We start from the raw sequence: 72,089 nt of genomic DNA, 5'->3' as shown, positions 1-72,089 counted from the left end.
TGCAAGTAGCCCATGTGTTCCTGTTTCCATAATTGTTCTCTTGTGTCTACAAGACTGGGGAGTTCCACCACTCCTCTTGGGCTATCTGCACAATAGCTGTTCTACCCTGTATGCACACATGGATTTTTCCTCTCTGAACCCTGTTCACACAGGTTATATACAGATGATCAGGTTTTTAAATACATCAGATAGGGATTGCATACATTAGTTAGGACTGCTCTGATAAGGGTATACCGTGAAGATTGGTAGAGCAGCTTAGTATACATTTTTTGCAAAAAACGTATCAACCAAATACCCTGTTTTTTACATCTTTTACTAGCACTTGCGGATTACTGCAACATTTTTTCAAACTGAGTGTTTTTGGTTTTACTATTCTCTTTTGTGTCTTCAGGTTTCTTGGTGGTGTGTGAACATGATCATACAGACTTGTTCACTGTGCAAGTAGCCCATGTGTTCCTGTTTCCATAATTGTTCTCTTGTGTCTACAAGACTGGGGAGTTCCACCACTCCTCTTGGGCTATCTGCACAATAGCTGTTCTACCCTGTATGCACACATGGATTTTTCCTCTCTGAACCCTGTTCACACAGGTTATATACAGATGATCAGGTTTTTAAATACATCAGATAGGGATTGCATACATTAGTTAGGACTGCTCTGATAAGGGTATACCGTGAAGATTGGTAGAGCAGCTTAGTATACATTTTTTGCAAAAAACGTATCAACCAAATACCCTGTTTTTTACATCTTTTACTAGCACTTGCGGATTACTGCAACATTTTTTCAAACTGAGTGTTTTTGGTTTTACTATTCTCTTTTGTGTCTTCAGGTTTCTTGGTGGTGTGTGAACATGATCATACAGACTTGTTCACTGTGCAAGTAGCCCATGTGTTCCTGTTTCCATAATTGTTCTCTTGTGTCTACAAGACTGGGGAGTTCCACCACTCCTCTTGGGCTATCTGCACAATAGCTGTTCTACCCTGTATGCACACATGGATTTTTCCTCTCTGAACCCTGTTCACACAGGTTATATACAGATGATCAGGTTTTTAAATACATCAGATAGGGATTGCATACATTAGTTAGGACTGCTCTGATAAGGGTATACCGTGAAGATTGGTAGAGCAGCTTAGTATACATTTTTTGCAAAAAACGTATCAACCAAATACCCTGTTTTTTACATCTTTTACTAGCACTTGCGGATTACTGCAACATTTTTTCAAACTGAGTGTTTTTGGTTTTACTATTCTCTTTTGTGTCTTCAGGTTTCTTGGTGGTGTGTGAACATGATCATACAGACTTGTTCACTGTGCAAGTAGCCCATGTGTTCCTGTTAGTAATTTATTTTGTTTATCAAATTTTTCATTCATACCATTTTCGAATTTGTCCATTTTCTCTGTCAATTTAGATATAAGAATCCCCACAGAATTCAGATCAAATCCCTGGGTATCGTCTATGTTTGGGTTACTTATTTTTTGCTTGGATTTAGCTGGACTCAAGTTAGGAGAGGTTTCTGAGACCTCGTCAGATGAGTCATGTGGAGTAGTGTATTTTTCGGCTATAACCTCTGGAATTTTCCTCTTTAAAGAGGTAGATGAATCCATCTCTATAATAGTAGTGGGGGAGGATTGTTTTACTTCATTTTGGTTAGAGAGTTTTTCGTGGTCTGAATCTTCCTCATCTTTTAGTGGGGACCTGGACCTATTGGGACTTGTTTTAGTTATCAAGTCTTTTGATGTATTTCGCCCTACCCCTTTAAATTTTTGGGCTTTTTGAGAATTAGATAAGGCCATGTTTGAGAATTGGGGTTTGGCCGAGGATTTACTCATAATTATCCCCGATCCGTGCTCTAGAATTCAGATAGTAGTAACTAAGACAGTCACAGAATAGGGTAGGAGGGTTGCCCGCACTCTAAATCTCCCAGCAAAGTTGGAGTTATATAGAATGATTTATATGTTGTCGTGGAAGAATTTTGGGGAGGATTAATCAGAATTCTCTACTGGTAACTCTGAAGTAAGAGACAAAGGGTTGCTTATTAGAATAACCCTAAGAATATAATTTAGGAGAGAGAAGGTACTATATAGGCAGGCAGTAGTTATGACTATGCAGAGATGCAGAGGGGTGTGTAAACTAATACTATTCACCTGGGTTTGATCCTACCAGAGAAATTAGGTTATAGCTCTTTTGCATTAAAAGCCCTTCAGGCTCCTAACTAGTTGTCAGCAGGATTAGTTGTGTTGTAGTCTCCTCTTCTTGCTAGTGGATCTGGCAGGGTCTTCAAAGCCAACGGCTGGAACTCACCACCTCCAGAAATGGCGCTGAAGCAGTCCGGCCGGCTGTCTAAGTCCTCAGCTTGTGTTGCCGCGTTGTCGTCTTCCGGTGCAGGGACTTTCCCAGCCAGGAGCTGGAACTTACCGCCGATTAGATTTGCAGCTGATCGGGTCCAGCTTGGGTTGTCCAGCGCAGCTTTAACAGGAGTCGGTCGTGTGTGTCGCCTGGTCCGCCGCTGGCCACCAATAAAATGGTGGCGTCTTCTGTTTTCTCCTATGATGCGAAGTCCAGGGGAGTGTTGGAGGTGGCGAGAAGCGCTGTCTGTCACTTCACCGGATCCTCCCTGAATCCTTAATTGTTCTTTTCTGCCTCCGCCTTTCAGACCGGGGAGGCTTGGTGCTGTATAGAGATGGGCAGGTAAATACTCCTATTGTGTCAGATTTTCTAAGATGGCGCCCGGAGAGCTGGTACTTCTCTAATTAGCCGGGCCGGTGTCGGGGTGAAGGTAATAAACTCTGTGACCCATTAATTTTGAGGGTTCTTCTGTTGTCAGGTGGGTTGTCACAGTACTGGGTGGACAAGTTGAGGAATCACAGTCAATTTAACAGGGAGAAAACCGGCAGGAAAAACAGCTGAGGATTCCTGTCACAAAGATTGACAGGCCTCAAAATGCTGACAGGAATTTCTCTCAGAAGAGACAATTAAGTCACAAATTTAGGCTCTCTGTTATCCTAGAGAGATACTGGGAACATATCCTCGATTATTTTTACCAAAGGATGCTGTTTTTCCACGGTTTGAGTTGATTTCAGACGATGTCACTCAGGAGCTTAGGCACCGCACACCTTACACCATTGCTGCCTAGGCCACGCCCCCCAGCAGGGGTCTTTTTCAAACATAGTGAAGTCCAAAAGGCAAAGTAAATGAAGTACAGCATACTCTGAGAACTGCCAGCAGTCGTGTATCATCTGTCTATTATGCCAGGAGAAACTGGTGTGTGAGCGCAGCCAGCGCTACCAGGAGTACTGATCACAGGACGTACTGTGCTATGGACTTTGGAAACGGAAAAATTTGGGCCCAATACTGCGTTTTTCATTGTGTTGAAAATGGACAGTTAAGTAAACTTTTTTTTATTATAAAGCAAATTTGATGTCCCCTAATGTGTGTGCAGCGTTTCCTAAAGTTGAAGAACTGGAGACAACGGAGGCCTGCAGCCAAAACATGAGTGTTACACACCATACCCATAGCACAGGAGAATCAGGACACCGTTTGTTTGTAGGGTGCCAGGGTGTGAGAACACAACAGCCCCTCGCCCATGACTTCTGCCCTTTGCCCCTACATATAGATTTAAGGACAAGATTTTGAAGTAGGATCACCTATGACTTTAGAAAACTTTGCACCTGGTAAAAGTTCCTGGCACAGAATAAAGCCTTATTCACTTGTCCAATTTTCACATCTGAGTGCTATCCATAGTTTTCACTGATAGAACTCATATCTATGATACTCTATGGGGCTGTGAACATATGAAAAACATATAATGAAAATGCACAAGAAACCAAGTAGAATATAAAACATAATATTTATTAGGAATATATATTAAAAAGTAAGTAAAATAAAATTAAAAAGTAATTTAAATAGTAGGGAATGAAAAGAATTGCATGGTGAAGACAGGGAATGGTTAAAAAACAGGCAACACAGCTACACACTGATGACACAAATGGTGAAAAAATGATGCACAGGTAAATGAAGGGGAATAGACAAGAAATAAATGCATAAAGTGTCAGAAAAAATACTCAAACATAAACTGGTGGGTAATACTCAATTTCTAACCTACTTATTTATCTCTTTAAGCTCCCGCTGTCTTTCTAGTAGCACCGACAGTATTTTTGAAAACACCACCTTGGTGGTCCTGGCCTTTAGCTTCTCTCCTAATTCCTTGTGATCATTTTTAAGGACATTCCACGTCCCTCAAACTTTGTCATTGGTACCGATGTGTACCATGACAGTACCATGACAGCTGGGTTTTCCCCATCCTCACCAAGCAATCTGTCTATCTGATCCTGAGCACCCGGTAGACAACACACTGTTCGGTATTCACAATCTCGGCCACAAACTCAGCAAAGCACCACTGCACCCAGCGAGCTCCTTCCTCCAGCTTAGTCGCTGTAGAATGCACTAACACCGACAGTCAGCTGATGCATTAGGTGACCTCTTGAAGGATGATGGGAGTGGTCACCACCCACATCAGCTGACCCAGCAGCAATGCAATTACACCAGCAGGCCATCGGGAAAAAACTGCATTAACCCCTAATGGCCTGAAAGGAAAAAAGTTTTAAGTTGATGAAACCAGATCTGCCACAAATCCAAAGATGGATCATGACAGTACCCCCCTTTCAATGAGGGGCCTCTGGACCTTAAACACCGAACCTCACCAGAAAACAACCTATGGCAGGGACGCCTTGATCCACCAGGGTTCTCCTCGGCCGTCACCTGACCCTTAGGTTTATGGCAAATGCAGCCTGATGGAAGTAACAATAACGTAGGCTCTGCAGCTCTGCATAACTGGGGGTAACTCCAACTGTAAAGTCCACAGACTGAGAATGGCTGACTCCCAATACAGGCGATAACCCTGGAACTCCAGGTCCCAGTTGCACACTTCCATCAGATGTTTTTGGTGTACACCCATACGTACTCTTTCACACACAGGTCCGGACCTGAATGTTTATTGCCATGCATACGTTTGTCACAAGGCTGTAAACTCTTTGAGGAATCAACAACAGAGGCATCCCCCTGTGTCACCAAACTCATACCCCCACTACCCACAGAGGGAACCAACACCCTCCCCTGACTCCTCCTCCTAAGAGGACTCCGACACTCAGGGTTAGCATGTGGTGAGGGTTGAGTCCTGCCCCTTTGAGTCCTGCCCCTACTCCCTGGCAGCGCTTCTGCTGCCCCCCACTGGACAAGAAGGGGATGGTTGAAGAAAGATGGCAGACACAGTAGCCCCTGGGCAGCAGCGCTCACATGACTGATCCCAGCTGACTACTTCCCTGGACCTCCAATCTTTGACTAGGTTGTGTCTATTCAACCAAGGGAGGCCTAAAACTATGGGTGTTGGCATTCCCCACAAGACATAGCATGACAGGGACTCTTCATGATGAGTCCCTATACGCAGGTGTATATCATCTACGACTGGAGTCACCCTCTTATACCAGGTCCTAAACTTGCCTTTCCTCGCTGAGAATAAACGTCTCCCTCTGAATGGGTACATGTGAGACCTCTTCTTAGACTAAAATTCTCTCTCTCTGTGGAGGGGTATTGGACCTGCTGTAATTAAAACACATGTGGCTAGGAGGCGGGAGTGCTCAATCAGAAGGCTGAAGAATGCATTTAGTCTATGTTTGGATGTGACTGTCAGGTTTTTGAAATGCATTCTTCAGCCTTCTGATTGAGCACTCCCGCCTCCTAGCCACAGATGTTTTATTACAGCAGGTCCAATACCCCTCCACAGAGAGAGAGAATTTTAGTCTAAGAAGAGGTCTCACATGTAACCATTCAGATGGAGATGTTTATTCTCAGCGAGGAAAGGCAAGTTTAGGACCTGGTATAAGAGAGATGCCCTAATGTGGCTACCAGGTACACATAAAATTGGCCATTTTTATGTGCTAAACGCTCTCATTTTTTCATATTTCTAGTGCAGTAATGCAGTTCAATTTTTGTGTTTCATATTTGCATGTTTTAGCGCTGCAGTGTGCTGCCTTATTTACTTGACTATGTACGAGTTGGCGACTCTAGGTTCAGCACTTGTTCACACTTAGTCTATGTTTGGATGTGACGGTCAGATTTTTGAAATGGAGTCACCCTCCCCTGGCTGAGAGGGACAGAGTCAATGGCCTGGACGCTTAGGGGTTTTGCTAGCGTCCTACACCTCAGGCCATAGGTCTGGACAAAGTGAGCATCCACCAGACTGACACCTGCTCCACTGTCCACAAGCACTAGAATTGTCTCAGTCATCCCTTCAACCACCACTTCAGCAGGGATGGTGCACTGAGATGAGAAGATGGAGGAAATATATACTCCCTGGTTGCCTCCCTCCACGCAACCAGGGGACGTGGCTGCTGATGTACTCAGCGAGCTCCTTCCTCCAGCTTGGTTGCTGTAGAATGCACTAACACTGACAGTCAGCTGATGCATCAGGTGACCTCTTGAAGGATGGTGGGAGTGGTCACCACCCACATCAGCTGACCCAGCAGCAATGCAATTACATCAGCAAGCCCCCGGGGTAAAACTGCATTAACCCCCAATGGCCTGAAAGGAAAAAAGTTTTAAGTTGATGAAACCAGATCTGCCATAAATCCAAAAATGAATCGTGACAGCCTGCATTCCTAATATCAGCCAAACAGGTATATTTAATAGGTAGTGCCAGATCAGGACTAGGCTCTCTGGCAATTTTCCCCTTACCCCTTCTTTTAACTGTTACCCAACTGCCTATTTCTGGGTCCACATCTTCCTTACCTCCACCCTCCTCCATATCACTGGCCCCAGCCAGCACATGATCAGTGAGCTCTAACCTCCTCTCTAGGGTTTCAAAGCTCTCGAGTGTTGCAAGCTACAGATTTAGATCCATTATCTGGGCTTTCAAACATGGAACTTGCTGACATTGAGCGCAGATATATTCACCCTCAAACGGCTGTTCAAGGCATGCATAAATCTCACAAGATGCATTGTCCATCATGCACATACTAAATAGGGATAAACTGTACAGATAAAAGCAGAAAACACCAAACTATGCTCTTGTGTTAAACTATGATATTGTGATTAACTATACACTTATCTGCAACCCTGCACTTAAAATGCAGCCCTTGCTCTGCCCAGCATCCCTCACAGAGTATCTGCCACTTGTAGTCCTGCAAACAGCAAGCACATTAAGAAGTACAATTGATATGCCATTTGTAAACAGTATGCATCATACATATGTTCAATATTTTAATAGCCTATAAATATAGTTAGTCATATCAATATCCACTGCACCCAGAGAGCATATACACATTGCACACTGCCCAAAACTTTTTGATAAATTTGGATTCCCCTAGTATGTGCCAATTCTCCACGAATAAATAAATGGAGGAAATATGGTAAGAAGAAAACCAAATGGACTGACAAAAGGCATATAAAAAAAAGAGAAATTGAATGTTACCAGTAGAGATGAGTGAATATTTCAATGTTTGTTTTGGCTCACAATTGCCGAATTTGCAATATTCGCCTATTTAATCATTGATTAACCACCGAATATAGCCGAACATGCACAGCACACAAGCCAGTTTCGCACGCTGTGTGACAGTGTGGGAAACACCAGTGTAGCGCTTCTGATCAGTGGTGAAATTATCCCTGCCAGTCAGAGAGTCGCATTTCACACACTGTCAGAAGACAATGTGAGCACTCAGCTGTCATTGGAGGTATAAAGTTTACCTTCGATCACTGGTGTCAGCTCCCATCAGCTGACACCTGCTGCTGCTAATAACAGTGAGAGCAGGAGCAGCGGATGGGAGTATTCATCAGCCAATCCTGCACTGTAAATAAATAATTAATAAAAAATGCATGGGTTCCCCTGTATTTTTGATAACCAGCCAGGCAAAACTCACAGCTGGGGGCTGCAATCCTCAGCTGTCAGCTTCAGCAAGGTTGGATATCAAGAATAGAGGGGTCCCCACACCATATTTTTAATTATTTAAATAAATAATTAAAAAAAGGTGTGGTGTCCACCCCTTTTTGACAACCAGCCTTGCTAAAGCAGACAGCTGAGGGCTGGTATTCTCAGGCTGGTAAGGAACCATGGATATTGGCCCCCACAACCTAAAAATAGCTGCCCACAGTTGCCCAGAAAAGGCATATCTATTAGATGCGCTAATTCTGGCACTTTGCCGCCTCTTACCACTTGCCCTGTAGAAGTGGCAAGTGGGGTTCATATTTATGGGTGTGATGTCACTTTTGTATTGTCAGGTGACATCAAGCCCATGGCTTAGTAATGGAGGAGCGTCTGTAAGACACCTATCCATTACTAATCCTATAGTTACATGGTAAATAAAGACACAGCCAGAATAAAGTATTTTATTAGAAATAAGAGTCATAAGACTAAACACAGTTATCCATTTTATTTAAAAATAACAAATACAGTTATACTCACCTAACGCCTGATTCCACGGAAGCTCTTGTTCTCCTGTAATAAAACTAAAATAAAAAAACAACAATATCCCTCACCTGTCGGTCGTTCTGTCACACACCGTAATCCACGTCTGGGGGATTAATAGTTTTCAACCTGGAAGGTGTCAAGATGCGAATGTCCAGGCTGAGAACCACTAGTGACTGAGCTTCTGGGAATGGAGTGTCAGTGACCGGTGGTGAAGTCATTGAGGTTACCTCTGGTCACTGGTGTCAGCTGATGGGACTACAGCTCCAATTGATAAAATTCAACCATAAAGTCTACCATCTAGATGTAGCAGAGCTAGACCAATAGTGGGACAAATGGAATAAAAGCATCTCTGCGGAAAGGTGAGGAATATTGTTGTTTGTTTTTTTTACCTCTTTTGCAAATGACGAGGGCATTGGGAGAATAGGCGAGGTCGAAAGTATAGTTTAATTAAGCTTATTAAGGGAATCTGTGTCTTTCTTTCAATAAACGACTTTTTCTGGGTGTCTTTGCTGTCTTAAAAGTGTGACTATAGGGTTAGTAATGGGGGTGTCTTATTGACACCTCTCCATTACTAACCTTGGGGCTTGATGTCACCTGACAATGCAAAGGTGACATCATCCCCTCCCCAACTATCACCCCACTAGCCACTGCTACAGGGCAAGTGGGAAGAGCGAGGCTAAGTGCCAGAATTGGGGCATCGCAGAGATGTGCTTTTTCTGGGGCGGATGAGAGCTGATGCTTTTAGCCTGAGGGGGCAGTATACATGGCCCCTTCCTAAGCTATTGATATCAGTCCACAGCTGTCTGCATAGCCTTTGCTGGCTATTAATTATAGGGGGACCCTATATCATTTTTTTAGGGTCCCCCATTTTAATAGCCATTAAAGGCTAAGTATACAGCTGTGAGCTGATATTAATAGCCTGGGAAGCTCCATGGGTATTACCCCCTTCCCAGGCTATAAACATCGGCCCCCAGCCATTGGCTTTCCCTCTGCTAGTTACGAAAATTTCTCTGAAGCCCACACCATTTGTTTTCAGAAAAAAATCTTTTATTAATTAAATACATGTACAGTAAGAGTCAAACACACTGTACTAATTGTGTTTGTCACAGACATCTGTATATCTACCTATTCTATGTGTACTTACTGTGTGAAATCCAGCTTTTCTATCCTGTCAGCTCCTGCTGTGGTTTTACACTATGCTGCTGCTGAACTGCCGGCTTTTCTTCTATCTATTTAATACATACAGTATATATATATATGTGTGTGTGTGTCACTGACATCTATATAACTATGTATTCTATGTGACTATATCTGTTCTATCTATTCTATTCTAACCTGTCAGTGTGATTTTTACGGTACGTAGCACATCAATTGCCAGTTTTTATTCTATCTTTAACCAAATGTTACCGACTTTTTCCAATTTTAGGAAAAATGCTCGTTTTACCGATCACAAATCTGAATGTACCATATTTGTGCCGAGTTTATGTTTGGCGATTGTTTTACGAACATATTCGCTCATCTCTAGTTACCAGTAGCAATATCACATCGCCCCCAGAAGAAGAGAGGAGAAACGCACATGATATTGCTACAGGTAGCATTTGATTTCTCTTTTTGATTATATGCCAATGTGTACAGTGGGGAAAAAGTATTTAATCAGCCACCAATTGTGCAAGTTTCCCCACTTAAAAAGATGAGAGAGGCCTGTAATTGACATCATAGGTAGACCACAACTATGAGAGTCAAAATGAGAAAAAAAATCAGAAAATCACCTTGTCTGGTTTGGCAAGATTTATTTTGCAAATTATGTTTGAAAATAAGTATTTGGTCACCTCAAAGCATGCTAGAATTCTGGCTCTCACAGACCTGTAACTTCATCTTTAAGAGGCTCCTCTGTCCTCCACTCATTACCTGTAGTAATGGCACCTGTTTGAACTTGTTATCAGTATAAAAGACACCTGTCCCCAACACAACAGTCACACTCCAAACTCCACTATGGTAAAGACCAAAGAACTGTCAAAGGACACCCAAAACAAAATTGTAGCCCTGCACCAGGCTGGGAAGACTGAATATGCAATATGCAAGCAGCTTGGTGTGATGAAATCAACTATTGGCATAAACACTTGTAAAGGGTGCACTCAAGCTGTATACACAAATAAATGTTATAGGGTGCAGTGCCTAGTCCAATATTAAATGTATAACCAAAAAAAGAAAACAAAATGGACTATGAAACAGGCCCGCACAACCATAGAAAGTAGAAAAATAACACAATGTTTATTGAACATCACAGCAAAACATAAAAACATTTAAAATGTACCAATAGTGTACAAAAACACCCCTATTCAAATGTCCTACAAATAAATATGAAGTCGACATGAAACATAATACAATGGGTCAGCATAATATATGTCACCTTATATAGATGAAATAATACCCCCTAGTTGAAAGGGAAACGCATCCATATATGCTTAGGGCATAAGAGGTCATAGGCGCAAAGAACCATAAGCCCCCTGTTGGGAAAGCTAGAGCAAAAAAAAAAAAAAAACCTTGTAAAAAGGATGTCCGTATCAAATCTACTAATTGGTTTGGAAGTAAAGTGCCCAGCAGATAACAAGGAAATACAGCCTATAGTTACAGAGGGGGGGCAATATAATGCCCAGCATACTCATCTGAGGTGGGGAGAAAAAAGACAGGCTGAACCCAAAAATATATCGACTACACAAAGTCAAATAGAAGCCAGTACCTAAATGTGAACGGCATAAGGCAGGGTAGGGTAGGGTGTGAGAGCCCCACGCGTATCGCCGCCACAGCGGCTTCGTTTTTTTTTTTGCTCTAGCTTTTCCAATAGGGGGCTTATGGTTCTTTGCGCCTATGACCTCTTATGCCCTAAGCATATATGGATGTGTTTCCCTTTCAACTAGGGGGTATTATTTCATCTATATAAGGTGACATATATTATGCTGACCCTTTGTATTATGTTTCATGTCGACTTCATATTTATTTGTAGGGCATTTGAATAGGGGTGTTTTTGTACACTATTGGTACATTTTAAATGTTTTTATAGTAACATAGTAACATAGTAACATAGTTAGTAAGGCCGAAAAAAGACATTTGTCCATCCAGTTCAGCCTATATTCCATCATATTAAATCCCCAGATCTACGTCCTTCTACAGAACCTAATAATTGTATGATACAATATTGTTCTGCTCCAGGAAGACATCGAGGCCTCTCTTGAACCCCTCGACTGAGTTCGCCATCACCACCTCCTCAGGCAAGCAATTCCAGATTCTCACTGCCCTAACAGTAAAGAATCCTCTTCTATGTTGGTGGAAAAACCTTCTCTCCTCCAGACGCAAAGAATGCCCCCTTGTGCCCGTCACCTTCCTTGGTATAAACAGATCCTCAGCGAGATATTTGTATTGTCCCCTTATATACTTATACATGGTTATTAGATCGCCCCCTCAGTCGTCTTTTTTCTAGACTAAATAATCCTAATTTCGCTAATCTATCTGGGTATTGTAGTTCTCCCATCCCCTTTATTAATTTTGTTGCCCTCCTTTTTACTCTCTCTAGTTCCATTATATCCTTCCTGAGCACCGGTGCCCAAAACTGGACACAGTACTCCATGTGCGGTCTAACTAGGGATTTGTACAGAGGCAGTATAATGCTCTCATCATGTGTATCCAGACCTCTTTTAATGCACCCCATGATCCTGTTTGCCTTGGCAGCTGCTGCCTGGCACTGGCTGCTCCAGGTAAGTTTATCATTAACTAGGATCCCCAAGTCCTTCTCCCTGTCAGATTTACCCAGTGGTTTCCCGTTCAGTGTGTAATGGTGATATTGATTCCTTCTTCCCATGTGTATAACCTTACATTTATCATTGTTAAACCTCATTTGCCACCTTTCAGCCCAAGTTTCCAACTTATCCAGATCCATCTGTAGCAGAATACTATCTTCTCTTGTATTAACTGCTTTACATAGTTTTGTATCATCTGCAAATATCGATATTTTACTGTGTAAACATTCTACCAGATCATTAATGAATATGTTGAAGAGAACAGGTCCCAATACCGACCCCTGCGGTACCCCACTGGCCACAGCGACCCAGTTAGAGACTATACCATTTATAACCACCCTCTGCTTTCTATCACTAAGCCAGTTACTAACCCATTTACACACATTTTCCCCCAGACCAAGCATTCTCATTTTGTGTACCAACCTCTTGTGCGGCACGGTATCAAACGCTTTGGAAAAATCGAGATATACGACGTCCAATGACTCACCGTGGTCCAGCCTATAGCTTACCTCTTCATAAAAACTGATTAGATTGGTTTGACAGGAGCGATTTCTCATAAACCCATGCAGATATGGAGTTAAACAGTTATTCTCATTGAGATAATCCAGAATAACATCCCTCAGAAACCCTTCAAATATTTTACCAACAATAGAGGTTAGACTTACTGGCCTATAATTTCCAGGTTCACTTTTAGAGCCCTTTTTGAATATTGGCACCACATTTGCTATGCGCCAGTCCTGCGGAACAGACCCCGTCGCTATAGAGTCCCTAAAAATAAGAAATAATGGTTTATCTATTACATTACTTAGTTCTCTTAGTACTCGTGGGTGTATGCCATCCGGACCCGGAGATTTATCTATTTTAATCTTATTTAGCCGGTTTCGCACCTCTTCTTGGGTTAGATTGGTGACCCTTAATATAGGGTTTTCATTGTTTCTTGGGATTTCACCTAGCATTTCATTTTCCACCGTGAATACCGTGGAGAAGAAGGTGTTTAATATGTTAGCTTTTTCCTCGTCATCTACAACCATTCTTTCCTCACTATTTTTTAAGGGGCCTACATTTTCAGTTTTTATTCTTTTACTATTGATATAGTTGAAGAACAGTTTGGGATTAGTTTTACTCTCCTTAGCAAAAGGAATAGCAATAAGCTCCTTATGTTTTATGTTATGTTTTGCTGTGATGTTCAATAAACATTGTGTTATTTTTCTACTTTCTATGGTTGTGCGGGCCTGTTTCATAGTCCATTCTGTTTTCTTTTTTTGGAAATCAACTATTGGAGCAATAATAAAAAATGGAAGACATACAAGACCACTGATAATCTCTCTTGATCTGGGGCTCCACACAAGATATCACCCCGTGGGGTCAAAATGATCACAAGAACAGTGAGCAAAAATCCCAGAACAACACAGGGGGACCTAGTGAATGATCTGCATAGAGCTGGGACCACCGTAACAAAGGCTACCATCAGGAACACACTATGCTGCCAGGGACTCAGATCTTGCAGTGCGAGACGTGTCCCCCTGTCTAAGCCATTACATGTCCGGGCCCATCTGAAGTTTGCTAGAAAGCATTTGGATTATCCAGAAGAGTATTGGGAAAATGTCATATGGGCTGATGAAAAAAAAGTAGAGCTGTTTAGCAGAAACAAAACTCGTCGTGTTTGGAGGAGACAGAATGCTGAGTTGCATCCAAAGAACACCATACCTACTGTGAAGCATGGGGGTGGAAACATCATGCTTTGGGGCTGTTTCTCTGGAAAGGGATCAGGACGACTGATGAAACATGTACATGAAACGTGTACAGGATATGTACATGAAATAATGAATGGGGCCATGTATCGTGAGATTTTTAGTGCAAACCTCCTTCCATCAGCAAGGGCATTGAAGATGAAACATAGATGGGTCTTTCAGCATGATAATGATCCCAAGCACACTGCCAGGGCAATGAAGGAGTGTCTTCGTAAGAAGCATATGAAGGTCCCGGAGTGGCCTAGCCAGTCTCCAGATCTCAACCCCATAGAAAACCTTTGGAGGGAGTTGAAAGTCTGTGTTGCCAGCGACAGGCCCAAAACATCACTGTTCTAGATGAGATCTGCATGGAAGAATAGGCCAATATACCACCAACAGTGTGTGCCAACCTTGTTAAGACTTACAGAAAACGTTTGACCTCTGTCATTACCAAAAAAGGATACATAACAAAATATTGAGATGAACTTTTGTTAATGACCAAATACTTATTTTCCACCATAATTTGCAAAATAAACCTTGCCTAATCAGACAAGGTGATTTTCTGGATTTGTTTTCTCATTTTGACTCTCATAGTTGTGGTCTACCTATGATGTCAATTACAGGCCTCTCTTATCTTTTTAAGTGAGGGAACTTGCACAATTGGTGGCTGACTAAATATTTTTTTCCCCCACTATATATGCTCTCTGGGTGCAGTGGATACTGGTATACCTAGCTATATTTATAGGCCATTAACCCCTTTCTGACATTAGATGTACTATCCCACAGAGGTGGTCTAGGCCCCTATGACCACCAACAGGATAGTACGTCATAGGCGATCAGCCGCGCTACGGGGGGAGAGCATCCGATCGCCGCCGGGTGTCAGCTCATTATCACAGCTGACATCAAGTACTATGTGCCAGGAGCGGTCATGGACCGCATTTATCACCCACTCCTGGTTTTGGCTTACAAATACTGATGTAAAATACTGACCAAATACTGCTAGTGTGACGGCAACCTAATCGTTCTGACCCGAAGAATAAAACAACTTTATCAATTTTACCAAACGCGGAACGGTATAAACGCCCCCCCCCCCAAAAAAAAAAAAATTCATGAATAGCTGGTTTTTGTTCATTCTGCCTAACAAAAATCGGAATAAAAGCAATCAAAAAATGTCACGTGCCCGAAAATGGTACCAATAAAAATGTCAAAAATTATAACTCTCAGAATGCGGTAACGCAAAAAATATTTTTTTGCAATAAAAAGCGTCTTTTAATGAGTGACAGCTGCCAAACATAAAAACCCGCTAAAACCCCCCACTATAAATAGTAAATCAAACCCCCCTTTATAACCGCCTTAGGGAAAAATAATAAAATTTAAAAAATGTATTTATTTCCATTATGGCTAGGGTTGGGGCTAAAGTTAGGGTGTTAGGGGTCGAGTTCCCACCTCTGCACAAGGGGAATCTTGAACCATCTCCGCTGCGGTCTCCCATTCTTCCCCAGCCGCAGTGGAGCCTGCTCAGTGGAGACGGCAGTCCCAGCGTCTTGCTCAGCCTGATACTGTGCATATGGTTACTGCTACCTTTCCAGGCTCAGCCATTGTAGCGAGTACTGGTCAGCGGCGAGCAGACGTCTCTGGGACTAAGTCCTGCTTTTCCCCATCTGAGCATGCCTGGGGAAAGACCTCTCATTGAAGGTCGGGGGTCACATGCACAGGTACTGTTGCGGCTCCCATTGGTCATCTAAGAAGGTCCTGAAGTTGCTCAAGTACTGTAGCAGCTCCCATTGGTCCTCAAGGAAGGTCCTGAAGTTGCTGCAGCTATAAAAGGTTTGCATGGCCGCACGGCCATGTGCTAGTATCAACTTATGTTATGAGCTTTAGTTGCTCAGTGGTCTTGTCTGCTTGTGGTCAGGGTCCGGCTGAAATAAGCTATTAGAATACCGGCACCTCCGGTGAGGAGTTTGTATGGTGAATTCAGGGCTGGCGTAAAGCCATTAGAATTCCGGCTGCACCGGAGAGGAGGTCTTTGTGTGCTTGCTACTCCCTGACCTCTGATTGCTTTTGCTCTCTTAGGCAGCTGTGTTCCCCGGTGATGCTAACAGGGCACAGCATTTTCCCTTCTGTGCGACTTTGTGAAGTAACAGAGTTCGCTTCTACCGCCATATTGTGCCACCATTTGCTAGCAGCAGGTTGGTCTCCTGCACGGTGGACCCCGGGCTGCGAACGCACCAATAATAATATCTAAATATACTCGGTGCGTTCCGCCAGCCCTAACATAATACTAGCGCCAGTGTCTGGCTAGCAATGGCGGACACACAGTAATCCATGCGGTACATCCAGCAGCTGGAGGTTAGGTGGGCGGCTGTTCAGGCTGCTAGCATGGCTGCAGCAACCTTGTCCACTGCCACTCCTGTTCCAACTCTATCTTGCCTCCCGCTGCCAGAAAAAATTTCTGGTGATAGTAAATCTTGTAGGGGTTTTGTGAGCCACTGCTCTATACATCTCGAGCTTCTGGCCACACGTTTCCCCACAGAGCGGCCTAAGGTGGGATTTATTGTGTCCCTCCTGTCGGAAAGGGCGTTGGAGTGGGCTATGCCGCTGTGGGAGCGTGGCGATCATGTGGTGCAGAGTGCTCCATTGTTCCTGAGCACTCTGAAACAGGTCTTTTAGGACCTCGTGTCACCCATGATAAGGCGCTCCATGCCCTGGCATTGACTCAGGGCTCGTCCTTGGTCATCCATTTTGTCGTCCACTTTTGCACCCTAGCATCTGAGCTGGAGTGGTCGGATAAAGCCCTTATTCTGATATTTTGGAGGGGGCTGGCTGACCACATGAAGGACGCTTTGGCCACTAGGGAGAATTCCACCACACTGGAGGAGTTAATAGCTGTGTCCACTCGTATTGACCTCCGTTTTCACGAGCGGAGGTTAGAACGAGCCCAGTGTAGGCAGAGGTTTCGGCTGGCTCCCACCTTCACCAAACCTTTGGAATCTATAGTCCAGGCCCCTGAGTCACATGAGGCCATAGTAGTGTCACGAGCGGGATCTAAGTCCCGGACCACTCGTGCACTCCAGGTTTGTCATGTTTGCCAGCAGTCAGGACATTTTGCCACCAGATGTTCCCAGCGGTCGAGGAAATGTCAGCGTCTAGTGGTAGTAGGTGGAGGTACACTAGACACGGTGACGTTTGCCTCCAAATTGTCCTTTAAGGGGACAATTACTATAGGCTCATTTACCCACTCGGTAGAGCTCTGCGTGGATTCTGGGGCGGAGGGCAATTTTATGTCTTCTGCCTTCGCCCAACGTCATGCAATTCCCCTGGTAATGTTAGCTCAACCAGTAACCATACTAGTGGTAAATGGGTCGACACTGCCCTCACAGATAACACACCAGACCATCCCTTTTTCTCTGTCCATGTCGCCATCTCATCAGGAAATTATATCTCTGCTCGTCATTCCTGAGGGAATTGATGAGGTCCTGTTAGGGATATCTTGGCTACGGTATCACTCTCCTCATATTGAGTGGTCCACAGGCAGAATTTTGGGATGGGGTGAATTTCGTGGGGGTAGATGTCAGAGAGAATGTGTTCAGGTTGCTACTACTGAGGTACCCGCAGATCTATCCTCTCTCCCCATGCAATATTGGCCCTATGCGGATATGTTCTCCAAAAGAGCTGAGGAGTCCCTTCCGTCTCACCGCCCCTATGACTGTCCTATTGACCTCTTGCCTGGTGCTTAGCCTCCCCGGGGTCGAGTCTATCCGTTATCTCTCCCAGAGACGGAGGCAATGTCACAGTACATCCAGGAAAATCTGGCAATAGGATTCATTAGGAAGTCAGTGTCACCTGCAGGGGCTGGGTTCTTCTTTGTGCAGAAGAAGAACGGGGAACTACGTCCATGCATAGATTACAGGGGTCTTAACGCCATCACCGTTAAGAATAAGTATCCTCTGCTCCTGATATCTGAGCTCTTTGATAGGCTTCGGGGAGCAAGGGTATTTACAAAATTAGATCTGCGGGGTGTTTACAACCTGATTCGCATCCATGAGGGGGACGAATGGAAGACGGCTTTTAACACCATGGATGGGCACTATGAATATCTGGTGATGCCCTTCGGGCTCTGTAATGCCCCAGCCGTTTTCCAAGACTTTGTGAACGACATCTTCCGGGATATGCTCTCCACCTCAGCCGTAGTTTATCTGGATGATATTCTCATCTACTCTCCAGATATTGACTCCCACCGGAGAGATGTTTGCAGAGTCTTCGACCTCTTACGGGCAAATTCCCTCTACGCAAAGTTGGAGAAATGTGTGTTTGAGCAGGAGTCCTTACCTTTCCTGGGCTATATCATCTCCGCCCAGGGATTGGCTATGCATCCTGCCAAACTACAGGCTGTGATGGACTGGCAGGAACCCCATTCTCTTAAAGCAGTGCAGCGCTTTATGGGGTTCATTAATTACTATCGCCAGTTCATTCCACACTTCTCAACTTTGGTAGCTCCCTTGGTTACCCCACCTAGAAGGGAGCAAATCCCAAATTGTGGTCTGAGGAGGTCTCCAAGGCCTTGCACTCTATTAAGTCACACTTCGCTAGCGCTTCCATCCTACATCGCCCAGATGTAAATAAGCCATTTATAATGGAGGTGGATGCCTCATCAGTTGGTGCTGGAGCAGTCCTTTTCCAAAAGGATGCTCAAGGTCGGAAGCATCCTTGCTTCTTCTTTACCAAGACCTTCTCACCAGCGGAGAGGAATTATTCTGTCGGGGACAGGGAGATGCTCGCCATGAAGTTGGCCTTCTCAGAGTGGAGACATCTCTTGGAGGGGGCTCGTTTTCCCTTCCAAGTCTTCACAGACCACAAGAATTTGGTGTACTTGCAGACAGCCCAGCGGTTAAATTCTCGCCAGGCCAGATGGTCCTTGTTCTTCTCCTGGTTTCATTTCACCCTCCATTTTCTTTCCGTGGGGGAAAAACATTCGTGCCAACGCTCTCTCTCTTTCCATTGAATCATCTGAGGAGGAGGAAGAGGAGTCTCGGCTTTCTGTCTCCACCGAGAGCCTGAGAACTGTGGCCCTGGTTTTGCTAGAGTCTGTGCCTCCGGGCAAGACTTTTGTACCATCCAGTCTGCGTCTGGAGGTTCTCTCTTGGGCTCACCAGGGTGGGTGGACATTTTGGGTCCAAAAGGAAATCTGAGCTACTGGCGAGGACATACTGGTGGCCGCATATGGCTCGTGACATCGCAGACTATGTTCGGGTGTGTGTCTCTTGCACCATGAACAAGTCTCCTTGGCAATGGCCAGCTGGGTTGCTTTACCCCCTGCAGGTGGCGGACAGGCCCTGGGAGATTGTCGGGATGGATTTTGTGGTGGGCTTACCCAAATCTCGTAGCTGCACCATTATCTGGGTGATCACTGACCATTTTTACAAAATGGTGCACTTGGTGCCTCTTCCACGGCTACCTTCTGCATGGGCTCTGGCAGCGTTGTTCATCAAGCATATCTTTCGCCTACACGGTATGCCGGACAAAATTGTCAGTGACCAGGGTCCCCAGTTTGTGTCTCGATTCTGGAGAGAGCTTTGTCGTCTACTCAGTTGTTGTGAATTCTGCTTTTGGGCTCCCTCCGGTGGTTGTAGATGGTAATGCAGTCTTGGACAGGTGTATCTGCTAATTGCAATTCTGACTGGGCTATTTAGCTTTGCAGGACTCTTTAGCCCTTTCCAGTTGTCAATGTTTCTTTGTAAGTATTGGATCTCTGCCTGGCCTCTCCTGCTTAACTGCCAGTTCAGCAAAGATAAGTGTCTGTTTCATTTTCTGAAGCACATATGCTGTGTGCTTATTTTCAGTGCTGATCTTTTGTTTCTATTTGTCCAGCTTAGACTGTGTCAGTTGTTTTTCTCAGTCTGGTTGGATTCTCTGGAGTTGCAGATATACTCTCCACATCTTTAGTTAGGTGGTGGAGTTTTGTATTTTCTGCTGTGGATATTTTTGTAGTATTTTTATGCTGACCGCTTAGTATCCTGTCCTGTCCTTTTCTATTTAGCTAGAAGTGGCCTCCTTTGCTAAGCCTGTTTTCTGCCTGCGTGTGTCTTTTCCTCTCCAACTCACAGTCATTATTTGTGGGGGGCTGCCTATCCTTTGGGGGTCTACTCTGAGGCAAGATAGTTTTCCTATTTCCATCTTTAGGGGTATTTAGTCCTCCGGCTGTGTCGAGTGTTATGACCTGGTGGTCAGGACAATAATGGACCTGGTGGATAAGAGCACACGGAATGACCTGATAGTTACTGATAATAAGGACGAGCTCTGGGACGTGGGAACTCTGCTGACCGCAATCCCTAAACCTATAAAACACACTAGAAATAGCCGTGGATTGCGCCTAACGCTCCCTATGCAACTCTGCACAGCCTAAGAAACTAGCTAGCCCTGAAGATAGAAAAATAAAGCCTACCTTGCCTCAGAGAAATTCCCCAAAGGAAAAGGCAGCCCCCCACATATAATGACGGTGAGTAAAGATGAAAATACAAACACAGAGATGAAATAGATCTAGCAAAGTGAGGCCCGACTTACTGAACAGACCGAGGATAGGAAAGGTTACTTTGCGGTCAGCACAAAAACCTACAAAAAGTCCATGCAGAGGGCGCAAAAAGACCCTCCGCACCGACTCACGGTGCGGAGTTGCTCCCTCTGCGTCCCAGAGCTTCCAGCAAGCAAGACAACAAATAAATAGCAAGCTGGACAGAAAAATAGCAAACCAAAGAAATACAACCTGGAACTTAGCTTCTGATGGGAAGACAGGTCACAAGAACGATCCAGGAGTGAACTAGACCAATACTGGAACATTGACAGGTGGCATGGAGCAAAGCTCTAAGTGGAGTTAAATAGAGCAGCAGCTAACGAATTAACCTCGTCACCTGTGAAACTCAGAAACACCCACCAGAGGAAGTCCATGGACATAACCAGCTGAAGTACCATTCATGACCACAGGAGGGAGCCCGACAACAGAATTCACAACAGTACCCTCCCCCCTTGAGGAGGGGTCACCGAACCCTCACCAGAGCCCCCAGGCCAACCAGGATGAGCCAAATGAAAGGCACGAACCAGATCGGCAGCACGAACATCAGAGGCAAAAACCCAGGAATTATCTTCCTGACCATAACCCTTCCACTTGACCAGGTACTGGAGTTTCCGTCTCGAAACACGAGAATCCAAAATCTTCTCCACCACATACTCCAACTCCCCCTCAACTAACACCGGGGCAGGAAGATCAACGGATGGAACCACAGGCGTCACGTATCTCCGCAATAACGACCTATGGAACACATTATGGATGGCAAAAGAAGCAGGAAGGGCCAAACGAAATGACACAGGATTGATAACCTCAGAAATCTTATACGGACCAATGAAACGAGGCTTAAACTTAGGAGAGGAAACCTTCATAGGAACATAACGAGACGACAACCAAACCAAATCCCCAACACGAAGTCGGGGACCCACACAGCGCCGGCGGTTAGCGAAACGTTGAGCCTTCTCCTGGGACAATGTCAAATTGTCCACCACTTGAGTCCAAATCTGCTGCAACCTATCCACCACAGTATCTACACCAGGACAGGCTGAAGACTCAACCTGCCCTGAAGAGAAACGAGGATGGAAACCAGAATTGCAGAAAAACGGCGAAACCAAAGTAGCCGAGCTGGCCCGATTATTAAGGGCGAACTCAGCCAACGGCAAAAAGGACACCCAATCATCCTGATCAGCAGAAACAAAGCATCTAAGATATGTTTCCAAAGTTTGATTAGTTCGTTCGGTTTGGCCATTTGTCTGAGGATGGAAAGCCGAGGAAAAAGACAAATCAATGCCCATCCTAGCGCAAAAGGATCGCCAAAACCTTGAAACAAACTGGGAACCTCTGTCAGAAATGATGTTCTCCGGGATACCATGTAAACGAACCACATGTTGGAAAAATAATGCACCAGATCAGAGGAGGAAGGCAATTTAGACAAAGCTACCAAATGGACCATCTTAGAAAAGCGATCACAAACCACCCAAATGACCGACATCTTTTGAGAGACGGGGAGATCCGAAATAAAATCCATAGAAATATGCGTCCAGGGCCTCTTCGGGACCGGCAAGGGCAAAAGCAACCCACTGGCACGAGAACAGCAGGGCTTAGCCCGAGCACAAGTCCCACAGGACTGCACAAAAGAACGCACATCCCGCGACAAAGACGGCCACCAAAAGGATCTAGCCACCAAATCTCTGGTACCAAAGATTCCAGGATGCCCAGCCAATACTGAACAATGAATCTCAGAGATAACTCTACTAGTCCATCTATCAGGGACAAACAGTTTCTCCGCTGGGCAACGGTCAGGTCTATCAGCCTGAAATTTTTGCAGCACCCGCCGCAAATCAGGGGAGATGGCAGACAAAATTACCCCCTCTTTGAGAATACCCGCCGGCTCAGGAACACCCGGAGAGTCAGGCACAAAACTCCTTGACAGGGCATCAGCCTTCACATTCTTAGAGCCCGGAAGGCACGAAACCACAAAATCAAAACGGGAGAAAAATAACGACCATCGAGCCTGTCTCGGATTCAACCGTTTGGCAGACTCAAGATAAGTCAAATTCTTGTGATTTGTCAAGACCACCACGCGATGCTTGGCTCCTTCCAGTCAATGACGCCACTCCTCGAATGCCCACTTCATGGCCAACAATTCACGATAACCAACATCATAGTTACACTCAGCAGGCGAAAACTTTCTAGAAAAGAAAGCACATGGCTTCATCACCGAGCCATCAGAACTTCTCTGCGACAAAACAGCCCCTGCTCCAATCTCAGAAGCATCAACCTCAACCTGAAACGGAAGCGAAACATCTGGCTGGCACAACACAGGGGCAGAAGAAAAATGACGCTTCAACTCCTGAAAAGCCTCTACAGCCGCAGAAGACCAATTGACCACATCAGCACCCTTCTTGGTCAAATCAGTCAACGGTTTAGCAACAGTAGAAAAATTAGCGATGAAGCGCCGATAAAAATTAGCAAAGCCCAGGAACTTTTGCAGGCTCTTCACAGATGTCGGCTGAGTCCAATCGTAAATGGCCTCGACTTTAACAGGGTCCATCACGATAGTAGAAGGGGAAAAATGAACCCCAAAAATGAAACCTTCTGAACTCCAAAGAGACACTTTGACCCCTTCACAAACAAGGAATTCGCACAAAGGACCTGGAACACCATTCTGACCTGCTTCACATGAGACTCCCAATCATCCGAAAAGACCAAAATATCATCCAAATACACAATCAGGAATTTATCCAGGTACTCTCTGAAGATGTCATGCATAAAGGACTGAAATACTGATGGAGCATTGGAAAGCCCGAATGGCATAACCAGGTACTCAAAATGGCCCTCGGGCGTATTAAATGCTGTTTTCCATTCATCGCCTTGTTTAATACGCACAAGATTATACGCCCCTCGAAGATCTATCTTGGTGAACCAACTAGCCCCTTTAATACGAGCAAACAAATCAGACAGCAACGGCAAAGGATACTGAAATTTGACTGTAATTTTATTAAGAAGGCGGTAATCAATACAAGGTCTCAAAGAACCATCCTTGTTGGCCACAAAAAAGAACCCTGCTTCCTAACGGTGATGACGACGGGCGAATATGGCCTTTCTCCAAGGATTCCTTTATATAACTCCGCATAGCGGCGTGTTCTGGCACAGATAAATTGAAGAATCGGCCCTTAGGAAACTTACTACCAGGAATCAAATTAATTGCACAATCGCAATCCCTATGAGGAGGTAGGGCACTGGCTTTGGGCTCATCAAATACATCCCGATAATCCGACAAAATCTCTGGAACTTCAGAAGGAGTGGAAGATGAAATAGACAAAAATGGAACATCACCATGTACCCCCTGGCAACCCCAGCTGGACACAGACATAGATTTCCAGTCCAATGCTGGATTATGAACCTGTAGCCATGGCAACCCCAAAACCACCACATCATGCAGATTATGCAACACCAGAAAGCGGATATCCTCCTGATGTGCAGGAGCCATGCACATGGTCAATTGGGTCCAATACTGAGGCTTATTCTTGGCCAAAGGCATAGCATCAATTCCTCTCAATGGAACAGGATACTGCAAGGGCTCCAAGAAAAAACCACAGCGCCTAGCATACTCCAAGTCCATCAAATTCAGGGCAGCGCCTGAATCCACAAATGCCATAACAGAATAGGATGACAAAGAGCAAATCAGAGTAACAGACAATAGAAATTTAGACTGTACCGTACCAATGGTGGCAGACCTAGCGAACCGCTTAGTGCGCTTAGGACAATCGGAGATAGCATGAGTGGAATCACCACAGTAAAAACACAGCCCATTCCGACGTCTGTGTTCTTGCCGTTCAGCTCTGGTCAAAGTCCTATCACATTGCATAGGCTCAGGTCTATGCTCAGATAGTACCGCCAAATGGTGCACAGCTTTACACTCACGCAAGCGTCGATCGATCTGAATGGCCAAAGACATAGACTCATTCAGACCAGCAGGCATGGGAAACCCCACCATGACATCCTTAAGGGCTTCAGAGAGACCCTTTCTGAAGATTGCTGCCAGGGCACATTCATTCCACTGAGTGAGCACAGACCACTTTCTAAACTTCTGACAATATATCTCCGCTTCATCCTGACCCTGACACAGAGCCAGCAAGATTTTCTCTGCCTGATCCACTGAATTAGGTTAGTCATAAAGCAATCCAAGCGCCAGGAAAAATGCATCAACATCACGCAATGCCGGATCTCCTGGCGCAAGGGAAAATGCCCAGTCTTGAGGGTCACCACGTAACAAAGAAATAATGATCTTTACTTGTTGAACAGGGTCACCTGAGGAGCGAGGTTTCAAGGCAAGAAACAATTTACAATTATTTTTGAAATTCAAGAACTTAGATCTATCACCAAAAAACAAATCAGGAATTGGAATCCTAGGCTCTGACATCGGATTCTGAACCACAAAATCTTGAATGTTTTGTATCCTTGTAGTGAGATTATCCATCCAAGAGGACAGACCTTGAATGTCCATGTTTACACCAGTGTCCTGAACCACCCAGAGGTAAAGGGGAAAATAGAGACAAAACACACTGCAAAGAAAAAAAAAAGGTCTCAGAACTTCTCTTATCTCTCTATTGAGATGCATTAGTACTTTGGGCCACCTGTACTGTTATGACCTGGTGGTCAGGACAATAATGGACCTGGTGGTTAAGAGCACACGGAATGACCTGATAGTTACTGATAATAAGGACGAGCTCTGGGACGTGGGAACTCTGCTGACCGCAATCCCTAAACCTATAAAACACACTAGAAATAGCCGTGGATTGCGCCTAACGCTCCCTATGCAACTCGGCACAGCCTAAGAAACTAGCTAGCCCTGAAGATAGAAAAATAAAGCCTACCTTGCCTCAGAGAAATTCCCCAAAGGAAAAGGCAGCCCCCCACATATAATGACGGTGAGTAAAGATGAAAATGCAAACACAGAGATGAAATAGATTTAGCAAAGTGAGGCCCGACTTACTGAACAGACCGAGGATAGGAAAGGTTAGTTTGCGGTCAGCACAAAAACCTACAAAATGACCACGCAGAGGGCGCAAAAAGACCCTCCGCACCGACTCACGGTGCGGAGGCGCTCCCTCTGCGTCCCAGAGCTTCCAGCAAGCAAGACAACAAATAAATAGCAAGCTGGACAGAAAAATAGCAAACCAAAGAAATACAAGCTGGAACTTAGCTTCTGATGGGAAGACAGGTCACAAGAACGATCCAGGAGTGAACTAGACCAATACTGGAACATTGACAGGTGGCATGGAGCAAAGATCTAAGTGGAGTTAAATAGAGCAGCAGCTAACGAATTAACCTCGTCACCTGTGAAACTCAGAAACACCCACCAGAGGAAGTCCATGGACAGAACCAGCTGAAGTACCATTCATGACCACAGGAGGGAGCCCGACAACAGAATTCACAACAGTCGAGGTGTCTAGGTTTTGTTAGGCACACCCCACGGCTACTTCTAGTTGCGGTGATAAGATCAGGGTTTGCGGTCAGTATAGTTACCACCAACTCCAGTGAAGGTTTTCATGCTGCTCCAAGGCCACCTAATCATAACACTTAGTATTGAGTTGAAACTCTCCTCGGCATATCATCCCGAGACGAATGGGTTGGTTGAGAGGGCCAACCAGACCCTAGTCACATATATACAACATTTTGTTTCTGCCAGGCAGGATGACAGGGCATCCTTGCTACCGTGGGTGGAGTTTGCGCTTAACAATGCTGTAGCCGACTACACCAGTCAAACTCCATTCCTCTTAAATTACGGCCAGCATCCGCATGTCCCTGTGCCCATGCCCGTGTCTTCCGCCGACTCCAGATTGGGCGGCAGATTGGGCTGTGGAGGCACGGGACATTTGGGACCGCACTCAGGATGCCATTTGGGCCTCCAAGGAGAGAATGAGGTCCCCCACCGATGCACATCGGTGCCCCACTCTGACTTGTGCTCCTGGCAACTTGGTGTGGCTCTCCGCCCGTAACATCAGGCTGCGAGTTGAGTCCACTAGGTTTGCACCTCGCTACTTGGGTCCCTTCAAGGTCCTCGAACAGGTTAACCCTGTGGTCTACCATCTGGCCCTTCCTCCATGCCTAGGTATCACCGACACCTATCATGTGTCCCTCTTGAAGCCCGTATACATGTCCCGGTTTTTTGAGTCATCTGCCGGGACATCGGGTTCATCTATGGACGATTACGATGTGAACGCTATTTTGGGGTGCAAGGTGGTACGTGGCAAACCATTCTATTTGGTGGACTGGAAGGGTTATGGCCCAGAGGACACATCCTGGGTGCCTGCTGAGTACATTCGAGCTCCGCAGCTCATTGCTGCTTTCGAGCGTAGTGAGGCCCAAAGAGGGGGGGTAATGTTAAGGGTCGAGTTCCCACCTCTGCACAGGGAGAATCTCAAACCATCTCCGCTGCGGTCTCCCATTCTTCTCCAGCCGCAGTGGAGCCTGCTCAGTGGAGACGTCGGTCCCAGCGTCTGGCTCAGCCTGATTCTGTGCGGATGGTTACTGCTGCCTTTCCAGGCTCAGCCATTGTAGCCAGTACTGGTCAGCGGTGAGCAGACGTCTCTGGGACTAAGTCCTGCTTTTCCCCTTCTGAGCATGCCTGGGGTAAGACCACTCATTGGAGGTCGGGGGTCACATGCTCAGGTACTGTGGCAGCTCCATTGGTCCTCTAGGAAGGTCCTGAAGTTGCTCAGGTACTGTAGCAGTTCCCATTGGTCCTCTAGGAAGGTCCTGAAGTTGCTGCAGCTATAAAAGGTTTGCATGGCAGCACGGCCATGCGCTAGTATCAGCTTATGTTATGAGCTTTAACTACTCAATGGTCTTCTCTGCTAGTGGTCAGGGTCTGGCTGAAATAAGCCACTAGAATACCGGCACCTCCGGTGAGGAGTTTGTATGGTGAATTCAGGGCTGGCAATCTTGCCTTGCACAGGTGTGTATTATGGAGGACAGAGAATGAACTTCAATCCAATATTGCAGCCAGCATGCAGCCGGCGGGTAAGGAAAGGGTGAATCAAACACCCAAAAACCCCGCCCCTATGGCTGAAGATTGTTCCCTCCAAATTCAGGTTACAGAGTCCCTTTAAATGTTCATTTTTTTCAGCATTCCAAAAATTCCTGTGAAACTCCTGAAGGGTTAATAAACTTCTTGAATGTGGTTTTGAGCACCTTGTGGGGTGAAGTTTTTAGACTGGTGTCACACTTGGGTATTTTCTATCATATAGACCCCTCAATGTGACTTCAAATCTGTGGTGTTGTAAAAATGAGAAATTGCTGGTCAACTTTTAACCCTTATAACTCCCTAACAAAAAAAAATTTTGGTTCCAAAATTGTGCTGATGTAAAGTAGACATGTGTGAAATGTTACTTATTAAGTATTTTGTGTGACATATCTCTGTGATTTAAGGGCATGAAAATTCAAAGTTGGAAAATTGCGAAATTTTCAACATTTTTGCCAAATTTCAGTTTTTTTCACAAATAAACTCAAGTAACGTCAAATAAATTTTACTACTAATTTTACAACTAGCATGAAGTACAATATGTCATGAGACAACAATGTCAGAATCACTGAGATCCATGGAAGCGTTCCAGAGTTATAACCTCATAAAGGGACAGTTGTTAGAATTGTAAAAATTGGCCCGGTCATTAACGTGCAAACTACCCTTGGGGTAAACGGGTTAAAACATTGAACATATGTATGATCATACTGTTTACAAACGGCATATCAATTGTACTTTTTATGTTTTTTTTTTTTCCAAGCATATTTAAGGAGAATTACTTGTTACAGTGGGGAAAATAAGTATTTGATACACTGCCGATTTTGCAAGTTCTCCCACCTACAAACAACGGAGAGGTCTGCAATTTTTATCGTAGGTACACTTCAACTGTGAGAGACAGAATCTAAAAATAAAAAAAAACAGAAAATCACATTGTATGATTTTTACATAGTTACCGTAATTTCTATTTTATTGCATGGGATAAGTATTTGATCACCAACCAACAAGCAAGAATTCTGGCTCTCACAGACCTGTTGGTTTTTCTTTAGGAAGCCCTCCTACTCTGCACTCATTACCTGTATTAATTGCATCTATTTGAAATCGTAACCTGTATAAAAGACACCTGTCCACACATCCAATCAATCACACCCCAACCTCTCGACCATGGCAAAGACCCAAGAGCTGTCTAAGGAGAACACCAGGGACAAAATTGTAGACATGCACAAGGCTCAGATGGGCTACAGGACAATAGGCAAACAGCTTTGTGAGAAGTCAACAACAGTTGACACAATTATTAGAGAATGGAAAAAACACAAGATGTCTGTCAATTTTCCTCTTTCTGGGGCTGCATGCAAAATCTTGCCTAGTGGGGTAAGGAGGATCTGAAAAAGGTCAGGAATCAGCCCAGAACAACAAGAAAGGACCTGGTGAATGACCTGAAGAGAGCTGGGACTGCAGTCTCAAACATTACTGTTAGTAACACACTACGCTATCATGGATTAAAATCCAGAAGGGCACACAAGGTTCATCAATGACTATCTGGATGATCTAGAGGAGGCATGTGAGAAGGTCATGTGGTCAGATGAGACCAAAGTAGAACATTTTGGCATAAACTCCACTCGCCGTGTTTGGAGGAAGAAAAACAATGAGTACAACCCCAATAATACCTTCCTAACTGTGAAGCATGATGGGGGGAATCATACTTTGGGGGTGCTTGTCTGCAATGGGGACAGGACAACTGCACCATATTGAAGGGAGAATAGATGGGTTCACGTATCACCAGATTTTGGACAACAACCTCCTTCCCTCAGTGAAAGTATTGAAGATGAGTTGTGGCTGGATCTTCCAGCATGACAAAGACCAGAAATACACAACCAGGGCAACTAAGAAGTGGCTCCATAAGAAGCATTTCAAGGTGCTTGAGTGGCCTGCCAGTCTCCAGACCTGAACCCAATAGAAAATCTTTGGAGGGAGCTGAAACTCAATGTTGCCCAGTGACAGAATCGAAACCTGAAAGATCTGCAGAAGATCAGTATGGAGGAGTGGGCCAAAATCCCTATTGCAGTGTGTGTGTTTTTCTATTGCATCAAATACTTATTTCATGCAATAAAATGCTAACTAATTATGTAAAGATCATACAGTCATACATTTTCATTATGTTTGTGACTACTTTTTTTTACATTCTATCTTTTTGGAATGTCATGTTTTTTAAAAAAACTGCTTTGTTTTTTATACTTCCTGGTATTTGCCTTTGAGAAAACCGTATTGATATAGTCATGTGTGGATTACATGTGTTTTCAGTGAATTTACCCAGCAATCGTGAGAACATAAAGTAGATACAAAGAAGAGGAACAAAATTGAAAATGAGCAAGAACAATCTAAGTCAAAAGCAAATATGAAATTAATTAAATTTTATACTTGAATAGGCAAAGTTTTAGAATTGAGAGTCCTCAGTGGTTGATACCTTTTAATGGATAACTGAAAAGATGGTAACAAATTGCAAGCTTTTGAGACTACTCGGGCCTCTTCATCAGGCATAGACTAAAAGAAAATCTGAAGAATCACATATTTATACACAACACAGCACAGAACTGTCATTATGGGAGAGTGATAAAAAACTGTTGTCCATACATATTGGAACAATTCCTAGATAAGGAGTGAATGTTTTGTTGTCCTCTGATTGGGGTCTGGTTCTGTTATGATGCCCCATAAGGTCTAAAGTGCAAATTACTTAATTGATGCAAAAAGACATGGATCTACTGTACCTGTGGCCAAACATTTTTGTATGCCTGATCATAGCACAATGGACCTGAAATTACTAGTATTGAAGGGTAACTTCAAATCTCAAAGAGACAGGAGAACCTGGGAGTATAAACTTATGATGACCTTTGACACAGTGCAGGAATGAATGTGTCGCATGGATTTATGTCTTTTTACATCAATTAAGGAATTTGCACTTTACGCCTTATGGGGCATCATAACAGAACCAGACCCCAATCAGAGGACAATAAAACATTCACTCCTTATCTAGGAATTGTTCCAACATTTATGGACAACTGTTTATCACTCTCCCATAATGACAGTTCTGTGCTGTGTTGTGTATAAATATGTGCTTCTTCAGATTTTTTTCTCATAAATGTCCATAGCAATGTCAATGGCACTTCACAATACATAGTTACCATATTCGGACTTACATCAAAAAGTAGCCGAATGAAGAGATCCAGAACAACATAAAATTAAAAACAAAGTACTTTATTAGGAGTACCCGCGTAAGAAGCTGGTGTGAAACGTGCGTTGGGGTGAGGAGTGACGCTGTGGTCGTTATAAGGTGGACATCCTGATCTCTGCTTCTGGTAATATGGACTTTATTGACTTTATGCATACTTAGGTAGCTTATATTGTGCAAGATAGCATTGTCTCGTATGTTCAGTATAGAATATACTATTGTCTTGGATATAGACTTTTACAGATTGCACATTGTATCTTGTGTCCCAGCGTCCCACCTTTTGTTAGGGTGCCTCTTATATTATATATTGTTATATGTATTTTAGAATATACTCTTAATAAAGTACTTTGTTTTTAATTTTATGTTGTTCTGGATCTCTTCATTCGGCTACTTGTAATGTAATGTAAGTCCGAATATGGTAACTGTGATTCTTCAGATATTGTATTAGTCTAAGCCTGATGAAGAGACCTGTGTAGTCTCGAAATCTTGCAATTTGTTACCATCTTTTCAGTTAGCCATTAAAAGGTATCAACCACTGAGGACTCTCAATTCTAAATATTTGTTTATCTACTGGCTAACACGGTACCAAGATATATATCTTCCCTGGACTTGAATAGGGATATCCAAGAGGGCCAACATTTTTGTGTATATATTTATACAAAATATTTCAAAATGTTACAAAATTCCATAAAAAAAATAGGACGCTCCAGTCAACTGTGGTAAAAATGTGGAATCTAGAAAGATTTTCAAGCCTTGTGTAAGAGCTTTGAAGCTGTGTAATAGTAGCATCATTCAGGATTGTTTTTTTACACTTGATGACTTCAAGAAAGTAGATGATTTCCTTAAAAAAACATACCTCTCAATTTTTCTGGTCTCTTGTTTTGATGCTGATGCAGTCCAATCGTCTCTGGGGGAAGGGGGGATTTTTTTCCTTTAGGGCAAATTGGCTCATGACTTTTTTTTGTCTTTTTCTGAATTAATGGTGGCTAAGCTTTTTTCGTCCCTTCATCCACATCTGCTCACTTTCCCTGGTTGAACTCAATGGACATGTGTTTTCAACCATGTAACTTATACAATTCACTTCTCTATTGGCCATTTATTAATTAGAGTTGAGATCCAATATTGTTATAGATGATATTTAGTGCCATGGAGCTCTTATTCCTCAATATTTACTCTAACGAACAAATGATCACATTAGGCTCCTCTGTTTTAGATTCACTTCTTTGCATCTGGTACTCTATGGGCACTGATTCTTCACCTGTCTGACAGCAGTACTGAGGAAAGATCAATTTTCTGAAATTCAAAGAACGCTAGAAAAGAACTGTGGCTGTTCTAAACAGCGTTTAAATAATTAAAGTTTTCGTGAGTTAAAATAAAACAGTAAAACTTCAAGCCACAGACCAGAGCTTTTTTGTAACCTTAATAAGGCAATGGAATAAGAATCAAAGCTATGGGTGTATGTTGGTGAGAGCTTCTTTCCCCATAAATGGATGTTCCTATTATAAATAAAAGAACAAGTGGATGAAGGTAAAATGAAACCTGCAGGGAAAAGAAAATGTATTGAATCATCATTCAAACAGTAATTTGGAAATACCAATAATATGAGATACATACTGTATATCTTTCTGCAGACTTTACTAAGCGGAAACAAACATAAACTGGTACAAAATTAATAACCAATAGTAAGACACATCCTGATTATCTTGGAATTCTACTTAATAACACAGATTAACATATTGTAAAGTCAGATAACCCTAAACTGGAGAGTTCTGAAGCACAACCGATTAGTTTTCCAATGCTGGCATCTGTCTGATTGTGTACAAACAGATAGTTGTAAAGCGCCGCGGAATATGTTGGCGCTATATAAATAAAAATTATTATTTATTATTATTATTATTATTATTATAAAGGTAAATCCAGCTCAGCAGCATTATGTTTGGTTGAGTCTTTAAGCACACACTACAATCCAGCTCAACCTTGCTTACATGAAAGTTAACTAACAAAAGCTTGGCAATCTGAAAAACCATTCATCCAGTATTTCAACACTCTTTGGTAACTTGTAAAAGTACAAAATCCTTCATGTTTCTGATGAAAGACATTACAATACTAAAAGCAGGACATCAATCAATTTTCAAAAGGAACTAAACCAAAAAGTCAAAGCTAAAATATCTAATCTATGTGCAGATAATTGGATTGACACCTTTAAAGTGAGAAATCGAACATTTCAAGTTTGGTGCATCTACTCCAGAGCAACCAAGCCAAATTCCAAGTGAAAGAAGCTCTTCCATAGAACTTGACTTTCACAACAATGAAACAATATATTCTGTAGATTGAAAGATAATAAATGTAGAAGGCACTGGGCATAGCATCCTCATTTGCCCCAGTGAAATAAAGAGAACATAGCCTTATCAGTCAAAGAGTTGTTGTATGTTCCCAGTTTAGAGGATGGCTAATATCTGGAAAGCGTGTGACAGCTAAAGGATTCACTGTGAATTTCCAAGGTGACAACTGTGCTATGAATGAAAAGCAGGAAATAGCTAATGCCAAGCAGAGAAGTCTATAATTTCTCAAAACAGTGAAATGCCATATCTGCCTGGGTCACAGACATCCAGAAAGCATTAAGGAACTGCAAAAACAGAATCAAATAATATTATATATATATATATATATATATATATATATATATATATATATATATATATATATATATATAATTAATATATATATATATATATATATATATATATATATATATATATTATACTGAAGTATGTGTTAATTAAACTGCCTACAACTTTTTTTTCAAAGAGAACACAAAGGTAAGCCATCTGTTCATTTTTCATGCAAAGCAAACCCAATCCAGGTATATGAAACAACATATTGGGAAGACACATCTCAGCTCTCAAAGGGGAAAGCAACATTTGATAAAGGCTGCAGAGAAAGAAAAAAATAAATCCATGCATGTTTTTAACCAATCAGGTATCACATTGGCATAAATAAATACAGTTGACCCAAGAGCCAGGCTTACTGGGATGGAGTTCCATTTTCTGAAGTAACTTCAAGGGTAGGGAATTTTAAACTTGCAATGCCACCCAACTTAGCACATCACTGCAGAATTTTTTGCAAAACGGTTGACTTTTGAAAAGCCAAAGATCTTCCAGGCTGATAAAGAGATTTGGACTAATGAACTGAGCCTTAGCAGTTGAGAATTGGTGGTGGGATATATAACAGCATTAAAATCAAACAAAAATGCAGCACTCTGTAGCGCCACAGCATGCAAATATGAAAATGGAATTGCATTACTGCATTAGAAATATGAAAAATTGAGAAAGTCTAGCGTATATATTAGCCAACTCCTGTGTACCTAGAATCCACATTAAAGTGATTCTCATTTCCAGGACCTAACTTAATGCCAATTCTCTCTTAGAATAAAGTCTTCATCTCATCAGTCCTCTCTTAGATTTAAATCTATATCTCTGTGGATGGGTAGTGGTCCTGTTGTGATTAAAAACACCTGTGGCTAAAAGTAATATTTCATATTTGCATGTTATGGCGCTACAGAGTGCTGCCTTTTTTATTTGATTGTATATGAGTTGGTGACTCTAGGTTAGCACCTGTTCACACTTAGTTTATGTTTGGATGTGACGGTCAGTTCTTTAAATTTGTATTCATTAGCCTTCTGACTGAGCACTCCGCCTTTTAGCCACAGGTGTTTTTAATCACAGCAGGACCACTACCCCTCCACAGAGATATAGATTTTAGTCTAAGAGAGGATTCATGTTCCCATACAGATGAAGACTGCATTCTAAGAGAGGATTGGCAATGTTAGGTCCTGGAAATGAGAAACACCTTAACGTGGCTTCCAGGTACACAAGAATTGGCCAATTTATGCGCTAAGCTTTCTCAATTTTTCATATTTCTAATGCAATATTGCAATTCAATTTTCATATTTCATATTTGCATGCTATGGCGCCACAGAGTGCTGCCTTTTTTGTTTGATTGTATATGAGTTGGTGACTCTAGGTTAGCACCTGTTCACACTTAGTTTATGTTTGGATGTGACGGTCAGTTTTTTTTTTTAAATACAACAGCTTTAGCCTTATGCAGTTTAGGGACTGTGTTAAACAAATAGCAGATGATGCTGTGTTAAAAGGGTTATCCGGGTCTTTTGCTTTTTTTTTGCAATAAGCCAAGAACTCAGCTTCAAGTAGCTGCCTGTGACCGCTCAGAATGGTCACAGACCGCTTCTGATGGTGATTCTTCTGTTTCTAGTGACATCATGGTGAAATACAATAGCTCCTTCTCTTCCGCTTTTTTCTGTTGTCGTGGAATCACTGCCAATGTCATGTTCATTGACAGCGGACTTCGTCACATTGACCTAGAGAGGGAGGAAAAAAGCATAGAATCCATTTAATGTACCACAAACCAGTGGCACATAAATCTTACCAGCCGGCGACATCTATACCAAGCGGAAGGGAAGTAAAGCAATACATGTGATTATAATAAAAAATACATAACGCATTACAATCAGCCGGGGATCAAAGAAAAACGGACATATCAATCCTGTCATTCAGGCCAGCTGGACCTGTGGCCTGAGTACGTATGATCCACCTGGCTTCCTGTCTCAATAATAGCTTATGCAAATCTCCTCCTCCTGCCGGTAAGACCACCCTTTCTATCCCCGCAAACATGAAAACTTTCGGGTCCCCTCCATGGGTATCTCTCACGTGACTAATGAGTCTGGGTACCCCTTTTCCTGTCCGGACTGACCTAATATGCTCCCTGAAGCGTACGTACAAATGACGAATAGTTTTCCCTACATAGAATCTTCTGCAAGGACAAAAAATGACATACACAACAAATTCCGTTTTGCACGAAATATACTGTTGGACTGTGTGTTTGACGGGACCTACATTAATGGTCCGTCCTATGGCATGATAAGTACAAAAATGACACTGACCGCAACGAAAATTACCTTTCAAAGTCGATTGCTCTAACCAATTAACGTTTATTTTTCATAGGATGTTAGAAGAGTTAAAAGTTTATAATCAATTTCTCATTTCTCATTTTTCCAACATAATTTACAAAACCATTTTTTAGGGTCCAAATCACATTTGAAGTGGGGGTCTGTACGAAAGAAATGACCTAAAAGTGACACCATTCTGAAAACCTCAAAACCACATTAAAAAAGTGTATTAACTCTTCAGTTGCTTCACAGGAATTAATGCAATGTGGAAGGGAAAATTAATATTTTCACACTTTAGCCCCAAACTTGATATTTTCACTAATATAACAGGAGAAAATTCACCATACAATTTGTTGTGCAATTTCTCCTGAGTACATCAATACCCAATATGTGGAGGAAAACTACTTTTTGGGTGCATGGCAGGACCTGGAAGGGAAGGAGCACCATTTGACTTTTTGAACACAAAATTAGCTTGAATCATTAGAAAACCCCATGCTGCGTTTGGAGAGCCCCTGATGTACCTAAACAATAGAAAGCCCTCACAAGTGACCCCATTTTGAAAACTAGAACCCTCAAGGAATGTATCTAGATATGTTGTGAGCACTTTGGACCCCCCGGTGCTTCACAGAAGTTTATAACATTGAACTGTTAAAATGAAAAAATAAATTTGTCGTGCAGAAATGTTGGTTTGGATCCAAAGTTTATATTTTTTCAAGGGTAACAGGAGCAAAATGGACCATACAATTTGTTGGACAAGTTCTCCTGAGTAAGCCAATACCCCATTTGTGAGGGAAAACTACTTTTGAGGCATAGAGCAAAGCTCAGAAATTAAGAGGCGCCATATTACATAGTTATTAAGGTTGAAGGAAGACTATATGTCCATCTAGTTCAACCCATAGCCTAACCTAACATGCCCTAACATGTTGATCCAGAGGAAGGCAAAAAAAACCCATGTGGCAAAGAGTAAGCTCCACATTGGGGAAAAAAATTCCTTCCCGACTCCACATACAGCAATCAGAATAGTTCCCTGGATCAACGCCCTATCAAGGAATCTAGTGTATATACCCTGTAACATTATACTTTTCCAGAAAGGTATCCAGTCCCCTCTTAAATTTAAGTAATGAATCACTCATTACAACATCATACGGCAGAGAGTTCCATAGTCTCACTGCTCTTACAGTAAAGAATCCGCGTCTGTTATTATGCTTAAACCTTTTTTCCTCCAACCGCAGAGGATGCCCCCTTGTCCCTGTTTCAGGTCTATGATTAAAAGATCATCAGAAAGGTCTTTGTACTGTCCCCTCATATATTTATACATTAAAATAAGATCACCCCTTAGTCTTCGTTTTTCCAAACTAAATAGCCCCAAGTGTAATAACCTATCTTGGTATTGCAGACCCCCCAGTCCTCTAATAACCTTGGTCACTCTTCTCTGCACCCGCTCCAGTTCAGCTATGTCTTTCTTAAACACCGGAGACCAGAACTGTGCACAGTATTCTAAGTGTGGTCGAACTAGTGACTTGTATAGAGGTAAAATTATATTCTCCTCATGAGCATCTATGCCTCTTAATGCATCCCATTATTTTAATTGCCTTTGTAGCCGCTGCCTGACACTGGCCACTGAATTTAAGTTTGTCATCCACCCATACACCCAGGTCTTTTTCATTGACGGTTTTGCCCAGAGTTTTAGAATTAAGCACATAATTATACATCTTATTACTTCTACCCAAGTGCATGACCTTACATTTATCCCCATTAAAGCTCATTTGCCATTTATCAGCCCAAGCTTCTAGTTTACATAAATCATCCTGTAATATAAAATTGTCCTCCTCTGTATTGATTACCCTGCAGAGTTTAGTGTCATCTGCAAATATTGAAATTCTACTCTGAATGCCCCCTACAAGGTCATTAATAAATATGTTAAAAAGAAGAGGGCCCAATACTGACCCCTGTGGTACCCCACTGCTAACCGCTACCCAGTCCGAGTGTGCTCCATTAATAACCACCCTTTGTTTCCTATCCCTGAGCCAGCTCTCAACCCACTTGCACATATTTTCCCCTATCCCCACTATTCTCATTTTATGTATCAACCTTTTGTGTGGCACCGTATCAAAAGCTTTGAAAAGTCCATATATACTACATCCACTGGGTTCCCTTGGTCCAATCCGGAACTTACCTCTTCATAGAAACTGATCAAATTAGTCTGACATGAACGGTCCCTAGTAAACCCGTGCTGATACTGGGTCATGAGGTTATTCCTCTTCAGATACTCCAGTATAGCGTCCCTTAGAATGCCCTCCAGGATTTTACCCACAGTAGAGGTTAAGCTTACTGGCCTATAATTTCCGAGTTCAGTTTTTGTTCCCTTTTTGAATATTGGCACCACATTTGCTATACGCCAGTCCTGCGGCACAGACCCTGTTATTATGGAGTCTTTAAAGATTAAAAATAATGGTCTATCAATGACTGTACTTAATTCCTGCAGTACTCGAGGGTGTATCCCTTCCGGGCCCGGAGATTTGTCAATTTTAGTGATTTTTAGACGCCGCCGCACTTCCTGCTGGGTTAAGCAGGTGACATTTAATTGGGAATTTTTATCACTAGACATTTTGTCTGCCATGGGATTTTCTTGTGTAAATACTGATGAAAAAAAGTCATTTAGCATATTGGCTTTTTCCTCATCCTCATCCACCATCTCACCCAGACTATTTTTAAGGGGGCCAACACTATCATTTTTTAGTTTCTTACTATTTATGTAGTTAAAGAATATTTTAGGATTATTTTTACTCTCTCTGGCAATGAGTCTCTCTGTCTCAATCTTTGCTGCCTTGATTTGCTTTTTACAGAATTTATTTAATTTTCTGTATTTATTTAATGCCTCCTCACTACCTACTTCCTTTAATTCTCTAAATGCTTTCTTTTTGTCACTTATTGCGCCCCTTACAGCTCTATTTAGCCATATTGGTTTCCTCCTATTTCTAGTATGTTTATTCCCATACGGTATATACTGTGCACAGGTCCTATCCAGGATGCTAATAAACGTCTCCCATTTTATTTGTGTATTTTTGTGTCTCATGATATCGTTCCAGTTAATTGCACCAAGATCCTCTCTCATCCGTTGGAAATTTGCCCTCCTGAAGTTTAGTGTCCTTGTAACCCCTCTACTACATATCTTTTTAAAGGATACATGAAAACTTATTATTTTGTGATCGCTATTTCCCAAGTGACCCCCAACCCTTATATTTGATATGCGGTCTGGCCTGTTGGTTAATATTAGGTCTAGCAGTGCCCCCCTTCTTGTTGGGTCCTGAACCAGTTGTGAAAGGTAATTGTCTCTCATAATTGTCAAAAACCGATTACCTTTGCTGGAACTGCAGGTTTCTGTTCCCCAATCTATTTCAGGGTAGTTGAAGTCCCCCATAATAATGACTTCTCCTTGAGTCGCAGCTTCATCTATTTGCTTTACGAGGATATTCTCCATTGCTTCCATTATTTTTGGAGATTTATAACAAACCCCTATCAGTAATTTATTATTTTTTTCCCCTCCCCTTATCTCCACCCACAGGGACTCTACATTTTCATTAAATTCACCTATATTATCGCGCAGGATGGGTTTTAAGGATGATTTTACATATAGACACACCCCTCACCCTCGCTTATCTGTATGATCATTTCTGAACAGGCTATAGCCCTGCAAGTTAACAGCCCAGTCATGGCTCTCATCCAGCCACGTTTCAGATATCCCCACCATGTCATAATTATGCTCCAACAACATTAGTTCTAATTCGTCCATTTTGTTGGCGAGGCTTCTGGAATTAGTATACATGCACTTTATGTTCCTCTCTGTACTTCTATTTCTTAAATTATTAACTGTTCTGACCCCACCCCCCATGCCACCGCCACCCCCAACTTCCTTATTTGTGCCCAGGTCTCTGTCTGCACTATCTTCCCCTCCTATAAAATGAATACCCTCCCCCCCAATTCCTAGTTTAAACACTCCTCCAACCTTCTAGCCATTCTCTCCCCCAGCACAGCTGCACCCTCCCCATTGAGGTGCAGCCCGTCCCTAGCGTAGAGCCTGTAGCCAATATTGGAGTTCAGATTTTGCTGGAATGGTTTGAGGGTGCCATGTCACATTGGCGGAGCCTGTGAGGTACAAGAACAGCAGAAACCCCACATAAGTGATGTCATTTTACCAACTACAATTCTCAATGAATTCATCTGGGGGTGCAGTGAGCATGTCGACACCACATGTGCCTCAGACAAATTTATACCATCGGGCGGGGAAGTAAAATTAGTAACATTTTTACGTCTAAAATGTTGTTTTAAGCCCAAATTTGTAAATTTTATAAGGGCTAAAAGAAAAAAATGAACCTCTCTGTTTGTTGTGCAATTTCTCTAGAGGGCGAAAAATGCCCTACATGTAATTGAGAACTACTTTTCAGGCACAGTGCAAAGCTCAGAAGGAAAGGAGCCCCATATTATAGTGGTGCAGATTTTACTGTTATGGTTTGTGGGTGCCATGATCCACTGGGTCTCAATGAATTCATCTAAGGGTGCAATGATCATATTGACAACATGGGTGTGTCACAGAATTTTATACCATCGGGCAGTGACGAAAAAAGAATTATATCTTTACCACAAAAATTATATCTTTACAACAAAATTTTGTTTTAGGCCCAGATTTTACATTTTCGCACAGGGAAATGGTTACAAATGACATCAAAATGTATCACACAGCTTCTGCTGAACATGGCAGTACCTCATATGTGGCAGTACAGTATTGCTTAGCCACACGTCGAGACTTGGGGGGGACAGAGCGCTATTTTCTTAGAATAGTTTGCAGATTCCTTATACAGAGTTCATAAGTGCGAGAAAAGCAGAATCACCCCTCAAGTGACCCCATTTTGGAAATTACACTATTTGGGAATTTATCTACAGGTGTAGTCATGATTTTACTCTATGGATGTTTTCCAGAAACAAACAAGCAATGGATTTAACTGAGTGAAAATTGCAAATATACTGTTGTAGTGAACATGCATTTTAGTGCTCAGTATGTTGCAGTACCCAATGCATTTTGCCCACATTATGCCCAGCTCATGCTTCTGGAGATATTATTTACCCGTAAATAAGGTGGGCTCTCAACACTACAAAAATGCCAAACATGTAGATGCTTAATGTGGTTTAGACACACTGTGGGACTCAGAAGGGAGAGGAGCATTTTGGCCTTGGGAGCACAGAATTAACATAGTAACATAGTAACATAGTTAGTAAGGCCGAAAAAAGACATTTGTCCATCCAGTTCAGCCTATATTCCATCATAATAAATCCCCAGATCTACGTCCTTCTACAGAACCTAATAATTGTATGATACAATATTGTTCTGCTCCAGGAAGACATCCAGGCCTCTCTTGAACCCCTCGACTGAGTTCGCCATCACCACCTCCTCAGGCAAGCAATTCCAGATTCTCACTGCCCTAACAGTAAAGAATCCTCTTCTATGTTGGTGGAAAAACCTTCTCTCCTCCAGACGCAAAGAATGCCCCCTTGTGCCCGTCACCTTCCTTGGTATAAACAGATCCTCAGCGAGATATTTGTATTGTCCCCTTATATACTTATACATGGTTATTAGATCGCCCCTCAGTCGCCTTTTTTCTAGACTAAATAATCCTAATTTCGCTAATCTATCTGGGTATTGTAGTTCTCCCATCCCCTATATTAATTTTGTAGCCCTCCTTTGTACTCTCTCTAGTTCCATTATATCCTTCCTGAGCACCGGTGCCCAAAACTGGACACAGTACTCCATGTCTAACTAGGGATTTGTACAGAGGCAGTATAATGCTCTCATCATGTGTATCCAGACCTCTTTTAATGCACCCCATGATCCTGTTTGCCTTGGCAGCTGCTGCCTGGCACTGGCTGCTCCAGGTAAGTTTATCATTAACTAGGATCCCCAAGTCCTTCTCCCTGTCAGATTTACCCAGTGGTTTCCCGTTCAGTGTGTAATGGTGACATTGATTCCTTCTTCTCATGTGTATAACCTTACATTTATCATTGTTAAACCTCATCTGCCACGTTTCAGCCCAAGTTTCCAACTTATCCAGATCCATCTGTAGCAGAATACTATCTTCTCTTGTATTAACTGCTTTACATAGTTTTGTATCATCTGCAAATATCGATATTTTACTGTGTAAACCTTCTACCAGATCATTAATGAATATGTTGAAGAGAACAGGTCCCAATACCGACCCCTGCGGTACCCCACTGGTCACAGCGACCCAGTTAGAGACTATACTATTTATAACCACCCTCTGCTTTCTATCACTAAGCCAGTTACTAACCCATTTACACACAATTTCCCCCAGACCAAGCATTCTCATTTTGTGTACCAACCTCTTGTGCGGCACGGTATCAAACGCTTTGGAAAAATCGAGATATACCACGTCCAATGACTCACCGTGGTCCAGCCTATAGCTTACCTCTTCATAAAAACTGATTAGATTGGTTTGACAGGAGCGATTTCTCATAAACCCATGCTGATATGGAGTTAAACAGTTATTCTCATTGAGATAATCCAGAATAACATCCCTCAGAAACCCTTCAAATATTTTACCAACAATAGAGGTTAGACTTACTGGCCTATAATTTCCAGGTTCACTTTTAGAGCCCTTTTTGAATATTGGCACCACATTTGCTATGCGCCAGCCCTGCGGAACAGACCCCGTCGCTATAGAGTCCCTAAAAATAAGAAATAATGGTTTATCTATTACATTACTTAGGTCTCTTAGTACTCGTGGGTGTATGCCATCCGGACCCGGAGATTTATCTATTTTAATCTTATTTAGCCGGTTTTGCACCTCTTCTTGGGTTAGATTGGTGACCCTTAACCCCTTCATGACCCAGCCTATTTTGACCTTAAAGACCTTGCCGTTTTTTGCAATTCTGACCAGTGTCCCTTTATGAGGTAATAACTCAGGAACGCTTCAATGGATCTTAGCGGTTCTGAGATTGTTTTTTCGTGACATATTGGGCTTCATGTTAGTTGTAAATTTAGGTCAATAAATTCTGTGTTTATTTGTGATAAAAACGGAAATTTGGCGAAAATTTTGAAAATTTCGCAATTTTCACATTTTGAATTTTTATTCTGTTAAACCAGAGAGATATGTGACACAAAATAGTTAATAAATAACATTTCCCACACGTCTACTTTACATCAGCACAATTTTGGAAACAAAATTTTTTTTTGCTAGGAAGTTATAAGGGTTAAAATTTGACCAGCGATTTCTCATTTTTACATCGAAATTTACAAAACTATTTTTTTTAGGGATCACCTCACATTTGAAGTCAGTTTGAGGGGTCTATATGGCTGAAAATACCCAAAAGTGACACCATTCTAAATACTGCACCCCTCAAAGTGCACAAAACCACATTCAAGAAGTTTATTAACCCTTCAGGTGCTTCACAGCAGCAGAAGCAACGTGGAAGGAAAAAATGAACATTTAACTTTTTAGTCACAAAAATGATTTTTCAGCAACAATTTTTTTATTTTCCCAATGGTAAAAGGAGAAACTGAACAACGAAAGTTGTTGTCCAATTTGTCCTGAGTACGCTGATACCTCATATGTGGGGGTAAACCACTGTTTGTGCGCACGGCAGGGCTTGGAAGGGAAGGAGCGCCATTTGACTTTTTGAATGAAAAATTGGCTGCACTCTTTAGCGGACACCATGTCATGTTTGGAGAGCCCCCGTGTGCCTAAAAATTGGAGCTCCCCCACAAGTGACCCCATTTTGGAAACTAGACGCCCCAAGGAACTTATCTAGATGCATAGTGAGCCCTTTAAACCCCCAGGTGCTTCACAAATTGATCCGTAAAAATGAAAAAGTACTTTTTTTTCACAAAAAAATTCTTTTAGCCTCAATTTTTTCATTTTCACATGGACAACAGGATAAAATGGATCCTAAAATTTGTTGGGCAATTTTTCCTGAGTACGCTGATACCTCATATGTGGGGGTAAACCACTGTTTGGGCACACGGCAGGGCTCGGAAGGGAAGGAGCGCCATTTGACTTTTTGAATGAAAAATTATCTCCATCGTTAGCGGACACCATGTCGCGTTTGGAGAGCCCCTGTGTGCCTAAACATTGGAGCTCCCCCACAAGTGACCCCATTTTGGAAACTGGACCCCCCAAGGAACTTATCTAGATGCCTAGTGAGCACTTTAAACCCTCAGGTGCTTCACAGAAGTTTATAATGCAGAGCCATGAAAATAAAAAATAATTTTTCTTTTCTCAAAAATGATTTTTTAGCCTGGAATTTCCTATTTTGCCAACGGTAATAGGAGAAATTGGACCACAAATGTTGTTGTCCAGTTTGTCCTGAGTACGCAGATACCCCATATGTGGGGGTAAACCCCTGTTTGGGCGCACGGCAGGGCTCAGAAGGGAAGGCATGCCATTTGGCTTTTTAAATGGAAAATTAGCTCCAATCATTAGCGGACACCATGTCGCGTTTGGAGAGCCCCTGTGTGCCTAAACATTGGAGATCCCCCACAAATGACCCCATTTTGGAAACTAGACCCCCAAAGGAACTAATCTAGATGTGTGGTGAGCACTTTGAACCCTCAAGTGCTTCACAGAAGTTTATAACGCAGAGCCATGAAAAAGAAAAAAATTTCTTTTCTCAAAAATGATTTTTTAGCCCGCAATTTTTTATTTTCCCAAGGGTAACAGGAGAAATTTGACCCCAAAAATTGTTGTCCAGTTTCTCCTGAGTACGCTGATACCCCATATGTGGGGGTAAACCACTGTTTAGGCACATGCTGGGGCTCGGAAGTGAAGTAGTGACGTTTTGAAATGCAGACTTTGATGGAATGCTCTGCGGGCGTCACGTTGCGTTTGCAGAGCCCCTGATGTGGCTAAACAGTAGAAACCCCCCACAAGTGACCCCATTTCGGAAACTAGACCCCGAAATGAACTTATCTAGATGTGTGGTGAGCACTTTCAACCCCCAAGTGCTTCACAGAAGTTTATAACGCAGAGCCGTGAAAATAATAAATACGTTTTCTTTCCTCAAAAATAATTTTTTAGCCCAGAATTTTTTAATTTTCCCAAGGGTAACAGGAGAAATTTGACCCCAATATTTGTTGTCCAGTTTCTCCTGAGTACGGTGATACCCCATATGTGGGGGTAAACTACTATTTGGGCACTTGCCGGGGCTCGGAAGTGAAGTAGTGACGTTTTGAAATACAGACTTTGATGGAATGCTCTACGGGCGTCACGTTGCGTTTGCAGAGCCCCTGATGTGGCTAAACAGTAGAAACCCCCCACAAGTGACCCCATTTCGGAAACTAGACCCCGAAATGAACTTATCTAGATGTGTGGTGAGCACTTTCAACCCCCAAGTGCTTCACAGAAGTTTATAACGCAGAGCCGTGAAAATAATAAATACGTTTTCTTTCCTCAAAAATAATTTTTTAGCCCAGAATTTTTTATTTTCCCAAGGGTTACAGGAGAAATTGGACCACAAAAGTTGTTGTCCAGTTTCTCCTGAGTAAGCTGATACCCCATGTGTGGGGGTAAACCACTGTTTAGGCACACGTTGGGGCTCAGAAGGGAAGTAGTGACTTTTGAAATGCCGACTTTGATGGAATGGTCTGCGGGCTGTCATGATCCCAATGGCAGGGGATCACTAAAGGACAAGCACAAATACAAACAAGCTCTAGGGCGATGGAACCTGAGCTGACCGCGACCCTGAACCTAACACACAAATAAAAGTAGCCGGGGAACGTGCCTACGATGATCCTAGACGTCTCGCTCCAGCCGAAGATCTAACTTCCCCTATTAGAAGAAACACAGACCTCTCTTGCCTCCAGAGAAATCCCCCACAGAAATAGCAGCCCCCCACATATAATGACGGTGAAATGAGAGGAAAGCACATACGCAGTATGAAAACAGTTTCAGCAAAATGAGGCCCGCTAAAGCTAGATAGCAGAGGATACAAAAGTGAACTGCGCGGTCAGCGAAAAACCCTTCAAAAAACCATCCTGAAATTACTTGAACTCATGTGCCAACTCATGGTACATGAGGAGCAATTTCAGCCCACTAGAGCAACCAGCAGCAAGAATCACATATCTGCAGGCTGGACTAAAAACCAAATAAAGCAAAACACCAAAACAGGAAAATCCAAACTTAGCTTGACCAGAAGGTTCTAGGAGCAGGGAGCAGAGGTAACAAGACACACTGGATACATTGATAACCGGCGAGGAAATGCCAGCAAAGCCAGGTTAAATAGGAAACTCCCATATGTTGATGGAACAGGTGGAACCCAGAAACCCAGGAAAGACAAGTCACCCAGTACCATCAGTAACCACCAGAGGGAGCCCAAAAACAGAACTCACAACAGTACCCCCCCCTTGAGGAGGGGTCACCGAACCCTCACGAGAACCACCAGGGCGACCAGGATGAGCCCTATGAAAAGCGCGAACCAAATCATCAGCATGAACATCCGAGGCAACCACCCAAGAATTATCCTCCTGACCATAACCCTTCCACTTGACCAAATACTGGAGTTTCCGTCTGGAAACACGAGAATCCAAGATCTTCTCCACAACATACTCCAATTCTCCCTCCACCAGCACAGGAGCAGGAGGCTCAAGCGAAGGAACAACAGGTACCTCATACTTCCGCAACAACGACCGATGGAACACATTATGAATAGCAAACGATGCCGGGAGATCCAAACGAAACGACACAGGGTTAAGAATTTCCAAGATCCTATAGGGACCGATGAACCGAGGCTTGAACTTAGGAGAAGAGACCTTCATAGGAACAAAACGAGAAGACAACCACACCAAGTCACCAACAAGAAGTCGAGGACCCACGCGGCGACGGCGATTAGCAAACTGCTGAGCCTTCTCCTGGGACAACTTCAAATTGTCCACCACATGACTCCAAATCCGATGCAACCTATCCACCACCATGTCCACTCCAGGACAATCAGAAGGTTCCACCTGACCAGAGGAAAAACGAGGATGAAACCCCGAATTACAAAAGAAAGGCGAAACCAAGGTAGCAGAACTAGCCCGATTATTAAGGGCAAACTCGGCCAGCGGCAAAAAGGTAACCCAGTCATCCTGATCAGCAGAAACAAAACACCTTAAATAAGTTTCCAAGGTCTGATTAGTTCGTTCAGTCTGGCCATTCGTCTGAGGATGGAATGCAGACGAAAAGGACAAATCAATGCCCATCTTAGCACAGAACGTCCGCCAAAATCTAGACACAAACTGGGATCCCCTGTCAGAAACGATGTTCTCAGGAATCCCATGCAAACGAACCACATTCTGAAAAAACAGAGGGACCAACTCAGAGGAGGAAGGCAACTTAGGCAAGGGTACCAGATGAACCATTTTAGAAAAGCGATCACACACAACCCAGATGACGGACATTTTTTGAGAGACAGGGAGATCCGAAATAAAGTCCATGGAAATGTGCGTCCAAGGCCTCTTCGGGATAGGCAAAGGTGACAACAATCCACTGGCCCGAGAACAGCAAGGCTTAGCCCGAGCACAAACCCCACAAGACTGCACAAAAGAACGCACATCCCTCGACAAGGAAGGCCACCAAAAAGACCTGGCCACCAAGTCTCTAGTACCAAATATTCCAGGATGACCTGCCAACGCAGAAGAATGGACCTCGGAGATGACTCTACTGGTCCAATTATCCGGAACAAACAGTCTCTCAGGCGGACAACGATCAGGTTTACCCGCCTGAAACTCCTGCAAAGCACGTCGCAAGTCTGGGGAGACAGCAGACAAAATCACCCCATCCCTAAGGATACCAGAGGGCTCAGAATTTCCAAGGGAGTCAGGCACAAAACTCCTAGAAAGAGCATCCGCCTTCACATTCTTTGAACCTGGCAGGTATGAAACCACAAAATTGAAACGAGAGAAAAACAGTGACCAACGAGCCTGTCTAGGATTCAGACGCCTGGCAGACTCAAGGTAAATCAAATTTTTGTGATCAGTCAAGACCACCACAGGATGTCTAGCACCCTCTAGCCAATGACGCCACTCCTCAAATGCCCACTTCATGGCCAAAAGTTCCCGATTACCAACATCATAATTCCGCTCAGCCGGCGAAAACTTTCTAGAAAAAAACGCGCATGGCTTCATCACTGAGCCATCGGAGCTTCTCTGTGACAAAACCGCCCCCGCTCCAATCTCGGAAGCATCAACCTCAACCTGAAAAGGGAGCGAAACATCTGGCTGACGCAACACAGGAGCAGAAGAAAACCGGCGCTTAAGTTCCTGAAAGGCCTCCACAGCCGCAGGAGACCAATTAGCAACATCAGCACCCTTCTTAGTCAAATCCGTCAAAGGCTTAACAACACTAGAAAAATTAGTTATAAAACGACGATAGAAATTAGCAAAGCCCAAGAACTTCTGTAGACTCTTAAGAGATGTAGGCTGCGTCCAGTCACAAATAGCCTGAACCTTGACGGGATCCATCTCAATAGTAGAAGGGGAAAAAATATACCCCAAGAAAGAAATCTTCTGGACTCCAAAGAGACACTTTGAGCCTTTTACAAACAAGGAATTGGCCCGCAGGACCTGAAACACCTTCCTGACCTGCTGAACATGAGACTCCCAGTCATCAGAAAAAACCAAAATATCATCCAAATACACAATCATAAATTTATCCAGATATTCACGGAAAATATCGTGCATAAAGGACTGGAAGACTGAAGGAGCATTAGAAAGTCCAAAAGGCATTACCAAATACTCAAAATGGCCCTCAGGCGTATTAAATGCGGTTTTCCACTCATCACCTTGCTTTATTCGTATAAGATTATACGCACCCCGAAGATCAATCTTAGTGAACCATTTAGCCCCCTTAATGCGAGCAAACAAATCAGTCAACAATGGCAAAGGATACTGATATTTTACGGTAATCTTATTCAAAAGACGATAATCTATACAAGGCCTCAAGGAACCATCTTTTTTGGCCACGAAAAAAAAACCTGCTCCCAAAGGGGACAAAGATGGACGGATATGTCCCTTTTCCAAGGACTCCTTAACATAATCCCGCATAGCAGTATGCTCTGGCACTGACAGATTGAACAAACGACCTTTAGGAAATTTACTGCCTGGAATTAAATTTATAGCACAATCGCAATCCCTGTGAGGAGGAAGCGAACTGAGCTTAGGCTCCTCAAAAACATCCCGATAGTCAGGCAAAAACACAGGAATCTCAGAAGGAGTAGATGAAGCGATAGAAATCGGAGGTGCATCATCATGAACCCCCTGACAACCCCAGCTTAACACAGACATTGATTTCCAGTCAAGGACTGGATTATGAGTTTGTAACCATGGCAGACCAAGTACTAGAACATCATGCAAATTATACAGTACCAGGAAGCGAATCACCTCCTGATGAACGGGAGTCATACGCATGGTCACTTGTGTCCAGTACTGAGGTTTATTCATAGCCAAAGGTGTAGAGTCAATTCCCTTCAAAGGAATAGGGACTTCCAGAGGCTCCAGACTAAACCCACAGCGATTGGCAAATGACCAATCCATAAGACTCAGGGCAGCGCCTGAATCCACATAGGCATCGACGGAAATGGATGATAATGAACAAATCAGAGTCACAGACAGAATGAACTTAGACTGTAAAGTACTAATGGCAACAGACTTATCAACCTTTTTTGTGCGTTTAGAGCATGCTGATATAACATGAGCTGAATCACCACAATAAAAGCACAACCCTTTTTTCCGCCTATACTTTTGCCGTTCACTTCTGGACTGAATTCTATCACATTGCATTATCTCAGGTGACGGTTCAGACGACACCGCCAAATGATGCACAGGTTTGCGCTCCCGTAAACGCCGATCAATCTGAACAGCCATAGTCATAGACTCATTCAGACCAGCAGGCGCAGGGAACCCCACCATAACATCTTTAATGGCCTCAGAAAGGCCATCTCTAAACTTTGCAGCCAGAGCGCACTCATTCCACTGAGTAAGCACCGACGACTTCCGAAATTTTTGACAATAAATTTCTGCTTCATCTTGCCCCTGAGAGAGGGCCAACAAAGCTTTTTCAGCCTGAATCTCTTGGTTAGGTTCCTCATAGAGCAAACCCAATGCCAGAAAAAACGCATCCGCATTAAGCAACGCAGGGTCCCCTGGTGCCAATGCAAATGCCCAATCCTGAGGGTCACCCCGCAGGAAAGATATAATTATCTTGACTTGCTGAGCAGGGTCTCCAGAGGAGCGAGATTTCAAAGAAAGAAACAACTTGCAATTGTTCCTAAAATTCAGAAAACGAGATCTATCTCCAGAAAAAAACTCTGGGACAGGAATTCTAGGTTCAGACATAGGAGCATGTACAACAAAATCCTGTATATTTTGAACCTTAGTGGCAAGATTATTCAGGCTGGAAGCCAAACTCTGGACGTCCATGATAAACAGCTGGGATCAGAGCCATTCAAAGATTAAGAGGAGGAGGAAGTAGCCAGGCTGCAATAAGGCTAGGCAGCAAACTCTGAGGGAAAGAGAAAGAAAAAAAAAAAAAAAAAACTTCCTCAGACTACTTATCCTCCTACTTCAGCCAATACAATTAACACTTTGTGGGCCGGTTATACTGTCATGATCCCAATGGCAGGGGATCACTAAAGGACAAGCACAAATACAAACAAGCTCTAGGGCGATGGAACCTGAGCTGACCGCGACCCTGAACCTAACACACAAATAAAAGTAGCCGGGGAACGTGCCTACGATGATCCTAGACGTCTCGCTCCAGCCGAAGATCTAACTTCCCCTATTAGAAGAAACACAGACCTCTCTTGCCTCCAGAGAAATCCCCCACAGAAATAGCAGCCCCCCACATATAATGACGGTGAAATGAGAGGAAAGCACATACGCAGTATGAAAACAGTTTCAGCAAAATGAGGCCCGCTAAAGCTAGATAGCAGAGGATACAAAAGTGAACTGCGCGGTCAGCGAAAAACCCTTCAAAAAACCATCCTGAAATTACTTGAACTCATGTGCCAACTCATGGTACATGAGGAGCAATTTCAGCCCACTAGAGCAACCAGCAGCAAGAATCACATATCTGCAGGCTGGACTAAAAACCAAATAAAGCAAAACACCAAAACAGGAAAATCCAAACTTAGCTTGACCAGAAGGTTCTAGGAGCAGGGAGCAGAGGTAACAAGACACACTGGATACATTGATAACCGGCGAGGAAATGCCAGCAAAGCCAGGTTAAATAGGAAACTCCCATATGCTGATGGAACAGGTGGAACCCAGAAACCCAGGAAAGACAAGTCACCCAGTACCATCAGTAACCACCAGAGGGAGCCCAAAAACAGAACTCACAACAGCGGGCGTCACGTTGCATTTGCAGAGCCCCTGGTGTGCCTAAACAGTAGAAACCCCCCACAAGTGACCCCATTTTGGAAACTAGACCCCCAAAGGAACTTATCTAGATATGTGGTGAGCACTTTCAACCCCCAAGTGCTTTACAGAAGTTTATAACGCAGAGCCGTGAAAATAATAAATACGTTTTCTTTCCTCAAAAATAATTTTTTAGCCCAGAATTTTTTATTTTCCCAAGGGTTACAGGAGAAATTGGACCCCAAAAGTTGTTGTCCAGTTTCTCCTGAGTACGCTGATACCCCATGTGTGGGGGTATACCACTGTTTGGGCACACGTCGGGGCTCAGAAGGGAAGTAGTGACTTTTGACATGCAGACTTTGATGGAATGGTCTGCGGACGTCACGTTGCGTTTGCAGAGCCCCTGGTGTGCCTAAACAGTAGAAACCCCCCACAAGTGACCCCATTTTGGAAACTAGACGCCCCAAGGAACTTATCTAGATATGTGGTGAGCACTTTGAACCCCCAAGTGCTTCACAGACGTTTACAACGCAGAGCCGTGAAAATAAAAAATCATTTTTCTTTCCGCAAAAATGATGTTTTAGCAAGCAATTTTTTATTTTCTCAAGAGTAACAGGAGAAATTGGACCCCTGTAATTGTTGCGCACTTTGTCCTGAGTACGCTGGTACCCCATATGTGGGGGTAAACCACTGTTTGGGCACACGTCGGGGCTCGGAAGTGAGGGAGCACCATTTGACTTTTTGAATACAAGATTGGCTGGAATCAATGGTGGCGCCATGTTGCGTTTGGAAATAGAAAGAAGTCTAGCACTCAACTTAAGCGGCGAAAGATTTGATTTATTTGTAGCACTCGAAACGTTTCAGTCCATAAGGACTTTCATCAGTCACGTGCCGTTAGAAGCCCGTAGGGCTGGGTTCAGAAAGAGCAGGGATGCACAGAATGTGCAAAAAGCGCCGCCACAGCTTGCGTTAAAGAGAATGGAGGTAAAATAGAGCTTAGTTAGAGTGCTGTAATGGTGGGGCAATGGCCGCACATCAGGATGTAGCACCCACAAGCTGAAAGCGCTGGTGTTCGTGGTGAGGGGCACTGCCTCCAGACACGGTATCCACCGCTAGTCACTAGCGGTGGATACCGTGTCTGGAGGCAGTGCCCCTCACCCCGAGCACCAGCGCTTTCAGCTTGTGGGTGCTACATCCTGATGTGCGGCCATTGCCCCACCATTACAGCACTCTTACTAAGCTCTATTTTACCTCCATTCTCTATAACGCAAGCTGTGGCGGCGCTTTTTGCACATTCTGTGCATCCCTGCTCTTTCTGAACCCAGCCCTACGGGCTTCTAATGGCACGTGACTGATGAAAGTCCTTATGGACTGAAACGTTTCGAGTGCTACAAATAAATCAAATCTTTCGCCGCTTAAGTTGAGTGCTAGACTTCTTTCTATTTGTATTGAAGGTCTGGGAACCTAGTCTAAGCACCACAGTATAGCTGTGCACACAGTGTTTTCTCTCACATGTTGCGTTTGGAGACCCCCTGATGTGCCTAAACAGTGGAAACCCCTGAATTCTAACTCCAACACACCCCTAACCCTTATCCCAACTGTAGCCGTAACCCTAATCACAACCCTAACCCCAACACACCCCTAACCCCAACACACCCCTAACCCTAACCACAACCCTAATTCCAACCCAACCATGGGCACAGCGGATTTGGTTTTCCATATGTTTACATGGTACTGTAAACCTGATGGAACTCTGCTGCGGATCCGCAGCCAAATCCGCACCGTGTGCACATAGCCTAATTCTAAAGGTATGTGCACACGCTGCGGAAAACGCTGCGGATCCGCAGCAGTTTCCCATGAGTTTACAGTTCAATGTAAACCTATGGGAAACAAAAACCGCTGTACACATGCTGCGGAAAAACTACACGGAAACGCAGCGGTTTACATTCCGCAGCTTGTCACTTCTTTCTGCGGATTCCGCAGCGGTTTTACAACTGCTCCAATAGAAAATCGCAGTTGTAAAATCGCAGTGATATGCGCAGAAAAAACGCGGTAAATCCACAGCGGTTTAGCCCTGCGGATTTATCAAATCCTCTGCGGAAAAATCCGCAGAGGACCAGAATACGTGTGCACATCCCGAACCCTAACCCTAACCCTACCCCTAACCCTACCCCTAACCCCAGGGCCGGCTCCAGGTTTTTGAGGGCCCCGGGCGAAAGAGTCTCAGTGGGCCCCCCTTTTAACACATACCCCGATTCATGATCGCATATAAACACAGCCATGTAGTATATAACACTGCCCACATAGTATATAGCAGCCCACGTAGCATATAGCAGCCCATGTAGTATATAGCAGCGCAGCCCACGTAGTATATAGCAGTGCAGCCCACGTAGTATATAGCAGCGCAGCCCACGTAGTATATAGCAGCGCCACTCACTCAGGCACTGGTAGGACTAGGAGCTCCTCCTGAATCTGCCTCATAACTTCAGCAGCACGGCAGCCAGCCAGGGGCGGAGAGCAGAGCAGAGAATGTGCTCTCTCCGCCCACAAACAATGTCACACTGGCTGCCTTCTCTTAACCCCTATGTGTGCCTGCCTGGCTGCACTCACTGAGTGAGAAGATGCTTGTGTCAGAGCTGGCACATAGGGGTTAAGAGAACGCAGCCAGCAGTGACTTTGTGGGCGGAGAGAGCATGTTATCTCCTGCTCTGCTCTCCCAGCTGTATCTATGACAGCGTGAGTGGGCCCCCCTCTCTCCCCAGGGCCCCGGCATTTGCCCGGTGTGCCGGGTGCTGACGCCGGCCCTGCCTAACCCTACCCCTCCCCCTACCCCTAACCCTGCCCCTAACCCTACCCCTAACCCTACCCCTAACCCTACCCCTAACCCTACCCCTAACCCTAACCCTACCCCTAACCCTAAAACCCTAACCATACCCCTAACCCTAGTTCTTACCCCAACCTTAGTGGAAAAAAAAAATTCTTTATTTTTTTTATTGTCCCTACCTATGGGGGTGACAAAGGATGGGGGTCATTTACTATTTTTTTTATTTTGATCACTGAGATAGGTTATATCTCAGTGATCAAAATTCACTCTGGAACGAATCTGCTGGCCGGGCGCACAGATTCGGCGGGCGCACTGCACATGCGCCCGCCATTTTGGAAGATGGCAGCGCCCAGGAAAGAAGACGGACGGACCCCAGGAGGCTAGGTAAGTATAAGGGGGGGGGGATCAGGGCACGGGGGGGCATCGGAGCACGGGGGGTGGATCGGAGCATGGGGGGGTGGATCGGAACATGGGGGGTGGATTGGAGCATGGGGTGGGGGATCGCTGTGCGGGGGGTGGATCGGAGAATGGGGGGGATCGCTGTGCGGAGGGGGGTGATCGGAGTGCGGGGGGGTTTGATTGGAGCACGGGGGGTGTGATTGGAGCACGGGGGGAGCGGACAGGAGGACGGGGGAGCGGAGCACAGGACGGAGGGGAGCGGAGCACAGATCGGAGGGCTGGGGGGGCGATCGGTGGGGTGGGGTGGGGGCACATAAGTGTTTCCAGCCATGGCCGATGATATTGCAGCATCGGCCATGGCTGGATTGTAATATTTCACCAGTTTTTTAGGTGAAATATTACAAATCGCTCTGATTGGCAGTTTCACTTTCAACAGCCAATCAGAGCGATCGTAGCCACGGGGGGGTGAAGCCACCCCCCCTGGGCTAAACTACCACTCCCCCTGTCCCTGCAGATCGGGTGAAATGGGAGTTAACCCTTTCACCTGATCTGCAGGGACGCGATCTTTCCATGACGCCACATAGGCGTCATGGGTCGGATTGGCACCGACTTTCATGACGCCTACGTGGTGTCAAGGGTCGGGAAGGGGTTAATATAGGGTTTTCATTGTTTTTTGGGATTTCACCTAGCATTTCATTTTCCACCGTGAATACCGTGGAGAAGAAGGTGTTTAATATGTTAGCTTTTTCCTCGTCATCTACAACCATTCTTTCCTCACTATTTTTTAAGGGGCCTACATTTTCAGTTTTTATTCTTTTACTATTGATATAGTTGAAGAACAGTTTGGGATTAGTTTTACTCTCCTTAGCAATGTGCTTCTCTGTTTCCTTTTTGGCAGCTTTAATTAGTTTTTTAAATAAAGTATTTTTCTCCCTATAGTTTTTTAGAGCTTCAATGGTGCCATCCTGCTTTAGTAGTGCAAATGCTTTCTTTTTACTGTTAATTGCCTGTCTTACTTCTTTGTTTAGCCACATTGGGTTTTTTTCCTATTTCTAGTCCTTTTATTCCTACAAGGTATAAACCGCTTACAGTGCCTATTTAGGATGTTCTTAAACATTTTCCATTTATTATCTGTATTCTTATTTCTGAGGATATTGTCCCAGTCTACCAAATTAAGGGCATCTCTAAGCTGGTCAAACTTTGCCTTCCTAAAGTTCAGTGTTTTTGTGACTCCCTGACAAGTCCCCCTAGTGAAAGACAGGTGAAACTGTACAATATTGTGGTCGCTATTTCCTAGATGCCCGACCACCTGCAGATTTGTTATTCTGTCAGGTCTATTAGATAGTATTAGGTCTAAAAGTGCTGCTCCTCTGGTTGGATTCTGCACCAATTGTGAAAGATAATTTTTCTTGGTTATTAGCAGAAACCTGTTGCCTTTATGGGTTTCACAGGTTTCTGTTTCCCAGTTAATGTCCGGGTAGTTAAAGTCCCCCATAACCAGGACCTCATTATGGGTTGCAGCTTCATGTATCTGCTTTAGAAGTAGACTTTCCATGGAATTTTGTTACCATTTTTCCCTCCATGAATTTCGACCCATATGGACTCGACATCCTCATTCCCTTCGCTAATATCGTCCCTTAAAGTGGACTTTAGACAAGACTTTACATAGAGACAAACCCCTCCTCCTCTCCGATTTTTACGATCCTTTCTAAACAGACTGTAACCCTGTAAGTTAACTGCCCAGTCATAGCTTTCATCTTACCATGTCTCGGTTATTCCCACTATGTCAAAGTTACCTGTAGATATTTCTGCTTCTAGTTCTTCCATCTTGTTTGTCAGGCTTCTGGCGTTTGCGAGCATGCAGTTTAGAGGATTTTGTTTTGTTCCAATCTCCTCGCTGTGGATTGTTTTAGAAATGTTCTTAACACCCTTCTGAGTATGTTTTCCTGGGTCTTCTTTGTTCGAGTCTAATGTTTTTCTTCCCGTCCCCTCTTTTTCTAGTTTAACGCCCTCCTGATGAGTGTAGCGAGTCTTCTGGCGAATGCTGGATTTCTTTAGGGGGACGAGCAGCCATAGGGCTATTCCAAAGCTTTTATAATGTGGAAGCTCCCTATATTTCTATTGACAGATGATGGACCTGAGCGGGGACTTGCTTTTTAGTGGATTGAGTTGAAATTTTTATTGAGAACATTTTACATAACATTTGGGATCATATTTATCCTGCGCTCTACTCTGAGCACTTACTTTGGAGTTTCCATCTAAATCTCAGAGTAATGTGATTCAGATGAAAACCCTAAAGGATCCATTCACAATAATGAGGCATTAGAGTTAATCTGGACTCTGTTTAGCCTCTGTTTAAGGGTCTTCTTTTCAGAAGTGCACAACACAGTGGCGGACCACGCTTTTATGCACGCCTGAAAAGACGGACACTGCCGGATCAGTGTCCTTATCTGCCTCATTATAGGGAATCTTTTGCCAGGAGTTCCATCTGAGTCACGTATTTCAAAGATTTAAAAGCAAATTCCGGTATAAGCGGTCAGCGCAGTGCGCACGATAAATGTGCACCGAGCCTGTGAAGGATTACCCCTTCCTACCACGTCACCAATCCGTGACGTCACTACACAGGCACAGCTCTCCGGCACCCCCTTTGTCTCTCAGGCCAGTAAAGGGACTGCACCTAGAGCAAATGGCCGCCGGGGAGACTGCCCTGTTACCCACCCTGGGTATTCTAAGATTCGCAATCAGAGTAAAAGGATCAGCCCAAAATTAATTTATGATTTAATTGCCTTAAGGGCGCACTAGATAATTACAAGAAATATACAATCACAATATATCAAGAGTTACAGTCAGAGTACAATATAACAACAATAATACAAGGCTTAAAGGTATAAAGCTGGAGGTCAATTTACCAGGTCGAAGGTCGCTTGTGGAAGCCGGGGGGCATAGCATTCCGCAGGTCCAAAAACTTAGTTGCCGGGCAGCCCCCAGAAAGCATGTGCTTGCTCCCCCCTGGCTGGCATACCCTGTTCCTTAAGATGTCATCATCATCATCTTCTTCTGTGGAGTGAGACCCTCCCAGTGACCTCAGCTTCTTCTTGTACCTGGCTGAGCCCCCCTGCCTGCAGCTGGGTGGGCTTAGCAATCTCCACCCCCTCTGTCTCCCTGCAAGATTTATTCCAATATCTAATAAATGGGATAACTTCTCTCAGGATGATCGGATCAGCACACGGGCAGTACCAGCGCCTGTGGTTTGTTCTGCCGGTCGTACTGGGATCAAACCTGGACCCATTCGGTCCCTGTGGGAGGCTGATCCCTATATCTCGGGTTTCAGACCTCCCACCGCCACGGGAATCGCACTATTAGATGCACCATTTCTTTAGGGTAAGGAGAATATTTTTTATGAGCCTGTACCTCAGACGATGCGTCCATAATTCACAATTCCATGTTGGAGACGGTTTGGCTGGGCTGCCATAATAGATGTGTATCCAGTGGCCACTTGGCATGCGTGTTTTAATTAAGCCCCCAAGCATTTCCAAGCCCCCTGGTGGCGTGGTTTCCTCATGGGGCTTTGAACTACCGTCTACAGTTTACACTGAGCTCAGCCCGTTAGCATACTAATAGGAACTCTATTCATTAGCAAAGGTGGGGGTCCAGGAGCACTCCTGTGTCCAGGAGACAAAATGGAGTCACGCCAATCTGATAGCATGCCTGTTCCAAGATGGCGGCTGTTCCCTCATCACACCTCCCTGCTTTAGAGGGCGCTAGGGGGCATCACATTCCTGTGTTCCCCCATGCGCCCTTCCACACCTTCTCCTTGCCGGGACAACCCATCAGCATTACCATGGTCTCTGCCACTTCTGTGGCGGATGCTGAAGTGATACTGCTGGAGAGCCAGGCTCCAGCGTAGCAACCTCCCATTCGTCCCAGAGACCGAGTGTAACCAGCTGAGGGGGTTGTGGTCTGTTTCCACGGTGAAGTGGCGTCCGTACAAGTATGGCTGCAGACGTTGCAGGGCCCATACAATTGCCAGACACTCCTTCTCCATCGTGGAATAGGCCACTTCCCTCGGCAGGAGCTTCCGGCTCAGGTACAAAACGGGGTGTTCATGTCCCGTAGTGTCGACCTGGCTGAGCACAGCACCGAGGCCAAAGTCACTGGCGTCGGTCTGTACTACGAACGGCCGCGTGAAGTCGGCTGCCTGTAGTACAGGAGAGCTAGACAAGGCGGTTTTGAGCGCCTGGAAAGCTGTCTCGCAGGCGACTGTCCAGTCGACTGCGACGGGCAGCTTCTTCTTGGTGAGGTCCGTCAGGGGCTTGGCCAGGGTGCTATAGTGTGGAACAAACCTCCTATAGTACCCGGCCGTCCCCAAGAAGGACATCACCTGCTTCTTGGTCCTGGGGGAGGGCCAGGAGGTGATGGCATCCACCTTCCCGGGCTCTGGCTTCAGAGCTCCCCCACCTACCCGGTGTCCCAGGTACTGGACCTCACTCATACCCAGCTGGCACTTTTCCGGCTTAATGGTCAACCCTGCCCTCTGGATCCTCCCCAACACCTGCGCCAGGTGCTGTAGGTGATCTTCCCAGGTGGGACTGAAGATGGCAATGTCATCCAGGTACGCAGTCGCATACCCTTCCAGACCCTTGAGCAGCGTGTTGACCATCCGCTGAAAAGTGGCAGGGGCATTCTTCATGCCGAAGGGCATCACCGTGGACTCGTACAGTCCAAATGGGGTGATAAAGGCAGAGCGTTCCCGTGCCTTAGGGGTCAGGGGAATCTGCCAATATCCCCTGCTCAGATCCATGATGGTCAGGTACTTGGCCCCGGCCAGCTGATCGAGCAGGTCATCGATGCGCGGCATTGGGTACGCATCGGTGACCGTCACAGCGTTGAGCCCCCGGTAGTCCACGCAGAACCGCGTAGTCCGGTCCTTTTTAGGGACGAGGACTACCGGCGAAGCCCACGCGCTGTTGGATGCTTGGATCACCCCCAGCTTCAGCATCTCGTCTATCTCTTGGCGCATGTGCTGCTGCACCTCGAGAGAGACCCGATATGCTGAACGCCGGATCGGGGGGTGATTGCCGGTGTCCACATCGTGGACGGCTGCCTCAGTCCTTCCGGGCAGGCTGCTAAACAGCTCCCGAAAGGGGTGTAGGGTGACCCCCAGCTGGGAACGTTGGTCCTCCGAAAGCTGGTGGCCAACCTCCACATCCTCGATGGATCCACCCGCCTTGACTTGGGTAAGCAGATCCAGGAGGGTTTCTACCTCCCCTTCCTCCGGGAGGTTGCACACTGGGTGGGCACAAGCCTCCCGCTCATGATGTGCTTTCATCATGTTCACGTGGAAGGCCTTCCTCCTTCCACGGGCGTGGTCCAGGGTGACCAGATAGGTGACGGCGTTGAGCTGCTGGTGCACGAGGTATGGACCCTCCCAGGCTGCCTGAAGCTTGTTTTGTGGGACGGGGACCAGTACCCACACCTTTTGACCCACCTGGTAGGTCCTCTCACAAGCATTCTGGTCGTACCACCGCTTCTGGTCAGCTTGGGCCTGGGCCATATTGTCATGCACCAGCTGCGTCAAGGCCGTCATTCTGTCCCGGAAGCGCACAACATACTCAATGGCCGACACTCCAGGGGTGGCCAAATCTCCTTCCCACGCTTCCTTCACCAGAGCAAGGGGCCCCCGTACACGTCGCCCATACAGGAGCTCAAAGGGGGAGAACCCCGTTGAGGCCTGTGGAACCTCCCGGTAGGCAAATAGAAGGTGTGGGAGATACCGCTCCCAATCTCTCCCGTGGGAGTCGACCAACATCTTAAGCATCTGCTTTAAGGTGCCGTTGAACCGCTCACACAGGCCATTGGTCTGTGGGTGATACGGGCTGGCTACCAGATGTTGCACCTGGATCTGCTTACAGAGAGACTCCATCAGCTGGGACATGAACTGGGTCCCTCGGTCGGTGAGCATTTCCTGGGGAAACCCCACTCTGGAGAAGATCTCCAGTAAGGCAGTGGCCACTTTGTCAGCCCGAATGGATGACAAAGCGACCGCCTCCGGGTACCGAGTGGCATAGTCCACTACCGTTAATATGAAGCATTTCCCGGAGCGACTGGGAGTGGACAGAGGTCCAATGAGATCCACAGCCACCCTCGAGAAAGGCTCTTCAATGATGGGCAGAGTTACCAGTGGGGCTTTGGGGCGCCGCCCCGCCTTCCCCACCCTCTGGCAGGTGTCACACGAACGGCAGTAGGCAATTACCTCGGTCCTCATTCCAGGCCAGTAGAAATGCTGCGCTAGCCTGGCCCTGGTCTTAGCGATCCCTAGGTGTCCGGCCATGGGAATCTCGTGGGCTATCCGCAACAATTCCGCCCTGAACGGATAGGGTACCACTAACTGTCGGTCCCTGGGCCACGCCTCCGGTGAACCCTGCTGGACCGATACCCGGTACAGCCGTCCCTGGTCCCAGACCACCCGCTCGCGGTCTGACTCCCCAGGAGGCTGTGCCGCCTGCTCCTTGAGAGCTTTCAGGCTAGCGTCGGCTTCCAACGCTGCCTGAAATCCCTGACTCGATGTGGCGAGAATGGACGACACCGCCACATCCGCTGTCAGCTCCCCGGGATCTGTCTCCTGGCCGCTGTCTGACTCGGCAGCCACTTGGTCAGAGAGGGGGAAGCCGTCGGACCTCTGCAAGGCTCCTTGGGCTCCGGCGCTCCCACTCCGGGTGACAGCGGCCACGACCGCTGTGCCCATGGGTAGCACCTGCTTCCCCCCGGCCCCTGACCAAGTCGCCGGGTCAGGCAGACTTTCCTGCCCTCCTGACATCCCGGGGGTGGGGAACTCCTGCCCTGGGGTCTTACCTGGTGGCTCCTCTCCCGGGACGCCTCCTCCCCCCATGGCCTGTTCCTCTTCCTGCAGGGGCCCTAGACTCAGCAGGCTGGATTCACTTAGGGGCCCTACACTGCCCGTAGCAGCCCCTCCCTCCACCTCTGAGCTCTCCCCTACAGTCTCCTCACCTGTCCTCCCCGTGAGCCCCGTGTGTGTGGTGTCAGTGTATGGAGTACCCTCAGGTTTCACTCCCTCCCCCACTGTTGGAGGCACATTCAACACATCAACATTCACAGTAGAGTCATGACATTCTTGGGGAGCCGAACTTGGGGGTTCAGTGGCCACATACTGAGACACTAGCCGCCCCAAATCGGTCCCAAGTAATACATTAGCAGGAATATTTGACGTTACTCCCACCTCCCGCATTCCCCTCCCGGCGCCCCAGTCCAAAAACACCTTTGCGACAGGCAGCGCCGGTTCCACGCCTCCAATTCCGGAGACGGAAAGGGTTTTCCCCGGTACCAAGTCTTGAGGGGACACCACCTCAGGACGTACTAGGGTTCGTTCAGCGCCTGTGTCCCGCAGTCCCATGACCGCTGAGCGGCCGATAGTGACGGGTTGGTAATTGTCCAGGGACCTCCCACCACCCCCTCCCACACATAAAACAGTGGACGGTTTCGGGGACATGGATGGGGCCTTAAGACGCTGGGGACATGCTGTCTTGAAGTGCCCCAGCTGGTTGCAGTGATGACAACGTCTGGGTTCTGCGCCTGGCCTGGAGAGGGCAGCAGGGGGGTACACCCCTTGCACTCTGGGGGCTGGGGAAACAGGGGCAGGATTGGGCTTACCCCCTCTCCAGGTGCTGCTGGCAGGCTTCTTCGGCTCAGGCGCCCTGTTATTGGCATACTCATCTGCCAGGGCGGCTGTAGCAGAAGCCCCCTTCGGTTTCCGGTCACGGAGGAACTGCTGGAGGTCCTCTGGGCAGTTCCACAAGAACTGCTCCATGACGAACAGTTCCTGGACCTCCTGGCGGGTGGTGAGCGCTAGACCCGAGGTCCAGTGCTCTGCAGCTCTCAGCAACGCCCGCATGTGGTCGGTCCAGGTGTCCTTTGGGCCCCGCTGCAGGCTCCGGAACTTCTTGCGGTAGGACTCTGGGGTGAGGTTGTAGTGCTGGATCAGCGCCCGCTTGATGCTGCTGTAGTCCTGCTCCGCCCCGGCAGGTAAGTCCCCCAAAACTTCCAGGGACTTACCCCTCAAACGGGGGGTCAGGTATCTTGCCCACTGATCCGGGGCCAGATGGTGTTGAAGGCAGGTCCTTTCAAAGGCCAGCAAGAAGGAATCCAGGTCTCCATCCTTCTCAAGCAGAGGGAAGTCCTCGGCCCGGACTTTGGAAACCCTGGACTCTGGCGGTGCTAGGGCGTCCAGCGGGAGCCCGCGTTGAGCCATCTCCAGTCGGTGCTGGCGCTCCGCTGCTCTCTCTGCCGCTGCCCGCTCAGCAGCTCTCTCTGCCCGCTCCGCTGCCTCACGGCGTTCTGCACGCTCGGCCTCCGCTGCTTTCTCTGCAGCTGCCATGAGTCTCATATAGGCGTCTTCATTACCCGCCTCGAGACGTGCTACTGCCGCTGCAACAAGGGCCGCTGATGTGGACAGGCTGGGGCGGGTAGGTGGTGGGTAGTCCCTTGCCGGACTAAGCACGGGTGGCTGGCTCCTTGGGGAGTCTGGGCTGAGCTCCCCCTCGCCTGGAACAGTACCGTCCACCACCACCTCCTCATAAGCCATAGCACTGGCCTGCGCCCTCGCTGCACTCCTGGTGCCCTCCGCCATCTTTGAAACCTCTGGTTACTGACACAGCTGTACCCCTGACCTTGCACACAACTTATTATATCTACACTCTGACCGTCTAGTGCTGGGCTGACCTTAAGACCCCAGCAGTGAAAGTTACCACTGGTAGTCTTTAGTGTCTGGGAGTAGGGGTCCCACGCACACTATTACTCTGATCCCACGTACGCTGCCACCACTGTGAAGGATTACCCCTTCCTACCACGTCACCAATCCGTGACGTCACTACACAGGCACAGCTCTCCGGCACCCCCTTTGTCTCTCAGGCCAGTAAAGGGACTGCACCTAGAGCAAATGGCCGCCGGGGAGACTGCCCTGTTACCCACCCTGGGTATTCTAAGATTCGCAATCAGAGTAAAAGGATCAGCCCAAAATTAATTTATGATTTAATTGCCTTAAGGGCGCACTAGATAATTACAAGAAATATACAATCACAATATATCAAGAGTTACAGTCAGAGTACAATATAACAACAATAATACAAGGCTTAAAGGTATAAAGCTGGAGGTCAATTTACCAGGTCGAAGGTCGCTTGTGGAAGCCGGGGGGCATAGCATTCCGCAGGTCCAAAAACTTAGTTGCCGGGCAGCCCCCAGAAAGCATGTGCTTGCTCCCCCCTGGCTGGCATACCCTGTTCCTTAAGATGTCATCATCATCATCTTCTTCTGTGGAGTGAGACCCTCCCAGTGACCTCAGCTTCTTCTTGTACCTGGCTGAGCCCCCCTGCCTGCAGCTGGGTGGGCTTAGCAATCTCCACCCCCTCTGTCTCCCTGCAAGATTTATTCCAATATCTAATAAATGGGATAACTTCTCTCAGGATGATCGGATCAGCACACGGGCAGTACCAGCGCCTGTGGTTTGTTCTGCCGGTCGTACTGGGATCAAACCTGGACCCATTCGGTCCCTGTGGGAGGCTGATCCCTATATCTCGGGTTTCAGACCTCCCACCGCCACGGGAATCGCACTATTAGATGCACCATTTCTTTAGGGTAAGGAGAATATTTTTTATGAGCCTGTACCTCAGACGATGCGTCCATAATTCACAATTCCATGTTGGAGACGGTTTGGCTGGGCTGCCATAATAGATGTGTATCCAGTGGCCACTTGGCATGCGTGTTTTAATTAAGCCCCCAAGCATTTCCAAGCCCCCTGGTGGCGTGGTTTCCTCATGGGGCTTTGAACTACCGTCTACAGTTTACACTGAGCTCAGCCCGTTAGCATACTAATAGGAACTCTATTCATTAGCAAAGGTGGGGGTCCAGGAGCACTCCTGTGTCCAGGAGACAAAATGGAGTCACGCCAATCTGATAGCATGCCTGTTCCAAGATGGCGGCTGTTCCCTCATCACAGAGCCTTACTGCAATCTTTGGGAGGCAGCATGGACAAATCAACAGTAGGTCAAGATTTGGTTTTACTTGTTTTTTACACTGTTACTTACAGTGATACCAGATTTCATTTTTTTTTTATGTTTAGCTGCTCTCACACACTAAAAGACCATTTTTATTGGCACATATCCACATTTTAAGAGCTATAATGTTTCCATATTTCTGCTGACAAAGTCATGTCAGGGCTTGTTTTTTGTGGAACGAGTTGACATTTTTATTGGTGCTATTTTCGGTCATATGCAATTTTTTAATTGCTTTCTATTCCAATTTTTGGGAGGCAGGATGAACAAAAACCAGCAATTCAGGATTTTTTTATGCCGTTCTGCGTGTGGTAAAATTGATAAGGCAGCTTTATTCTTTGGAGCAATACAATTACAGTGATACCACATTTATATTTTTTTTATGTTTTGGTGCTTTTACACAATAAAAATAATTTTATAGACAAAAATAATTATTTTTGCATCACAGTATTCTGAGATCTATAACATTTTTATTTTTCCAGTGTTCAGGCTCTAAGGCAGCTTGTTTTTTGTGGGACACGATGTAGTTTTAATAGATACAATTTTTATTTACATCCGTCTTTTATATTACGTTTTATTCCACTTTTTGTTTGGTGGTATGATGAAAAAGTATATTTTTTTGCCTCGTTTTTTTTCTTACGGTCTTCACTGAAGGAGTTAACTAGTGTCACAGTTTTATAGGTTGGGTCGTTACGAACTCGGCAATATCAAATATGTGTACTTTTTTATGTAAAAATACTTACCGTATTTATGCGTACAATATACAGTGGGGAAAATAAGTATTTGATACACTGCCAATTTTGCAAGTGTTCCCACCTACAAGGAATGGAGAGGTCTGTAATTTTCATTGTAGGTACACTTCAACTCTGAGAGACAGAATCTAAAAAAAATACAGAAAATCACATTGCACATTGTATGATTTTTACATCATTAATTTGCATTTTATTTAATGAAATAAGTATTTGATATAATACAAAAACAGAACTTAATATTTGCTGCAGAAACCTTTTTTTGCAATTACAGAGGTCAAACGTTTCCTGTAGTTTTTTTTAACCAAATTTGCACACACTGCAGCAGGGATTTTGGGCCACTCCTCCATACAAATCTTCTTCAGGTCTTTCAGGTTTCGGAACTGTCACTGGGCACCCTCCAAAGTTTTTCTATTGGGTTCAGGTCTGGAGACTGGCTAGGCCACTCCAGAACCTTGAAATGCTTCATATGTAGCCACTCCTTAGTTGCCCTGGCTGTGTGTTTTGGGTCATTGTCTTGCTGTAAGACCCAGCCATGACCCATCTTTAATGCTCTTACTGAGTGAATTAGGTCAACATTTCAAGATACATGACCCCATCCATCCTCCCTTCAATGCGTTGCAGTCATCCTGTACCCTTTGCAGAAAAGCATCCCTAAACAATGATGTTTCCCCAACCATGCTTCACAGTTGGGACAGTATTCTTGGGGTTTTAATTATCCTTCATCCTCCAGACACAGTGAGTGGAGTTGATACAAAAAAGTTCTATTTTAGTCAAATCTGACCACATGACCTTCTCCCAAGCTTACTCTGGATCATCTTAGATGGTCATTGGCGAGCTTCAAATGAGCCTGGACATGTGCTGGCGTGAGCTGGGAGACTTTGCGTGCCCTTCAGGATTTTAATCCATGAAAACTTAGAGTGTTACTAACAGTAATGTTTGAGATGTTGTCCAAACGCTTTTCAGGTAATTGACCAGGTCCTCCAGTGTAGCTCTGGGCTGATTCATGATCTTTCTCAGACTCATCCATACCCGATGAGGCGAGGTCTTTCATGGAGCTCCAGACCAAAGAAAATTGACAGTCATCTTGTGTTTCTTCCATTTCCTGATAACAGTTGTTGCTTTCTCACCAAGCTGCTTGCCTATTGTCCTGTAGTCCATTCCAGCCTTGTTCAGGTCTACAATTTTGTCCTGGGTGTCCGTAGACAGCTCTTTGATCTTGGCCATGGTTGAAAGGTTGGAGTGTGATTGATTGTGTGGACAGGTGTCTCTTATACAGGTAACAAGTTCAAAAAGGTGCAATTAATACAAGTAATGAGAACAGAGTAACAGTGCTAAAACTAACAGGTCTGTGAAAGCCAGAATTCTTGCTGAGTGGTAGGTGATCAAATACTTATTTCATGCAATAAAATAAAATTTAATTGTTTAAAAATCCTACAATGTGATTTTCTGTTTTATATTTTTAGATTCTGTCTCTCACAGAAAACGATGAGGGCAGTGAGAGCAGGGTGTCAGCTGTCATGTAAGCTGAACATCCGGCGGCGATCGCGTGTGCACAGCTCCTCTGCACTCAAAAAGTCCTTCCCACCTGGATGTATGGATATGCTTAAGGTCGTGAAGGTGTTAGAGAGAAATCTGCTTCTTCCTCTTCTTAGACTGATCTCTCACTCTCAATTAATTTGTAAAATGTGTATTCAGTAGAGGCAGATTTTCCCATAACTGAGCTAGGAAATAACAGTTGTTGTTTTAAAAATTCTATGGACGGGGAAGGTAAGGAAGAGGGGAGAATACAGAAGCAGACACTGCCAGTCTGCTGCAAATTCTACTAAAACAACAGTTATAGTTCTTTATAGAACTTTATGAGCCCCAGCTGTCATCTCCTATCTCAGTAATAGGAAAATATGTTTTCACTAAAGACAGATTTTGCCTGTGATTTGAGAATTTTGAGAATGAATGATCAGTCCAGGAGCAGAAAGAAGCTCAATATAGAATAGAATATATTAGAATGTTTCTTATCTACACTTGTACTATAAATTATAATAAAGATATACTTTAAAGGTACCATCACACTGAACGATATCGCTAGCGATCCGTGACGTTGCAGCATCCTGGCTAGCGATATCGTTCAGTTTGACACGCAGCAGCGATCAGGATCCTGCTGTGCCATCGTTGGTCGGAGCAGAAAGTCCAGAACTTTATTTCGTCACTGGATCTCCCGCAGACATCGCTGAATCGGCGTGTGTGACGCAGATTCAGCGATGTCTTCACTGGTAACCAGGGTAAACATCGGGTTACTAAGTGCAGGGCCGCGCTTAGTAACCCGATGTTTACCCTGGTTACCAGCGTAAACGTAAAAAAAAACAAACACTATATACTTACCTTCCGCTGTCTGTCCCCGGCGCTGTGCTTCTCTGCACTGTGAGCGCCGGCCAGCCGGAAAGCAGAGCACTGCAGTGACGTGACCGCTGTGCTTTCCGGCCGGCGCTCACAGTCAGTGCAGAGAAGCACAGCGCCGGGGGACAGACACCGGAAGGTAAGTATGTAGTGTTTGTTTGTTTTTTTACGTTTACGCTGGTAACCAGGGTAAACATCGGGTTACTAAGCGCGGTCCTGCGCTTAGTAACCCGATGTTTACCCTGGTTACCAGGGGATCGGCATCGTTGGTCGCTGGAGAGCTTTCTGTGTGACAGCTCTCCAGCGACCAAACAGCAACGCTGCAGCGATCGGGATCGTTGTCTGGATCGCTGCAGCGTCGCTAAATGTGACGGTACCTTTAGCTACCCCTGGACTGCCCATAGACTATAAATGTCTGGCGGTCCACACTTTACTCTTCACTGACATTCTAAAATGTCAGTGCAGTGTGAGCAGCCTGCGCAAGATCTTGAAGCTGCGAGTGTGGGTATGCAGCTGACAGGCACAGCCAGACTCCCCACAGCGAAGATAAAAATGGTTTATTACCATGTTCACCATCTTGATTGCTGCATATACTGCATCAAACCAGCGCTTGTATGTAAAGATTAGGCAGCACTGACAGTGCTTTCCTCCTCCAGACCAATCGGTCATGTGATCACCAAGTCTAGGAAGGGAACAAGAGCTGCTGGGACAAAGGAGACACAGTCAGTTGGGCTTTACAGTCAGGATGCTTATTTTACCCTGTAACTGGTGATAATTTAAAAAACACAATTAGAAAGGCAATTTATTTACTTATTTTTTTTAAAGGATAAATATATAAAGAAAAATTTAAAAAAGTTCTGCCAGTCGTTATTTCCAACCTCGATTCTATAAAAAAAAAAATATGTCAAGCATGTAGAAATCATTTCTATGCAAGGAAAACGCAATTTGAATTAATTTTACGGGTCCTTTGTGGTTGCAAAAATATCAAATAAAAAAAAGAAAAAAGAAATATCAAAATTACATAAAAAAGTAACCCTCATGTGTCTTGAAAAAAAAAGAAAGAGGCAAAAAAAAATGATTTGAATACACACAAGAAAAACTGTTTTATAGCTGTTAAAAGCGCATGTACCCGAAAATATTCCTGGTAAGGAACAGGGAAACGTGGCCTAGTACCAAAATGGTTAATTAGGCAGTTATAACACCAGACAAGGCAGAAGATACAGTGTCAGGTTAAAAGTAAGTAGGTCACCACCATGTTCCTTTGTACTTGTGATTGTTTAGACCCAGCAGTTAGACCTGCTCAATTACATATTATTAATAGCAGTATGCGATCAATAACTCCCTAGTATGGAACCATTGAAATCTGAAGATTCTCCAGTGTTAACCGCTTTGCCTTTAATAAAAGCCTATCACTTCACTAGCTGCCTAAAAAATAATTCTTAGCAAAACTATACTTGTCACTGGATGTAGGATTTTACAAAAGTTGATACATTTTCTTATTACCTTCTGAAGTAGTTAGGGTTGTAGCTTGTATATTATTTATATGTTGCCTAGAAATAGTTTCCATAGCTCACAGCATGTTTCTGGAATTATAAATGTATTTTTCTCCGTTTGATATTTTCTGACATATTTTCTTCCATTAGACATTATCCGAAACCATGAGGAACTGTGTATTAGTTTAGCTTCTCTTTCATAATAATATAAAAGCTTATACACAAAACATTTTTGGATTTGTCTCATTAACATCAATTTGATTAGCATTGTATCATTATAGTATATTTACAACATGGAGATTGAAAATTGGTGTGTGCTGTACAATACATATGAAAAAAATGTTGCTAGATGTTTTATTTCAGAAATCTGCTTCTTTCTCCTCCTGGGCTGATCATTCATTCTCACAATTTTCAATTCACAGCCAATATATAAATTCAATGAATGCAGATTTTTGCTTTACTGAGATAGGAGTTAACAGTTGGTACACATAATGTTCTATGTGGAACTGTACCTGCCTCTAACACCTCCCTCCATAGAATTTTAAAAACACCAACTGTCACCTCCTACCTCAGTTATGGTAAAATCTGTCTTCACTGAATACAGATTGTACAGATTTTACCCATCAATTCAGATTGAATGATCAGTCCAAGAGGAGCAAGAAGCAGAGTTGTCTGATAAGATACAGCGGGTGAAATAAATATTGAACACATCACTAATTTTCTAAATAAATATATTTTTAATGCTACTATTGATATGAATTTCTCACCAGATGTCAGTAACAACCCATTCAATCAACACAGGCAAAGAAATCCAACCATGTCACTCTGGGTGAGGGAGAAGCAAGGTGCACAACAACGGGAAGAGGATGGAGAATCCCAAACACTAGGAAAGGGGGGAGTGGAGACCCCTGGCCAGATCTGACAATATCCTGTCTCCCCTAACACTCCTAAATAGGTTCCGCACCTATCACCAACCAGGAACCTAATCCCTGACTGCCCCGAGCGATAGGGACAACACAAGAGAGCTCATGCCAGCAATCCTCCAAGAGGCTCGAAGAAGAAACTAGTCGAATTCTAGCACTTCCAACCAGTCAGAGGTAAATAGAGCTAACACCAGCGCCTTGCTGAAGGGACACAGGGTATTTAAACATCCAGCAAGGGTATTTCAATAAGCAGCAGAAGGTGGAGGTCGCTGCTAGGCAGTATCGGACTGGAGCACCTTGGGCCCACCAGAGAAAATCATTCTTGGGGCCCACTATGTAGCTACATAGAAATAGATACAAGATCACCAATTGTGCGGTAAAAAGCGCTAATATCAGGGTATAATATAAGGTAGCCCCCTCGCAGAATATAATTTAGCCCCCTCATAAAATATAACGCAGTCCCCTCTAATAGAATATAATGCAGGACCCCACAAAATATAATGCAACCCCCTCAGGTATAACGCAGTCCCCACCATAGAATATAACGTAGCACCCTCGTAGGGTATAATGCAGCCCCCTCATATAGTATAAAGCAGCTACCACAGAATATAATGTAGTCAACTGAGAGAATGCAGCCCCACCACATAATATAATGCAGCCCCCCACAGAGTATACTGTAGCCCCCTCACATAGTATGATGTAGCCCCCATAATATAATGTAGTCCCCTGAGAATAATGCAGTCCCCCCACAGAATGTAATGTAGCCCCCTCATAAAGTATAATGCAGCTCCTCTCCACCCCCATCATTGTCCTCATCACCACCTCCATCATTGCCTTCTCCCCCACCACCCCTATCATTCTCCCCCACCACCTCCATCACTGCCCATTCCACCACCTGCATAATTGCCTCCTCCTCCACCATCATTGTCCATTTCATCACCTCCATCATTGCCTCCCCCCACCACCATCATTGCCTCCCCCACCACCATCCTTGCCTCCCCACCACCATCCTTGCCCAACACCTCCATCATTACCTCCCCCCAACACCATCATTGCCCATTTCATCACCTCCATCACTGCATCCCACCACCACCATTGCCCATCACTTCCATCATTGCCTCTCCCCCACCACCATCATTGCCCATCACCTCCATCATTGCCTTCCCCCACCACCATTGCCCATCACCTCCAGCATTGCCTCCCCAACATCATTGCCTATCACCTACATCATTGCTTCCCCACCATCATTACCTATCACCTCCATCATTGCCTCCCCCACCATCATTGCCTCCCCTCACCCTTATTGCCCATCACCTCCATCATTTCCTCCCTCACCATGACTGCCCATCACCTCTTTCATTGTCTCCCCCACCATCACTGCCCATCACTTCCATCATTGCCTCCCCTCACCTCCATCATTGCCTCCCCACCACCATCATTGCCCATCACCTCCATCATTGCCTCCCCCACCATCATTGCCTTCCCTCACCCTCATTAACCATCACCTCCATCATTACCTCCTTCACCATGATTGCCCATCACCTCCATCATTGTCTCCCCCACCATCACTGCTCATCACTTCCATAATTGCCTCCCCTCACCTCCATCATTGCCTCCCCACCACCACCATCATGCCCATCACCTCCATCATTGTCTTCCCCCCACCATCATTGCCCATCACCTCCATCATTGTATCCCCCAACCACCATCATTGCCCATCACCTCCATCATTGTCTCCCCCCACCAATATCATTGTCCTTCACCACACACACACAGCTCACCGTATCTCATCACACACACACACACACACACACTGTCTCACACACACACACACACACACACAGGCATGCAGCACAGCTCACCTCCCCGCAGCAGCAGCTCATTCCAGCAGCCTCTTCCTCGCTGGATTCCTGGAAGCTTTCTGACTGAGACAGCAGCACGCTGGATGATGACTTCATCCAGCTGGGCTGTCTCAGACAGGAAGCAGGATGCCAGGAGGTGAGCTGCTCTGTGAGTCTGTGTGCCTGCGTGTGTATGTGTGCAGTGCGGTACTTTGTGAGTGTGTGTGTGTGTGTGTGTTTGGTGCAG

Source organism: Ranitomeya imitator, chromosome 8, assembly GCF_032444005.1.
Source record: "Ranitomeya imitator isolate aRanImi1 chromosome 8, aRanImi1.pri, whole genome shotgun sequence".
Classification (NCBI taxonomy): domain Eukaryota; kingdom Metazoa; phylum Chordata; class Amphibia; order Anura; family Dendrobatidae; genus Ranitomeya; species Ranitomeya imitator.
Note: the sequence above shows the minus strand (reverse complement) of the source record.